Genomic DNA, 72089 nt, shown 5'->3' with positions numbered 1-72089 from the left:
TCTTTAAGGAGTGAAAATGAGTCTTTATCGTGTCACGTGGTTTCTGAATCCTTAGTATTTTGTCCCCCCGTTTTTACGTGTTAGAGTTGTCATGTTCGCTTTAATACACTCTTAAACGTTCCTCTGTGTAACTGGTTATCTTATAAATTATTCTAAGGGTCTAGAACTTCACGTGACCGGTCACAAGTTGTTATAACTAGACACAAGTCTTTATTGAGACTTGTTCAACTTTAAGGATTTGAAGTTAAACCAGTTGAAGAGTGAATAGTTTCTTCATTCCTTTAAAACACGAGACCACCCTTTATCATGTCATGCTTAGCAGGTCATAGGATCATTATTTCGATCCATAAGGTCAAGTAAAAATGGGTTATGACCTAAAGAAGGTCATAATTCATATAATAAATGTAAGGGCCATAAAGGTCATACGGAAAAGCCATGTAGGCAAGTTTTATAGACAAGAAAGAAGGATGTAAATGCTAAATATAAGTGACGAAAGTCATAAAATAAAGTCATTTTGTGGCGAAAAGTGATGTAAATTATACAATAAGGTCAAAGGTCGTACAGGTTTGAAAAGCCATACGTAAGAAAGGAAAATGTTATTAAGGTCATACAGATAAATAGTGAGAGTCATTAGAATGTAATGAAGGTCATAAAGGTTACACAAGTACATACGAAGGTCATACTTAGAAAGATTATAAAGGTCATACAGAAAGACACAACATAGATCAAAGCCATATGACCTTCATTACAGCAGATACGCTGAATTTATACGATAACCTTTAACCTTAAGAGCCTATCACAGATAGGTCATTTAAACCTGTCTTAATCTTTCCTTATTTTAGAATCTTATTAACAACGCACCTTATAGATTTATCGATCTACAACGTGCCCCCAACTATATAAAAGCATTGAATTTTTACGACTGGACATAAATTCCCCCCTTCTAAACGATATATACCAATATATTAGAGAATTTATATATCAGCAACAGTGATTTCTGTAGTCTGAGTATTGGATAATCATCCCCCCAAACTGGGATGAGATTGTTAATAACACGTGTTGTAGTTCGCATGGGGACCCATCGTCTATGCAGACAATGGTAAATGGGTATGCCTTCTATCGATGAATGACATTAGGACAATCTGTGGGATAGAAAGAATTGATGACAGGTGGCCAATGTATCTGCATCACGACACGAATTAAGTACCCAACTACTACATCTAATTAAAGGGTTGGGGTCTTTTTTTCGTACCCCCATTCTGAATTTTTGTTGTTGAGAGGTTATACTTTTTGTTTGTGGTCTTGCTATTTAATTAATTTTAACAATAGAGAGAAGTAGCGCCTTCGGCTAAAAGGACCCCTCTTACAATGAGTTTTCTGCCATTTCTACCCCATAGGGTTCCTCTGAATTACCCTAGAGTCATATAAATCCTGTATTGTCAGGTAGTTTTAACAGGATCAGAATTATGAAATTTTCCACTATTTTTACTATTTATACACTCTAAAATTATTTAAATAAACAGAAAATAGTGTACTTTTATAAAATGTATGATAATTAGTTCCGCACTGCTCTCTACTGCTATGAAGTTAGCGCGATTCTACTTTACATGATAATTCGAGGACAGACAGATAGCACAACAAAACAGTATAAAACAAATGTAATAGACATTCAGACAGACAGACATATGCTCCAGTAGAATACTGAAAATCAACACTCTATTCTATGAATTCTATGAAAAAAAAATTCTATGAATTTTTGAGAAAATTAGAAACTCATATTTCGGGATGCTGAATATGTTACTTAAGAGATATGAAAATTTCGTTTAAAGAATTAGAGAGACAACAGTATATTCTAGAAATTTTAAAAATTTCAGAAATTTATCTCATGAAACTTTCGAGAAAAGCGGAAAAAATTCGACGAAAAGTCCAAATTATAAGGTTAAAAATATCCTAATTATATATTTAAATTATGTAAATAAGGAAAAAAGGAGCGAGTTATAATCAATGTAACAAGTCTGAAAACCAATTTATTCAAGTTGTTAATCCTGTAGGATTTTGTAGCAAAGGATCAATTATACAAAACTTATTCGTTGGATACAAGTAGGTGAAGAATAATGATTTGATCCTCGTTCTCCTCTCCTGGGATATGATTATTGGAGATTATCTTCACAACTAAAAATATCCTTCCTCTTTCTGCATTTATAATACAATTTTCTTATATTATTTTATTATTATTTTTTCTCACTGATACAAAAAAAATTAGAAAAAACTCAGGAAAAAATTCTTCAAATGAATTTTTTTCATGCTGATTTAACGATTTATCAAATCAATAAATTCGTAGTTTTTGGGATTTAAAGTATAATAGAAATTAGAAATTAATTCTAAAGGATACAATTTAATTGGAAAAAATTTAAACATAAAAGTACAGTTGAATATTGTAATTTAATTTAAAAATTTACAATTAAATTCACGAAATTTTATCAGATTTTGAATTTAATTTAATTGCATTTTTTGAAATAAAATTACAATTTTAAACACATTTTCAAATTTAATTTTTCCTAATTTAATTGCAGTTTTTTTACAGTTTAATTAAAATTTTAATTACATTTTAGACGTGATTTTCTTTAATTTAATTGCATTTTTACATTTAAGTCTAAAATTTGAGATTAAAATTTTAATTAAATTGTAATAAACTCAATTAAATTAAAGTAAATCAAGTCAAAATGCAATTAAAATTGTAATTTAACGTTAAAAATGAAATTAAATTAGAAAAAATTCAATGTAAAAATGCAATTAAATGAAAGTAAATCAAGTCTAAAATTTTAGTTAAAATTTTAATGAAATTAAAGTAAGTTAAGTCTTATAATTCAATTGTAATTTAATTGTAAAAATGTAAAAAATTGAGAAAAGTTCAATTTCTTTAATAATTTAATTGCATTTTTAGATTGAATTTTTTAATATTTCATTGCGTTTTTTAAACAATTAAATTACAATTTTAATTGTATTTTACACTTGTCTTAAATTAATTTAATTAAGTTTATTATAATTTAATTAAAATTTGAAGTGAAATTTTAGACTTAAATCTAAAAATGCAATTAAATTAGAAAAAATTAAATATAAAAATGCATTTAAAATTGTAACTTTATTCTAAATAATGCAATTAAACTTAATTCAAAATCTGATAAAATTATACGTTAGAAGACTACAATTAATTGTAATTTAACTTAATTGTAATCTTTTAATTTAGTTGTAATTGTAATTAAATTTTACTTTAATGGTCCGAAGAATGGAATTTAAAATTGAAATTTAATTGTTAAATTTTGATCGAAACTTGATAACATTAAATTTGTCAAAATATAAACTAAAATTTAATTCTAAAAATACGATTAAATCAAAATCAAAATGTAGATAATTCCAATTAAAGGATTTAATAAATATCCTAATTAAATTTAAAAAATCGCAATTAAAGCTTAAATGTAATTAAATTAGACCTAAATCATGGGGTTAACAATTGTAAATTAATTTAACATCAAAATTAATTTTGATTTTAAATTAATTTAAGTTCGAATCTAAATTTTAAGAAGTTTAATTTCCATTTATTGATTAAATGGTTAGAATTAAATGTTAAATTACAATTAAAAAGTAATCAATTCTAAAAAATGCTATTAAATTCAATTCTAATCGTCAACAAATAAAACAAATTAAATTAAATTTTAATTTCAAAATATTAAATTAAAATATACAATTGAAATTTTAAAAAAACTTTATTTTAAAAATTCAAATTGTTACATTAAAAATGTTTTCATTCATTTGAATTACACTGATGAGCAGAAAATGAAAGAATTAAAGGAAATTAAAAAGATGAAGTGAAGTACATTGAAGTACAGCAATTAAGATTATAGAAAATAGAACAATATAAAATTAAATCAAGAGAAATTAATGAGGAAAATGAAGATAAAGATTAAATCTTTATCTCCATCTTCATTAATTTCTCTGTTACTTTAATTTTTTCTCTCTCTAAATAAATATTTCATAATTAATTTTAATTGTAAAACCCATTTAATTAGCTTTTGCTATTTTTTTTCCACCTTAAAAAATTCTGGATGATCATCAGTAATGATCATTTTAATTTATCTTTCTCGATTTTATTTTCTATATTTTTTTAAAAATAATTTTAGTGAATTTTTGCTGATTTGTTCTATAATGCATTTACTTCATCTTCAGTTTTTCTATCTATAAATTGTTAGAGATAATGATGATACAATTATTAAAACTTTATCTTCATCCTTTCCATTTTTTTAAAATTTCCTTTATCCTATAAAAATGAGGATGTTCAGTCAAGTAGTCAGATTTTTTTAATGAAAGTTTCTGATGTTGGAAGATGAATTAAATAAGAGATTGAAGATGATGAAGATTTTATCACTTCTATAAGATAAACATATTCTTATCTAGTACCCTTTCCTGTATATATCTTTTATCCTCACCTTTAACAGATGAAAATGAAAATAATTTAAATTCCTCTCCGTATTTGGATCATCTTTGTCTTTTAAATATACAAATGTTCTTCCTTTTCATATTTTATCTAATCTTCACAAAAAATCATCCATATTTTTCTAAATTTTTCTTTATCTTTATTTAATTTTACATTTTTAAATCCATTTTTCTCGTACAAATTTTGCTTCTTCTACTTAAATTTGATCATCATCCCTGGCATTTCAGATCATCTTCCTCATTCAAAATTCTAAATCATTATGTCAAATTAATATATTTAAATTTTTCTACATTTTTCTTAATGTTTGTTCGCAAAAAGTGATGATTTACGTTTATCTTCACGAAATTTACCTTTAATCATCATCAAACCATTATAACGCGATGAAATTTTGCGTAATTTTGATTACTGTCGATTATGCCACCAAATTAATTACGAAATTCTGATTTTTAAATGTAATTTTCGTGCTTAATCATAGATCAGTCTCGGTTTACAAAGGTTATCACGGATCGTAGCTACATTATTATGCTATGGAAGTCGCCACAAATAGCGTGATACACATAATCACGAAGATTATGAGCTCATACAAGCATATGAATCACCGGGATTTTCACAAGTTTAATCATATCATCACCTTATCGTGTTTATAATCACGTTACCATATTCATAAGTACGTAGTATTCGTATCGCATCTCTCGCTGGTGATGCAGATCAACTTATCCTTAATGATTCTCTCATCTTTTTCATCAACGAATGACTTATCTTAAGAGAAATTAATTAAGAAAAGATAGATTTTAAACGCAAAAATCTATTTAATAAGTGTTTCTAAGTGCTCCTTTTTGGTTTTCTTTTCTTTAATCCAGAACACGTTTTATATCGAAACTTTCAGGTGATTTTCTTCTTCATCCTGACTTTTATGATTCCTATTATACGAGTTTCCTTAGTATAAAATCAAGTTTAGCAATAAATCTGTCTCCATTTCTTAGCTTTATGAGGTTGTGAAATCAAGAAAAAATAAGAATTAACGAAGCTTCTTTCCTTACAAACCTATAAGTTGAACTCTTCTTCTTCTTCCTCCTCCTCCTCCTCCTCCTCCTCGTCTTCATTCTCATCTTTTCTTAAAAGTATCTTATTGTTAACATGGATGCGGAACAAAGTGATGTTGAAAGATGCTTGAAATTTACTGTTTAAGTCTTAAATTTTTTTTTTTATTTTTGAAAAATTCGTTTACTTCCCATCGTAAAATTTTACCTTGAAAGTTTGATTTGTATCTAACAATTTTCTACTTTTTTCGTTTCTGTTTCTTATTTATTATTTTCAAAAATATCCAGTTTTGCTTCTTTAATACATTTTTTATTGCTTTTCTTCTTTGAAAAATTTTTTATTTGATTTTTAAAACTTTTTTTCATAGCCTTTATTATTTTCTTCTTCCCCAAAATTCTTTATTTTCAGTTATTTAAGACGTCTTCCTTTAAAAAAGCCTTTATTTCACGGTCAGGATTTCCTTTCCAAAAAATTCTTCATTTTACTATATTTAGGATGTTTTTCACCCGAAAAATCCTTTATTTTACTATGTTCAGGATGCAAGTTTTTTAAAAATTCTCAGTTTACTCAATTTAGGATATCTTCCTTTCCAACAGTTCTGTTTTACAATATTCAGTTCTATCCAATCTTTTAAAAAACGTTCATTTATTTAGTATGTCCAAAATTCTTATATTTTTCGTGAATTACTTACATAGTTTTATCTTCCGTCTTCCTATTTATCGTTTCATTTTTCTTCAATATTTCAATAGTTTTACTCTCTTTCACCAAGAATTCCGTACTTACTTTTCAGTAATTATTTCCACAATTTTACATTCTTTCTTCCTCAAAATTCCTTTTTCTTCTTTTTAAAAATATATTTCTGTAGTTAAACTTCCTAAAATTTCCAAAAATATTAAAATTCTTCCCCATTATCCGAATTCCTTCTCTTCACTTTCAATTTTCTTTTATCTTCGTTTCCTTCACCAAACTTTAAAACTTTGTTTCTAATTTAACTCTCTTCATTATACCATTTCTTCCTTATAAATCCTTAACTTTTATCTTAAATTATCCAAATTTAATCCATAATTCCTTCCTTATCAATAATTATTTCTCCTTTTCTAGTTCCTAACTGTTTCCTTTCTTAATTTCTAGATTTATTTATCCTAACTTTTTTCACTTCCTGCTTCCTCTTCCGTCACAAATTTTGCTTCCTTTCTCCTTAATTTTTTCCCAGCATCTTTTCTATCTCCAATTTCTTATTCTCTTCAACTTCTCATTCCTTAATGCAATAATTGATTGCTAAATTCTTTTGTTTGGATTTTCACAAATTTAATTCTTCTTTCTCTTTTTATCTTACAGTTTAATATTTTCCTAACATAATTTTAAATGTTTATAATTAAAATTATATCACGAAAGTTCTAAAATTTACAAGAAAATGAAAATTGAGATCGTGGAGATGCTGCAGAAAGCCAACAAAATGAATCTTGGAATCGTGAAAAGTGTAAGAAATGGTAAGATTTACAATGAAATAAAGCTTGGAATCGTACAGTTGCTGCATTTTGAATATCAGAAACTCTTAAATTTACAATAAAATGAAGCTTTAGATTACAAAGATGCCAAATTTAGTGTAATAATGTCCAATATTACAAGAAAAAGAAGCTGAAAATTGGAATGATACACCTTGAGCGTAAGAAATTGTAAAAATTTCCAACAAAACGAAGCTCCAGATCATAAATATGCCAAATTTAAGTGTAGGAATGTCCAATATTACTAAAAAAAGAGAGCTTAAGATTGTGAAGATGCTGCACTTTTAGATATAAGAAATTCAAATATATAACCATTCTATTTTAAATTTAAGCTATTTTTAGAACAAATTCAATAGAAAATAGGAAGATATCTTGAAAAAGAAAAGGGAAGAAATTCCTTTTTCACTTCTAGAAACTGGATGGTCTGACAGTAGCCAGCATCTTTCAAACTCCCAAGACCATCTTTTACCTTGACATCTGTCAGCAGTTCGAACGGATGGTATCGGCAAAATTTCACTCACTTCTTGCTTGTCAAGAAGGGGGAAAACAAAGAAAAAGCACAGGAAATGAAACAATACATCTCCCTATTCCTCTTGAGAAAAAGTAAACTCCTTCAAACAAATCACCTTTGTGAATAATTCACGCGGATAATAGCATAAAGAAAAAGATTGCATTTTGAGAGTCAATATAAATCCCATTCTTTGAAATATATTCCTTAACAGGGCTCAAGGAAAAAAAAGAGTCGAAGTATAAACTCTATATTCTACAGGAAAAAAAGACACAATAGCAACACCTCTACCGAAACGTCAAGGAAGGAAAAGTGTGTAAAGGTATCTAAATCCTCCTTCTCCTCCTCTTCTTTACTGAAATTTGCATATCGTCTCTCGTTTCTAGCAAATGTCCTTGGGATTTAAAACACGTTAGGATGTAAAGATGCTGTAGAAAGGATGCTGGCTTTACAAAACGCTTTTGTCTGTCACTAACAGATTTTACACATCCATAATGGTGTCTTTTGATGAACAAACGTGCCTGCGCTTTGTAAGGAAGCTAGCTTTACAGGGGGTAAAGAAATTGCATTAGATTGATGTAAAATTCGTTAATGCTGCCTTTGCATACATATTTTTTGAGATGTAAACATGTCGAGGAACAGATTTGACGAATTAAATTTTATACCTTCTTCCTTTATTCGGAAATACGAAGGTATACAAAGTTTTTCAGCGTATAATTTGTAAATTAAAGCGATTTTTTCTTGCTTAAAATTTATAATAAGTTACTTAATTCTTATTTTTGTGTTTTTACGAAGTTTAAGTTTAAATTATTCCTGTTTTATTCACTTTTCTTTGAGTAATTCCTATTTTATTTTTTCTAAATTCGTAAATCGTTTACTAATTTTTGATTCTTCTTTAGTTTTCGTTTTCTATTTTCTATTTTTAAAATTATTTTATTGTTTGCTATATAAATTCTTGATTTTCTTTCTTAATTATACTATAAATTTCTTTATTTCATTTGTTTTCAACATTATATCAACCTGGACTTCATATTCTCTCCGCAGTTCATTTTTTTTTACTCTATTCATTCCTATAGTCAAGCATCAGGTTGTCTTATATAAGCATCTTTCAAGCATTTTTAATTCAATTTTCTTTCTTTCTTCGACGATATAATTTTGAAATTATTTTTAAAGTTATCTAATAATTTAGTCCCCCTATCCTTTCTTGGTTTTTTACTCTTTTCTATGAAATGTCTTAATTAATTTTCAATTTTAAGCATCTTCATCTCATTTAATCCTATTCTATTTCATTTCTCTTTCTCTAAAAATATCTTGTTAAGTGCTTACTTTTCAATTATTCCTACTTATTCAACTTCTAATTTCTGCTTCTGCAAAATTTTACAATGAAAAGGAAAGGTTCCTACAAATTCTTCTGTTAATTTCTTTAGCCTATCCACCATCAATTTTTGCTTAGTTAATCCACAATTTATACTTAATATTTGCTTAATTTAATCAGGATTCCTGCCTCTTAGCATCCCTGTGATCTTACTTATCTTCTCTTAATTCCACCCGCAATTTATTTCTAATTTCAATTTGACTGTTTCTTAATTTATTCTCCATCGAACAAAGAGAGCAAGATACACAAGTTTAGATTAAATTTATCGAACTTTTCTTTCACATAATTTATTTTCTATACCTATGTAAAACAATCTACAGTAATGTTACAGTTCCATTACCGTAATTACTATCTAAATCACTCCATTTGTGCGGAAGAGGATACGTAACGAATGAATAAAGACCTGTTTGTGTTACGTTAAACTAATGATAACTGCAATTAAGTACCATAAAATATTACAAAAGAGATTATTTTTCTTACAGGAAACTCAAAATATGACTTTAAAATGCCATAGAGTTAACATACGTTAGCACTAAACAAAGCCCATTAAATCAATTCTAGTGAAAATTTCACTTAATAATTTACCCTTTAAATTATTTAATACACTCATCTAAATTTGCAGCATCCTATTTTAGACAATTTTCTAGTGTATTACGTAACGAAATTGTCCTCTTTTCCTCATTGCTCTTCAGCATCCTTCCAGGTATCATCTGCATCCCTGTTGTATAATTTTGCTAATTTTTCTCTCTTACTTAGCCTGAAGCTAAAGTATTTTCTAATGTTAGAAAACTTTACATAGAATCTTGAATATCTTTTCTTAGAATTCTTCAATAATATGTTAAGCAACTTTGTAAAGAAAGTAATTGGAGAGCAAAGTAACTAAAAGACAAGATGGAAGTTTGTTGGCCTTGTATAAGATCTTAAAGGTAAAAAACTATTCTACTGTAGCAAACATTAACATAATTTAAATTTTAAGAGATTCTTCTAATACTTCATAAATTAAATCAGATCTTGAAGAAGCTTCACTATCTTTCTACGCATAGTAAATTTAAATTCTGCATGTTAAACACTTCTTTTCCCTAGAGGAAGAGCTTTCACTATCTCATTTCATTTAAATTCTTCTCCTGGAATGAATTTTTAACTAATTTTTTTCCTCTTTTTCTCTTTGATAAAACATAAAATTAAAATTCCAAAATTTTAAATATATATGTATAGAAAATATTTTTTTAAATTAATATTTTTATATCCTTTACCTTGGGGGGTATGTGATGAGGATTCTGGATGTGTGAGGATGCAGATAATGTAATCAGGATGATGAGCTTGTGATAAGGATGATGATGATTCTTCACAGGTAATTCTCGATTTAATTATGTTTTATATGAATTCTTAGCTCAAATATTAAAGAAATATTCAAAATAAATGCGAAATTGTAAAACTTTTATGAATAAGAAGCAAAACAAATTCGATTACAATGCACTTTATAAAATAATGAAATATTTTGCTTTTGGTGAAGTAGAAATCCGGTTTAAACTAAATTATAACTGCATAAAATGGTTATTGTTTAAATATAAATGATTTATTATGTCGGTATGGCTGTCTGTTAGCTAATTAACTATTGATTCTAGAAGTTATTTTATCGCATAACGTAGGTTTAAGTCAATAACGAAAAATGTTATATGATATTTTACGCAATTTTACAGCATATTATGAGAAAAAAACACCTGAATTTTATAAAAAGTAAACAGTATTTTAATTATAGGGATAAACTTTAGCCTTGCTATTATATATATATATATATTTATTTATTTATATTTATTTATATTTAATTTTTAGAAAATTATTAATTTTGCTTATTTTTAATGTCTTTCCCTTCTTAAAAACTTAATAAATTATCAGAGAATGGAAAAATTATTAAAATTTTAAGACAATTACTCACATTTTTCCAAATATTACGTCAATTTGACATCATTCATAGAATTTTCTAATGATAAAAGCTCAGGTCTGACGTCAAAATGACGTAATAAATGAGATTTAAAATACAAATTAATTATTATTATTTTTTCAATCTATGAAATTTTTCTTTAAAAATGAAAAAAATATTTGTGTTTATTTATAATAATATAAAAATTTAAATAAGTTAAAAAAACGTAATAATAATAAATTTTTATTTTAATTCTCATTTCTTACGTCGTTTTGACGCCAGATCTGAGCTGTTATAATTAGAAACTTGTACAAATGACGTTAAATTGACGTGGTCGATACGAAAATGTAAAGATTTTTATTAGAATTTTTAATAATTTTACTCGTATTTTTCGCATTATTTTAAAATCAAATTGTAATTAATAAAATTAAAGTAATTTTAAAAAATTAGAATTAAAATTTGCTTTAAGAAAATGCATTTCTTTAGAATTTATTTTTACATTAAAATAAAATAATCCTCATAATTATCATCATAAATTAAAAAATATTTAAAATATAAAGCAAAAGTTCCGTTATTTTGTAAAAATTAACTTACTGCGCTCCGCGACGCGCCGAATATCGCGTCACATCGCGTCAAAGTCGCATCACTCAACAATCCTATTTCTATCCCTTACACCCATTATAAATGAATTAACCATTTACTAAACAACATATCTACTTAAATTCTCTCAAATTTTACCGTTTTATTAACTGAATCTAACTTAAAATTCAAATTTCTTAAAGTTAAAAGAAAGAAGAAGAAAAAAAAGAATTCAATATTCTTCGTGATTTTTATAGAAATTTCTCTTATACACGTCATCTGCCATTACCTCATAAGGTTCAGAAATCATATTTGATGTTGAATAAATCCGATATAAGGATTTATATTGACGAAACTCATGAATTTCATATTAAAATCGCTTTCTCTCTTTCTCTTCTTCTATTTAAAAAAGTTCGATATATTGAAGGACCTTTCTGAGAAAAGCTTTAGAAAATAAAATATAGAAGGTTATAGTTGAAATGATTTTATAAAAAAATGCTTGAGGGTTTCGCGAATGTTACACAAATCCAGTGTTACGTGTGATCCTTTACAACTCCTTTCACCAATCCATACATCGATTGAAGCACAATCACTAGTTGGATGATATGTCCATAAAAGTCACGTCTTGACGATGTTTGTTCAAACGTTTTCTGCTGATGATATTGCTTATCTCGTTTGTAACCTCCTGCTATATCAATATTTCTTCTATATCATTATTGTAGAATATTAAATATCTATAAACTGCTCCAGAACAGTGGTAAACAACGCATACATTCTTCCACGAATTCCTTTAAAATAAAGTTAATTTTTTACTTTAAATTTTAATAATTTTTTTTGTCTAAAAATTGCTGATTTTTCAAATTTTTCTTCACTTTTTCGTGATTTTGTGGTGATTTTTCGCGCTATTTTTGAGAATTTTGCCATGAAATTTGGGATATTCTAGAGATTTTTACTAGTGATTTAATTGATTTTACGGAAATTTTAAGTAAAATTTGTGAATTTTTTTTGATAATTTCATAATTTTACAGCATAGAATAACGAATAAATTAAAATTAATCTATGTAATTTATTAAAACTTGAAAATAATAACTGTTTTGTCGTTCTTGTGTGCAGCGCGACGCGTCGCACGCTATACTAAAATTAAATCATTGATATTTTTCGATTAAAATAAAGATTAGTTATTTTATATAATTATTTACAAATGGGTGGATTTTAAACAGTTTAAATTGATTTTTAATGGCTTTTAAACCGCTCCAGGCCAAGTTTCTTATTTACAATTAAAGTTATTCATAAACTTGTATGCGTAAAGATAAAATTGCAACATTTAAAAGTTTTATATATTTTACAATTAAAAAGTAATTTAATATCTATAGAGTTCCTGTTTTAGTCCTTAATAATCGTTTATAAGAATTAAATTTAAAGAAATCGTGTTTAATCTTTACGCGCGACGCGACGAGACGCACTACCTGCTTTTCCGCATCGATATAAGTTGAGATTAATCGATTAATCGATTATAGAATTATCATAGAGTTAAGGATAAAGATATACAGACTATTTTAGAAGGTCTTTAGGCATAATATATCAAGTAAATTTGATGAAAATTGAAGGTGTTGTCAGTATAAAGGCTCTATCAGCTAGAACCTTGAGTGAGAAGTTGACAGTGAATTAAAGGATCAGGTAGCATGAATCATATATTTTTACATCATTCAAACTGTCAAGAAACAAAAGAAATTTGCCTTTTTTCAGATTTATTTTCAAATCAACTCATCAAAATGTAGTCTACATCTAGACAAATCCGAGTAGAATATGAATGACGTTGAATCATTCATATTTTCTGGTTTCATATCACGATGTATATGAATGAAAAATCGTGAAAATGTGGGGATTTTTATATAAAAATTGGCGCATTTTAAAAGAAATATAGAAGAAATCGAATAATTTTGGTAAAATAAATTCCAATTATGTACTTAGAAAGGCATTAGATGCATTAATTTAGCAAGTTATTATAAGTGATGAAGAGTTTTCTTGATGCTCTTCATAATGGGGAATATGCAAAAAAAAGGATATTTATCATTCTAACACGGTCTTTAGTGAGGAAATCGCATCTAGTGCATCTCTAAGGATAAATTTTTTTATCATTAGTGATGCTATCTTTAGTGAAGAAGATGCAGCTAGATCTTTATCAGTGATAATCACTTCAAAAAGGAAGATGCTGCTAGATCTTTATCATCAATGATACTCTCTTTAGTGAGGAAGATGCAAGATCTTTATCAATAATAATTACTTGAGTGAGGAAGATTTAGCTCGAACTTTATCATCAGTGATGCTCTCTTTAGTGAAGAAGATGCAACTAGAGCATCTTCAATTCGAATGGTGTATAATATCGCTACAGTTTCCTTCAGGACAATTTATAAGTTAGTTTTAGAGTTAGAAATAAGGCAATGAATCATTCGAACTACCGATAGAGTATATAAAACAGCCCAAGGCTTTACTAGAAAGAACATTAACCAAGTGAAAGAAGTTGGAACACAAAGTTTTCTTGATACTATCTTTGCCCAGTACTTAAATTAATAGCCAAAGGTCTTACTTTTACGGCCACATAGTTTTGAAATGGCTGTATAATAGAGATGGGTCTATGGTTAGTTCTGTTATTCTGAAAGTTATTTGGATCGATGGAAGAATTTATCGAATAAATTAAGATGTTTGGACACCCAATATAATGTTTGTTGATGAGAAGAGACTATATTAATGGCCTTACGACACGACAATTTCCTGCTTCTTATTGAGACGTATTAATGGCAACTAAATGAATTATTTAGGAAATGGGATGAAACCAGATAAATTAGATAATTAAAAAAAGAAGAAGAGAGGATAAAGATCTTTAATGTTTAATTAACGTTTTTTAGAGATGTAATTAGAATATTTTTCTACAAATTTATGAGATTTTTTTTAATAGATTTAACCAGTTAAACAGTAGTTACATCCAGGAAGGATGCTGATTAACATCTCTAGATAGAGATCTCATTACTTTTGATATATATAAAAAATAATTCTTATAAATTACAGGATATATTCAATTATTTCTAATTACCAAAGATATATCTTTTTGAAACTAATTTCCTTAAAAAATGTTTAATTTTCTTCAAAATTTAGCTAAAAATTTGATTTCTTTAGACGTAACGAAGACCATTTAACTACATTTTTCATCATCCAACATTCCAGATTTCTTAATAAAATGTGATTCTTTAATGTGTTGAAGCATTCATATCATTGAGTCAGCCTCCTAATCTAGTCGTAGGTTCGGTTCTCATACTCTTCTATACAGTAATAGACCTATCTTGTTTTCTTATATAAAAGTACAAGATTTACATAATAAAGAAGAGATAAAGAACCGAACCCATGACTTATATACGTCTTCTATTTTTATATGAGGCCATAAATAAGGCATAATTAACTGAAAAATACTCAATTTAATTCTTGAATAAACTAATTAAGAATCTAGCTTTTACAGAATTTCTGATAAAATTATAGCTGTAAATTCAGTTCTTATACTCTTCTATAAGTAAACAATCACACCTGAGCATATATTGAGAGAATTTAACTAGATGTAACAAGATATCTTTCCAAATAAAGATAATTAGGTATCTTTCTTACACCTGTATTTAACCTGATATCGTTCTTCAGAAGTAACCAGATATCTTTTTCTTGAAGCTATTAATTAGAGTTAAAGAAAAATATATCTGGATCCAGAAGTTCAGTATCAAATTAAAATTTTATCTTGGATCTGTGGATTCAGATACTTTTTCTTTGAAGATAAAGAGATCCAGGATGATCAAATCTTTAGATGATCTAAAACTTTAGTCTGGATCATTTAGCTAACTCCTAAGTTATCCTGATAAGTCAAACTGATGGCTCTACAAGTAATATCTAGCGTGAATCTTTTCAGATTCATCCGAAAAGATCATGATCAGAGTAATTTTAAGCATCTTGAATCTATAATTAATTAATGTATCTTACTGGAATCCAAGGTTATCCTAGATTCATTAGTAGGCATATATCTTAATTTGCAGATCCAGGATTAATTTATTTTTAATTTTTCCTTCTATCTATTACGGATTCACAAATTTATCTTACTTCAATGATTCACGATCTGCAGTATTTAAGCTTACTCCCGAATCTATAAGCCATTCTGATTCAGGATCAAGTTGGTTTTAAATTTATCCTTAAAACTTATCGAATTATCCAAAATATTTTTAAATCCAGTTTAATCAGGATAAAACTGCATCCACCAACTTCCTAGAATAATCAGCACAACCGGGATTAAACTAGAATTGCGTTTAAACACAAAATAACTGAAGACATATTTACAAAATAACAATAATTTATAAGATAAATCCGTAGTCTTCATACAGCAATTCGTGCCAGGAGGCTTTTTAATCATAAATAAACCCAACGAGTGGGATGCAAATTAAATTAAACAAGCTCCAATGAATGACTTATTAACAACGTAGAGAAGCGAGGACCTTTCTAGCTCCTCTTCCTGACCCCTTTGACCTCTACAGAACTATAAATCAAGTAAATGTGGTTCAACATCTACCCCCTAACATTGTCAGTCGTTTACGACACTGTGCTATCGCTATTATAACCAATTAATCTCACCAATAGACGTTAATGAGATGGAGTAGACAGGTAATTATAGTAGAAAAGTTTATTCCATCCTACCCAACTCTCATAGGATATGTCCCTTCTAATCTACACTGATTATTAGACTTAATCTAGTCTCGTCAAGAGCGTGACGTTTTGATAACTTGGGGGGGGAATTCATCCTACTACATGAATATTCAACTCTTCAGGTACCAGAAAATAATAGAAGATTATCATTTATAAATCTGGAATTACGAATAATTGAACGTTATATTACTCGTGGGGATTCCATCACAAACCCCCCTCCTCTGTTTACTCAACTTCTTAAATCCCTCCCTCCTTACTCTTCATCATACAACGTTGTAAATTCTCTTCTCTTTGTGGAAATCGTTGATTGATGTTTGCTGGAATTTCAAAGGATTTATTTCGATTTTCAAGAGTCATTTCTGTTTGTCTGTCCGGAATTACTGTAAATTCTCTCTGTGTGTGTTTCTGTCGATACTCGTGTTACCATTCAACTTAGTTGAATGAACTCGATATGAGTAATTCGTTTTGAATTCAGTTTGTTAATTCTTTTTAATAAATTTGATAATGAAGACGAATTTTTAAAAATATATTAAATTCCTTACATTTAAGTTGCTTGATTCTGTTTCTTTGAGTTCTAATTGAAAAAATTCCTGATTATCTTGGGCTCGAGCTTATCGTAATCTTGTTATTATAGAGCATTCTAAGGTTTATTATCGTAGATGATCCTAGGTTTGATTCTGTAGATATTGATTTTCGTATATGATACTGAGTTTGATTCTGTGGAGCTTGACTGTCGTAGATGATCCTGAGTTCGGTTTTATGAATCTGCACTGTTGTAAACGATTATGAGTTAGAATCTACGGAGACAAACTGTCAAAGTGATCCTGAGTTTGATTCCGTGAAGCTTCAATAGGACTTAATTGAGAAGTGAATTTTTTAAAGTTTGATTGTCATAACTGAACCTGAGGTTGATTCTAAGAGGAGTTTTGGGCCCACCAGTGGCCAAGCGGTCTTCCTACCCCGAACACTGGGAGTTCGGTCGTGGGTTCGCGCCTCGCTCGGACGGGCTGGCCACGTGGAGTTTTCCGGGTTTTCTCCACGTCTGTAACGCCTAAAAAGGGTCCAGTTTCCCTTAAAAAGACTTTCCGGAAGGCACCCCCAGGCAGATCGCCCATGTGTTGCGTTGCCATAACTTAACAAACAAACTAAGAGGAGTTTAATTGTCTTAGACGATCCTGAATTTGATTATGTATAGCTTGCTTATTATAACATTCAGCATAGTTATCAGTAATGATCCTGAGTATGATTCTACAGAACACGATTGAACTAAGTAAAACAGAAATTAATTTTTATAAATGATCCTGAGCTGAATTCCATAGATTTTGATCTTGATGCTGAAAAGTGATCTTGATTCATAACTTTAAGAAATTATCATTTGCTTATGCATTATGAAATTGATTCTACGAAGTTTAATATCCTGTACGATCCTGAGTTTGACTCCCTGAGCTGAAATATCATGAACGCTTCTAAATTTAATCCCATGGAACTTGATTGTGTTTGGATATTAATTTAATTGTCAAGAGATATCTTAAGTTGGAGTTTAGAGTTTGAACTTCAATCTATAGATTTAAATTTTCATCTTCAACTTCAATTTATATATTTTACTTCAACTTTAGTATCTTGAGCATTTTACAGCTTTATAACTTAAGCTTGAGCTTCAATCTATAAATTTAAAACTACATCTTAAGCTTCAAATCATAGATTTATAACTTCAGCTTGAGCATATTGAGCTTCTGTCTTTAAACGTTTAACTTAATTATTTAAGTGCTTGGATATAGAGATGAGAATATATGTGTGTGCAACTTTTAATGTTGAGTTTAAATCTGTAAATTTGCAACATGAAACTTCGAAACATCATTACATGATTATGTAAGCTCGAGTAACTAATTTAAGTATGTAATTAGCAACAAAATCCCCCTTCAAATCCACTTATATATACCAAATATCCTATTAAATTAATACATAATTTGAAATTAATTTTGATTTTTAATCATTTTTTTCCTTATCAAATTTGCTGCTGATAAATGTTGATTTAAATGTGCAAAAACGTATTAAAAATATTAAATTTAACGTACTTTTGAACTCTCCATAGCCAAAAATTTATTGGCTCCAAAATAAGAAAAAAATAAACTTTAAAGTCCCTCGATAGAGCCAAATTCAAGGATTTTAACTTAATTTTGGGCATATTGAAATGATTTATAGTGTCTTCGAGGTCTTATTCGTCTTTTAAATGGAATAATTTTTACTCCAGAAGTCAAAACTATTCAATTTGAAAGAAACAAAAAAAAGATGTTTATGACAATAATAAGAAGAGATGCTCAAGATGTTTACCTAAGAGACGATAAGAAAGAGATGCTCAAGAGAAATAACTCAATAATTTTGACCCGAAAAGCTCAATTTCCACCTGTAAATGTTGTCTTTACCCCTCTACGACCGCAATTTCCTTCCTCAAACACCAAAGTCTAAGAAAAACAAACACAACAATCATAAAGTAGAAGATAATTACTCTCAACCGCATCATTTTTCACAGAACCCCCCCACTCAAAATAGCTCTACAATCAACATAAAACGAACTTAAACTTCAAACCCTCCCCATTTTATATTCAAAGAAAGGAGCGGTAGAGGGTGAAACAGAGAAAGAAAAGGGTAAGTTTAAAGTGAAGTTAGCATCATAAATTCAGCTCTCGACTCTTACTAAGTAACAAATGGCACGTCTCACTACTCCCCAATTCTTTCGAACTCTCTTGTCATTCAAGTTTAAACGTTACTTTATGAATACTCGACTTTATAAAAGAGTAAATTGCATACGGGGGATGATGAATGGTAACTCTTTAGTTTTCCTCTCTACAACACAATGAAGTATACTTAAGAGAGTGAGTTTGGTTGATGGCTAGTAATGCTACCGAGAAAACAATTACGTCAAGCATCCCCTTTTGGATTGAAGTAAGTGAACAGAACGATGACAAAGCGAACCGTCAAGCGCATTCGTTTTCTCAATTATACGGCCACTGGAGAGAAATCTTTTCGCTCACCCCCACGTCTTAATGGAATTCTCCCTCCCTCCAACCCGCTCTCTACCTGATAAAAACAATATGTTGAAAGAAAATTGAGAAATCTGACGGTGTAATTTGCATAATTTTCACGGTTATCCCTTACTAGAACCACCTTTTAATCGTAAAAAAGCGTTTACGAGTTGTTAAATCTGTCTGTAATCCTCGCTTCCAGCAAGGTGAGGTTTCGATATTCGCGTGTGTAATATTTTTGGATGTAGAGAAGCTACGATTTTATGTTAATTAAGGAAATAAAAAACTGATTTAGGAAAACACGTGGGTTCGAACCCGCGCCTTTCAATAATGTGTTTGAATTCAATAAGTTTGAAGGTTCCTCCTCATCTTAGATGAAGAGAAACTCATATCATGAATTGGGTTCTGGTTGGGGAATTACTCGTAAGTTATGATTTTCTTAAATAAATTTTAAGTTAATTAAAGCAAAAAATTAAGATTTATATGAAATAATATGTGGGGTTCTAACCCAAGATCTTCACTAAATATCTTTATCATTTAAATTTGATAAGTGTTTTTTATTATCTTAGACGAATATTGATATATAATCTAAAGTTATGGGTTCGGTCCTCATTGGAACATAATTTAGCCTATCCTTTTTTATTTTCAATATAATATAATATAACCTTAAAAGGTGACAGAACATTTAACATAGCATCTGAAGAAGTGGGTTCGATCCTCATTCAACGTTTAAGCGAGAATTTATAACTGAGAGAAGGGTATTAAGAAGAGAATTTTGCTATTAACGGTTTTACAGATATTATAAACAACAAGTTTTGGGTATTTCCTCTTCAGCATCTAAAAATCTCTCTAGGAAATAAAATTAAGACCTATTTATCCTCTTATTTTTTCAAAAACATGAATAAATTCCTCAATTTTACACCCAGTTTACACATAAAACTAATTCTAGATCAGTAGATACGGCTGCACTTTGCCTCATATTTTGAAGCCACTTCTTAAGCGAATTATAAATTAATATTATAAATCGATTTTGGAGTATATTTTTAAGGAAATTTCTTCTAAAAATACGTAAAAATTTATGAAAATTTAATTTATCATATCAAAAGTTGTAATTTTGTCAATTTTCCCTTCAGTCTATGAAAGCATCATTAATGTACAATTAGATAATTTAAAAAATAGATTTTTTGAATAAAATAATCACTGAATTAATGTAAAAAATTCGGAAAATTGCCTAAGAAATTCTCCCTCTAACGCTTTGTAAGTAAATAAAGAAAGCAAAGATGGAAGAGGAAAAAAAGAGGAAGAGAAAAACTGCCTTTTAGCATCCCTTCTCCAGCATCTTTTTTTTTACTCCAACGGCAAATTATCCTGCATACTTCTTATGTTTTTCTAGATAAAAATATCATGTTTTTCTAGAATTTGGTTGCGTCATATATGATTTTTAGGTGGGCCAAATGCCAAAATGAAAAAACGGTTCCAACTTACCTTCAACTTAATGGAAGAAATCCTTCTTTAAATTGAATAAGTGCATTGGAAGATTAAAGATTGAAGTTAAAATTCCTCTTGATAAAGATAAAAAATGAACGTAAATCGATAAATAATTTTTTTTAACTTCAAATTTCGTGTTATTTAGAGGAGGGAATTCCTCCTCGACGCATCAAAGATCAGTGGAGTTGACAAAAGACATTCTATGCAGTTCGTTTGTTTGTATAAAGTTGGACATGTTGGTATCTGTCAACTTTTCTGTTTCCCTTCTTCCCGCTGGGATGAGTTTAATGGTCAAATCTTGTACTCTGTTGTGCAGCATGTATAGTGCTCCCTGCGGGTTATAGTCGGATGCCTCGACAGCCAGTGAATCAAGACTGCCTATCACTTGTTAGTTCTACTGTATCACCTTCTGGATATAAAGTGTTGTCTTGTCTCGATTCCTTACACAGCATCCTTCTACTTTATCCCTCAAAACTTTTCGATTATCTGCAGGAAATCCGATTAATTTACTAAACAATCGCCAATTTTCTATCGAAAACAATACAATTTCTATAATTATAGAGTTTTCTTAAAGTTTACAAGCAAATTCATGAATTTTTTTATCCAGAAAACCTAAATAATTTTCCATAAAATCACTACTTTTCTGTGGAAAATGATATAATTTTTCAGAATTTTCTCTTTTTATTTTAAAAACTCTCGAATTTCTTAAGAAAATGTAACTAATTTTACTATAAAATTATTAATTTTCTATTACGAAAACATAATTATTATATGTTTATCCAGGATAGATTAAGGGGATGCTGTATAAAGTGTATTTTTTGCAGCAGCCTTTTACTTTATCCTAAAAACTTCTTGATTATCTCAGATAAGTAGTGATTTTATAGGAAAATTAGTCGTGTTTTCTCGTAAAAATTCGAGTAATTTTATTATAAAATCGACAAAAAGCACATAATTTTCATAACGCTGGATGACCATCATCTGTCTTACGTAGCATCTTCCTATTTTATCCTACAAACGTCTGCAGGAAATCCTATTAATTTACTACAAAACTAATATCAAAATTTACTTAATTTTACTATAAAATCACTAATTTTCTATCAGTAACAACGCAATTTCCATTTTGTGATGTCTTCACTGTTTAACATTCTCTTCCAACATCCGTGAATGCCATCTTCTCACTGGGATTTGATCCATTAGACATAAGAGGTTGGAAAAACGAAAAAGAGGAATGAGTGCTTCTTCAACATTCTAATGTACTCTGAATATATTGTTTTATCCCATTAGAGAATCTGAATATGGGATTTATACATTGTTCAACGTATTCCATTGGGAAAACCATGCTTGTATGGCATCTGTTGCATAATGTAGATGCACGTATGTATCTTTGTTACCTCATAAATTCAGTTTAATGTTAGCAGAGAACCAATTAGTGACAAATCCCACCCTTAAGAGACCTGTATTTAGTAGAAATTTGTTAATGGGATAGGAATTACAGCCTGAAAATTACACTCTCTAATGAAAAAACATTTGGAAAAATCATATTTTATAATAGTTATTAAACTTTAAAATAATGTAGAAGTGATAAATTTGGATCAGTGTGCATCTGTATAATCTAAAGTTCACTCCAAAATAAAAAGTTACCGATTTTTTTAGCTCAACATGTACAGAATCCTACTTATATAAGGATATTTTATCATAATTAGGAATTTTATTCGGGTTATTTACTTATTAGCCTGTATATTTCCCTAATTTACAGGTACTAATATGTATAGCGCGCTTAGAATTGTGTAAACTACACTAAATTTTTTTATAAATTTAACATTATAGGCTTCTAAAAGCATGATTATCTTAATCAAGAGTCTATATTTTGTAAGAATTTTTTAATGAGGAATTAAGAATTATCTATTAAATTGAATCACTAAAAGAGGGAGACTTATGTGAGATCTTAAGGATGTAAATTTTATTAAGATTTACATAAATAGGGTATTGCATGATATAATAAGGAGCTTCCCTACATTAAACGCTATGCACTAAGAAAACTAACATATTTCATTCAGTTCTCTCTTTTAAGAGCACTTTTAACCTCCTAAAATCACTAAAGAACGTTCCTGCCTAGAAAATAGCTCATTTCTAATCACCAAGAATTGTCCTGCAGCCATTCTACGAAGAATTATGTCTTTAATCACCTAAAAGGGTCCGTTAAACTATCACAGCATCCCAGATTAACCCCAGATCAACTATCCAAAATTTCTACTATAAATAGAAAGCCTGACGTCAAGGGGGGATGAGAGGGAATAGAGGTGATTGTTAGAAGAGGGATGCACGCGTATATGTCCCAAGAGATCAACATAAGTATCCTTAAACACAGACAGCTGAAGAGAAATCATATCCTGAGAGTATAAGGTGATCCCAAGAGGTGTAGAGAAGAGAATAGTTTACAATAGGAAGCCGATTTAATTTTGGGATTGGGCGTCGTTGCGTATTTCATACAAGATCCAACGTTAGAATACCCAAGAGGGAGCTAAACTCTCCCTCTATTTTTCCATCCGTTAATGGAGGATACACATTGGGAAGGAGCCACGAATTGATTGCACTTTACAACTTTGCTCCTAAGCTTTTATTACCTTTGGCTTAATTACAAGAAGAAAGTATAAATTTATGGTAGTCAACTATGATATATAGCATCCTACTAAAAGTTTAAACAAGGCAGAAGAGGGTGAGAGAGAATTGAAACTACTATCTTCACCTTCTAACTGAATAATACCTCCATTAAATTATAAATTATCCAATTTGTTTACCGATTTAAATTGGGATAAAGTAGAGTGGAGAAAAAACTAGATAAAGTAGGTAAATCTTATACTTGGAGAACTGCCGAAATCTAGAGCTTTGTACAATTATCTAAGTTACTTTATTGATGTTGGCATACGTTGTAGAAGAGGAATTGAAGTTTATAAAGGCTCTTTTGTGTGCAGAAAGAATGGATTTTTTCTTGTTTTAAAGTTTTAATCGTGATAAGAGTGATGGAACCTATCAGGATATCTTAAGGAGTAGAGGAGAGCATATCGCAATTATCTACGCCATATAAGAGCTAGCAAACCATTAAGTAGATTATATATTTACTGATAAAATACTGAATAATTTAGATATAAAAGTTGAAAGATAAAGTTTAAAATTTTAAAAATCATCCAGGAAGAAGGCCGAAGTATTTGACATGTGATGCTTATAGAGTAATTCTTTCTGTATCAGTTACACAGTCGTTTAATTAATTGTAATTGATAAAAATCCCTAAATTATCTATGATATTATTAACTTATATAAAAATATACATAACTTTTGAAAAAAAACTGGTTAAAATTTGAATTAGATAAGCTTATTTGCGTGTAGAAAACACAAATATCCATGCACTGAAGCCCCGTTATGAAGCATGACTATTCTCCATTTACTCTGAATTTATAAAGTTTATTAAATTATTAATTATACTATTCACTTATATATAAGAAAATATATAATATAGATATAAAAATATAAAATAAAATTTTAAAATATTTGTAAAAATAAGTGCCAAAGTGCAAAGATCATACATTATCCATCCTACATGTAATTTTTATTTTATAAATAATTAATTAATTGATTAATTAATTAATATAATGTTTTATTTATTAACGAAGTAGCAAATAATATAAATGGTAATCAAATAATTAATTAAAAATTATTGCTATAACAGTTTTAATTAATAAAATTAAATATAAGGACATAAATAATGATAATTTAGTTGCAATCTACATTCTCTCTTATCATCATTTGAGGCTAAATAACATGGAAATTGAATTCACTGTTTAATAAATATAGTAAAATTACAATAAAATATTGTATAGAATAACGGTAAAAGAGTCTTTATAACGTTTAAAATATAAAATAATGCGTTAAAAAGACTGCAGACGTTTAAAAGTGATGCGGATCTCGAACATCAAGTAGAAATTCCGTTTTCTATTACTTGAAAACCATTTGTTTCATCCTCTTACAATAATGGCAGCTGCATTGGCAATCAATCTTACTTATAGAATTCTATCTATCCCACCTGATAGAATACTTCACCCTCAGATACATATGTATTCTACACAAAGAGAGAGGTATAGATTCGTGTTACTAATGTGCTTTTCTCCAACTCATTCCTACTTCTTAAAACGTTTCCTTGTAAATACATAACGAGATAATACCATAAAGATATCATATTTTTGAATATTTTAAATGGAAATTTTATCTAAAAGTTTATAAATTATGTAACGTCTTGTGTGTCTGTGTGTTATTCTAATGGCTTTGAAATCCATAAATTACTTGAAAGGAGTTATTTATTATGTGCATAATTATGTATAAGTATGTAAAGAAAATGAAGTCAATTTTCATGAAATATCGATGATTATTTTATGAGAATTTATCATAAATTAATAAGGAGATAAAGTGAGCATCAGGAGGAAGAGGATGCTGAAGTGACTGTGCAGATGCTGATGTAAGTAAACCATGTTTAAATCTTTGTAAATGAGAAATTAATGTATCCCTCTTGGTGATCGCTTTAATTTATGGTAAATTCCGTAAAATATTGATGAGTATTTCATGAAATTTTTTATAAATTTATTTAAAAAATGAAGTAATTACCAGGAGGAACAGAGACGATGTTTAATTCTCGTACATTAATTCTCTGTTCAATTAACGTATTCCTCTCGATAACTCCATTTTATTCTTAATTTGTGAAAAATGTTTTAAAATTCATTAATATTTCGTGAAAATTTGCCGTAGATTTATAAGAAGATACAATGATGAAGAGGAACAAGATGTTAATGCATTTATATACAATTTTGTACAGGTAAATAAGGTTTACGTCCTTCTAATTCAGTTTATCTTCTATATCTTTTTATTAATATATAATAGATTTCTCGAAATATTGTGAAATTTAAATGAAAAGTGATCATCAAGAGGAACAGACAATTCTTTCGACAATTCTTTAGATGACATTTAACCCCCCAAAATCGGCAATTAACGTGTTTCACTCAATGATAACTTCATCATCTTAATTTATGGCAAAATATTCGCGGATATTTCGCGAAATTTTCCATAAATTAATAAGAAGATGAAGTGATCATCGAGAGGAACAGGATATTGATGCAACCGTATAGAATTTAATACAGCAAACGATGTTTAACTTCCTCTATCTAAATCACCAATTATCTTGTTATAATTGTTGCTAAATTGTTTTGCCTATTAATATTTGTATAATTAACATCTGTTAGCGGTTAAAATTACCAATAAGTTACTTAATTACTGTAAGCCACATAAATGCAATTTAATTAACACCCTTTTGTGTAAGATTATCATCAAACTGTAACCCCATATGTTATATATTATCGTCGTACGATCATTAATTATTTGTATAATAATTATAATTAATTATTGTCTTAATAGTTAAGCTGGTAATCAATGGGATAATTTGTCTGATTTTGCATCATTTTTGGCTAATCATCAGCTTCATCATCTTCCTCATTAATTACAGAAATTTGGATTATTTTGTCGAGATGCCAGCATATCTTTGTATTATAGTTTAACCTTCCTATCATCCTAGTTAATGATAAACATCTCAATTCCGCATTTTCAAGAATTTATAGGGAACAATCGTTACAATTCCCTATAGGAACCTTATCTATTAACATTACTTTTCCTCATTATTTAGTATAAATTTAGTTGTTTTGTGGATTTATCATCCTTTGTAAATTATAATTTAACTTCTTTATCATCTTATCGATAACCTAAGATGCTAGTGATCATCTTCATCTCTCATAACTACGGTTTTCTTCAGAATAATTGCTATAATTCCTTAAATATTTCCACAACACACCACCCTCATCACATTCTAAATTTGGATTTTCGGCGTTATTATCCATTATAAATTATATTTTTAATTTTTTCATCGTCTTAGCAATGAATGGAAATGATGAAGCATCTTCTTTCTTCATAAATTAAATTTCTGTAGGATAATTGAGATAGTTTGTTATAGAAACCTCATCTGTGACATCATCTTTCCTATTAATTAATTGAAAGTTTGGTATTTTTTTGTGGATTTATCATCCTTTATGAATTATAAATCAACTTTTCCAGCATCATAACAGATGATCATCGTTTATATTCCGCATCAGTAATGTTTTTCTAGCAGAATAATGGCCATAAATCCCTAAAGGGACCTTATCTATATTAACGTATAGTTTAGTAGTAACTTATCTTCTGAAGAAGAAAGGAGAGTATCAAGAGACAGGAAAATATTGACTTTCGTTACAGAAATTTTGACAGAGAACATCCTCTAGAGAAATTGTAACAGGCCAAATTTCAAATGTCTTCTTCTCCTATCGATTTATACGGCATAAAAAAGTACGTTGGTTAAGCCAAAAAGGAAAACTTAAACCTAGTTAAAATGCAATCAAATTCCTAGAAAGTTGCTTAGTAATTCATTTTTAAACATCCAAAATCGCCTTTAAACACCATACATTTGCTTTATAAACCATTATTTTTGCAAACAAAATTGTTCATCTTGGAAAATTCGTAAGCAAGTCCATAGTGCAATTTCTATGCTTCATAGTAAATAAACACATCAATTATACTTTATAAAAATTTGTATACATTCTCATGATAATCATGCATCTACATGCTAAAAATTTTAGCCATTGCTCTATAGAAAGTGTGCCAAATTTATGTTTAAATTGCCTCATGCGTTAATGTGGCAATGAGAAGCGTAAGTGTTCTGCTCTTCGTATGGTAATTACATGCTCCCATGCAAGCTTCTTTTAAGTTTAAATGCTAACATCTTAAAGCATACATGCTGTAAATTATAGAAAATGTATTAAATTTTGGATAATTTTTGGATATTTTATTAAAAAATTGGCCAGCTATATGAAGACTTATAATACCACTCAACATAGTTTTCCTTAAATAATGCTAAATTTAAGCTTATAATTCAGAAAATAGACGTAGAAAAGAAGATGTGGACGAAGACAGTTCTAAAACAAAACAAAATTTATTATTATTAATGAAGCAGATGGAATTATATAAAAGTCTAGTTTAATAAGCTGTACAAAATGCAAATATAAATATAAAACATTTTCTCTTTGTAAAACGCATGTTCATTGGGTTATCTCCTACGAGTAACAGAAAAGTTACAATAGTTTTTACTATTATGTAAAGAACGAGCCAAATGTAACATAATCATACACAGTCTTCAATGAGATAAGTAAGTACCAAAGATTTCACTCTGCTTCATCTTAGATCAAAGAGAATTATATTAATATTTTATGATATTGATTTAAAAAATCTGAAAATAGATGCTGAATTACTTATTAAAAAATATTAAAAATATCAGCAATTTTTATATGAAAATAACGTTTCATTCTATGATGTTTATTCAAAAATGTCCATTTTTTAATCGATTTTTGAGAAAATGTGACTTATATTTAATTATTTTTATGAAAAAATAGATTTTTAAGATCACTTTTTACGAAAAAAAAATAATTTTTGAGTATTTTAATAAGAATATAACATTTTAAAATGATTTTTTAAAAGAGAAAATATTACTTTTTAAACTATTTTAATGAGAAAAATATTGATTTTTCAACTATTTTTATTGAAAAATATAGGTTTTTTTACATGTTTATATTGAAAAACTTTTTATGGAATAAATATAAAATTCAACAAGTTGATAAAAACGTTTTCAAGATCAAAAATGTAGAATGGAAACTCCACTTTAAACATTGACGTCTTACTTTATATGCTATATTTTCAGGAATTATTTTTATTGGAATAGGAAAAAATATATATTTATATAATATATATATGGAAATTTATTCTTTAATATTTTATTTATAGGATTTTTCTCAAAATAGAGTAGTTTAAGTCAAGATCTTGTGTATAGAATATACAGTAACTCCCTGTTGTTGATGTTAGATGATCCTGAACTGCAGTAAATGATCATTTATAATTGTAAAGTTTATTTTTACTCGTATTTCTTTTGTTTAAGATCATGTGCAGCTTATTATTATTTTTTGTATAACTTGTTTATAATATAATCCTAAATGACCTTCTGTAGTGTCATCTGTAACTGTTTAGTATCGTTTCTGTTAACTATATGTCCTTTACTCTCTTTAAATGACCTTCAGGGAGAGAGCTTATTAGTTATTAAAGTTAAATTTCTAAGTGGTCACATAACTGAGATTTTAGATAATTAGATAATACTCGTACGTAGCTCTGTCTCCATTTCTAATGTTAAACATGTGTTACTTGCGAAAAAATTCAGAGCGGAGTTACTTAATAAATCTAGAATTTTTCTCCCCGATAATTTCACTCTAAATATTATTATAATACTAATGATTTTACTCTAAATTTTAATTTCACTCAAATATCACTGAAAATAATATAAAAATTTTACTCTAAATAGCAGAAGTTTTACAGTAAATAATACAAATTTTAATCTGAATTTCATTGTAAATAGAAATTTCACTGCAAATCTTCATTGCAAGAGTAACAATTTCATTTTAGATAATAGCAATTTCACTCAAACGGTTGAGATTAAACACTAAATTTCACTCTAATATCAGCAATTTCGTTTTAAATGGCAAGAAATTCACTTTAATTTTCACTGTAAACGACTGAACATTATAACTTTAATTTTTAACATATATTATCTTAAAAATTATTGGCCATTTTTAGAAAATTATTTGCCCCGTAATAACAGTAAACAACTCATTTTAAAGTTTTAAAGTAACGTACAGCGGTTATTAAAAATTAGCATAAATTTATCTTAATTTACAACGTTAAATTACTCGCAGGAAGTAGTAGTAAATGGCCATGTTCGTGATCATTATTTACCAATTCGGATCATCTCGAAGGCCAAAGTTATGCATAAACTACTAAAATTATCGATAATACTTAAACATTTATTACATAAAATAGTTTATTATCAATATAAATGCATTTTGTATCATTTAAAATCCAGAAAGGGTGGATAGAAAGCACGCGACGTTGCGTGTGCCATTTTCTATGCATAAAATCTGCATACAAAGACTAGAGTTATTTCATTAGAGGAATAAATAGATTTATTTTACAATTTCGTCCTTTCTCTAAGGTTATTTTTCTACTTTTTTAAGCTGGAAAATATCGAATTGCAGCATATTCTAGAGCTACAGCAACTGTTTATTAAACATCGAAAAGAAATTGCATTTATTTGCTTTTTTCTTCGCTTTCTTTCCTTCTTTTCTTCCACCCTTCCTTCCTCCAGATAACAAAAGAGAAACTGTAATTTCTCCTTCACTTCCTTGCTATCGCTTTTCATCAATTGAAATCGGAACAGGATGCCATCTCGACCCCCTTTTCGTCAGCAGAAAGCAGTTGGGACGATTAAGAAGGTCATAGATCACTGCAGGCGACAACCTTATTTGTCTTACAGACATTGGAGACATTGTGTCGTGTACGAAACGTCAAAGATAGCTTTAACTGGAGTTTTTATTAATCCAGAAAATAGCTATCGTTTTGCGATATTCTTTTGCTATTTTTCTTTCTTGCTTGTTGAAATGTGTAGCAGATATATGACACTTGGATTTGCAGTAAAGAAACCCCACGTAGTTGCCCTTCTTTATGTGTCTGGACTGATTCACTTAAACCCATAGCCACAAGCTACAAACCCTCCTACAGGAAGAGGTAGATGAGTCATACAGAAATAACTATAAAGTTTTCCCAGATGTTGAAATTGCCGCTTCAAAGAGATTTCTGACTTTTAAAAATATGACAAAACGGATATGTTACGTAGTAGGAAGATAGAGAGGGGGAGACGATGATACTTTCTGCTCTCTCATACAGATTAACCTCATCCTGTAAACGAGAAGGGTAAATCATGTAGACTTACTTTAACAAGAAGCGAAAGCAATCTTCTACTTCAATTACAGATATTATTAAAGTTAAACCATTATTTATAAAGATTAAAATGACAAAAAAATTGATTAACTTAGCGAATAAAATTGGAAAAAAAATACATAATTCATTACTTTGAGAAATAAAATAAAAATAACAATTCTATTTAAATTCCTTTTTTTAATGATTATTTAATAAATTAAATCGATAAACGAGTTTATTTCTATTTTTTAGAATAATTTTCCAAAAGATTATTATTTCAATTTAATGCTATTTATTTCTCTAAAAATAAAAAAAATAAAAAAATGATTTTTTTTCTTCTACTAAGCTACTTATTTTTTAAATAATTTATTTAAAAAAATAATTAAATTGTATTTTAAAATGTTCTTTTTCTCATTATAAATAATAAATAAAAATACAAGAATATTATTAAAAAAAATATATTCCAGCAGTACTTTTATAGTAATAACTTTCATAAATTCAGCTATATATATATATATATATTTGAATATTTTTCCTTCAAAAAAAAAAACTTTAAAAAATACGATGAGTGAATTAATGATGGAATTTTTCAATTATATTTTTTAAATAAAATTTTTTTAAAAAATTTCAAATTTAATTTAAAATAGGAAATAATTTATTTCACTCCATTAATTTAAAAAAATATTTTAAAAATGAAAAAAATTATTAAAAAAATCGATTTTTATTTAAAGATTAAATAATCTATTTTTAGAAAAAAAATAAAAAATAAAAAAAAATTAGTTTTTATTATTCAATATCACTTTCACTCGCCACGTGTTCGCTTTAAAAATGTGCAATTTCATTCCACGCGGAAAGCGCGCGACGTGATTACTTTTTTAAAAAAACCTTTCATTTCGTTACACGTGGCACGTGAAATTAAAAATAGAAATTTTTAAAAATGTCAGTTACGTAATCACAGTGACACTCGAGAAACGAAAAATAAAAGCACGTGTGAATAAAAATGAAGAAAATTTAAAGCAAAATTAAATAATCAAGAATAAAAATTTAAAAAAAAAACAATGTTAAATACTTTAAAAAGTGACATAAAAATTTAATAATAAAACAATAAAAAAATAAAGTACAATAAAGAGAAAAAAAGAAAAGTTAAATAATCACGTGTAAATAAAAATAGAAAGAAAAACAGTTAAATAATCACGTACGAATAAAAACAAGAAAGGGGGAAGTTAAATAATCACGTGCCACGCAAGTTAGTAAAAACAATCACTTTCATTTTTGACGTCAGCCGAGTCACGTGAACCAACTGACAACTTAATCCTAGAAAATCCGACTACAAACGTCTGCAACCAAGCTGATAAAAGAGCACAAAAGAAGGGTTGCAATCGACGTCAAAATGTGCAATTCCTTTTGACAAATAGATTCAATCTCCTGCAAAACGAAAAAAAAAATAAAAAATAAAATAAAATAAAACAATAAAAGTGAAAGTTATCTTTGTATTTATATTAATAAATATATAAAAATCTCAGATATTTATATATTAACTGGGGTGCTTTTAATAAGCGTCAATACCGTGTCCAATTGCATACAATGGATTGAAGTTAGTGCAATTGCGTGCTGCACATTTTTCTTCTTGTATAGAAATGAGTATAAGGCAATTCCCTACGAGTTTGCAAGGAAAAAAAAAGAAGAAGAAAAAAAGAGATAGTTAATTCCTAACATTTCATATGTGCATTGTGCCGTGTGAACTGACTCATTCTTTTTGCTTTTGATTGACATGTACACGACGGACATTCCTGGCACGTGACTGTCGACCTTTACTTTAATCTGATTAAATATTAAAGCGTGTTAGAAAATTATATATTTATATATTTTTACGTTTTTTAAAAAATTATTGCAGAAACGATGAAATTTATTTTATAATGTACTTACTAAGCTTTAATTTCTGTTATTTTAAGTGGATCTGGAGGAAGAATTATTAACTTTACTAAAATATATACAGGATCGCCCAAAACTCAGTTAACTGTAGTGTTACAGATACATTTGAGAATATGAACGGTTAAGCTAAATTTGTCAGGGAGTTGTAATTTACCTATTGTACAGGAAGAATTAACTTTTCTTTATGTTTATCATATCCTTAAAATTTTCATATTTATTTACAAATTCATCTCGCATTTGTTCTGGAATTTATTACTTTAAATTTATCCTATTTTGCCTCATATTTTGAACAAGTTTATAAAGATAAATAATAAGGCATTAGGTTAATACTTACAATCGTTATTAACTGAGTTTTGGGCCACCTTGAGTACATTATAGTGTGAATCAAAACTCACTTTTACTTACATGTAAATACATATTAATTTTCAAAAATTGTAAATATTAAAATTCACATTATGATGCATTCATTGGCTTCCAATTTTAATTATTTTACGGGTTATAATAGCAGAATCTTTATTAAAAGATTGAAACTATAGCAAGTCTACCACTACTTTACGTTCTTGAATTTCCATTCTTAACTCAAATCAATGTTTAGTTTTTAATAAAATCCTATGGTAATTTTGCAAATAAATCTCGAATTTGAATCTTAAAAAAATATGAATTACATGAATCATCTTTAATAATATATTCTGCTACATATAATCTAGTTAGAGAGTCATACTTTAGAGGTGATTGTAACCAAAACAGCACCCAAAAACGCGCTCTTTCTACATTTTTAAACCATCTTTCACAGTAGAAGATGTAACGAGATACTTATCTAGATTTATACAATATATTAAATATAAAAACATAAAATTTTTGATGATTTAGAGCCATATATTTCACAAATATTTATAATCTGTCTCCAAAAATTTATCTTGACTACACGCTTCTTCAGCGTGAATAAAAATTATTACGGAGTAAATAACAGGTAAATTTATCATATTTTTTTGTTTTTTTTTCAGAAGTTTCCGCTTTTAAAATTGGATAGAATCATCGTGTGAACGAGAAAAAAGGATATAAATTTTAAGAAAAGAAAAAAATCTTAGGCAGACAAATGATAGAGGATAGAGTCAATAGAGTCTGTGCAGCATTGTGTTTGGTAGATGAACAAACACAATGACGACACATTCTGGGACGAGGGGAGATGATAGGGGGTCTGCTAGGGAACTAACGAGAAACTATAGTAATTGAATTGGGCAAGTGAATCACGTTCGTCCACGAAAAAATAGCTCAAGAACTATCGGTGCGTGAATCTACGCGTCGAAGAACGTGATTTTATTGGCGTGAATCGCTCACGCTGTGAGAATAAAATTCAACACATTTATTCATTCGTATCGTCCCTCCAAATACCATACTCAGCCTTTTATGTAGTCGTTCTAGTAGATAGAATTTTTTCAGAATTAATATATATAAATATAGGTAAGTAATTCAGACGAGGAACGGTCATTTTTATGTGTTATATACGTATCTATCTGAATTAGTGACAGTAGAATAATTTTAATGCATCCTGGAAAAAATAAGGGGGATATTTGTAATGTATACAGGATGGCTGCATAATAATTGATCCATAAATCTCCCCATACAGCTCTTTTCTTTAGCTAGATGTGCGTTGCAAATGAGATATTCAGCTACTTTTACCATTTTTGCATTGGAGTGTCGATAATTAGATTGTATTTGTGGGTTGGATGCGTGTTTCTACTTCGAAATTCTGTATAAAAGGAGGGGTTATTAAACGAATACCATTCACCTTGTACTTTAATTAAGTTGCGTCGTGAATCAAGTGAATTTTTATGAAAAATAATAATCAAATTGCAGTCAGGAAAGTGGAAACATCTGATACCAAAATATCATTTGTAATGGGAGCAGAAGGCACAGTTTCTATTTTTACCGTCCACTGGTCATTCATTGTGCACTGACCACAACTCTCACGTGATGTCTTCACGAAATGAAGCGTGACGGCGTACAGGATAACTTCCCAGCTCATCTGCCACAATACTATAGATACAAGGCATGAGTCACACGACATTCTATTGGAGAAGGTTCACAAATTTGGAAACAGCCGGTCTCCCTCTCCTGAGGTCATCAGAGGAACATTAGCTCGTTTCTGCACTTGCGAACTGGGAAATGGTGATCATATACTGCATTATTACTAACAAGATACGGGAAAGAAGAAAGTTTTCTTTGTATTTTTGTGTAAACAGTAATCATTTTCCACTGGATATGTACTTAAAACCCTCTTAATCCATCCAAAACTGGAGGAAATTTGAAGTCCCTTTGACGTTACTACACTTATTTACAGATTTTACTAGTTACTTAAGTCATTTTGAATGTTCTAGATAGATAAAGTTACATATAAATAGCAAATTCTTCAAAGAGAACGAAGCAAGACGAATTAGTGAGGAAAGAATCATTGAAGTTTGCTTTGGCTAATTAATAACGGTATCGTGACATCTTCTTAATGATGACCCATCAGTCTGAGTCAAGAAGGACTTAGAAACGGTCATTAGACTTAAGTCGGCAACTGTCAAGGCTTATTTAATGGCAGAAAGTACGTTAAAGCTTTAAGAAGTAAATTATTTGAAGCAGATAAGGAGTTGGAAGCTGTGGCACACCACAGAAATAGTGTGATAAGTTGCGGCAACTTTTAAAGAAGTACTATCCTCTCTGGAGTACTCTTACTTTTTTTCTAATCGCATTAAGAAGGACTCATCTCACTTTTTTCGTTGCTAAATTGAGTTTTTATCTAGTTTATGCATTATTAGAGAAGGGTTCCTGTGGAAGAAATGGATGAGAAAATGTATTTTTTTTATCTAAAAGGTCTTCAGTTAGTTGTCGAAAGGATATCTGTTCGGAGATTAAGACACGTGTGATAAAATATTTAATAAGTTATATATAAGGATAAACTACTTGTAGATAATTACTATTGCTTAAATTTCTTTTAGTGGATCCAATATTATTCACTATTGTAGAATTTGCAATTTAATTCTTACTGTTTCTAGCGACGTATTTACAAGTTAGAAAGAATTATTTGTCATTTAACATCTAATTGTAATCAGCATATTTTTTAATGATATAATTTCATAATTGTAATTAAAATTTAATTTAATTAATTTAAAATTAAATTAAAATTGTATTTATTTTACCTATTAATAATTATGAATAAAATTTTAATAATCATTCTTCAATTGTATAATTAATTGTATTTAATTGACTTTTTATTAACTATTAATTATAATTAAGTAACGATATTAAAAGTTTAATATTATAAAACTATTTTTTCTTAATTGTAATTAGTAGTTTATTATTAATTAAAATTAAAATACAATTAATTACAAATGTAATTTATTTTGCCATTTCTTAATTGTAATTAAAATAAATATTTTTTAAAATTTAAATTTAATTTTACTCATTTAAAAGTGGTAAAATTTTGGTATTGCAATCAATTTGATTGTTAATAAGGTGTTAATTGCAATTAAAATTAGCAACTGTAAAAAGGTTTACATTATAATATTTAACTAAATTTTCTTAGCTGCAATTAATAATTTACTAATTAATTACATAACTTAATAATTAATAATTAAATTTAAATAAGCGAAAACAACAATTAATCTCTAATTAATAGTAACCAATTTTGTTAATTTCGTAATTGTTCTCAAAACATTTTACTTTAATTCGAACTTAATTTTAATTAGTTAACAATAATAAAATTTTACTGTTATTCAATTATAGGTGTTTTATTAAAAATAAATTAAGTTGTTTATGTTAGTCTACATTGTTAATTAATTACAATTAATCGATTAAATTATTACTATTTAATTACAATTAAAAATTTCGTAGTTTGTAAAATTAAAATTGAATTAGAGATGAAAAACTTTGAACTGTATTTAAATACTACTATTATTACGTAATTATGATTAACGTAAAATTCTTAATTATAATTAAAATTTCACTATCGATGTCGATTACTTAAATGTAATTAAATATTTTACTAATTCATGTAAATTTCGTTGATGTAATTAACACAAAGTTTACTAGTTGACTTGTTAATTGCAATTGAAACTTTATTGTTGAAATGGATTACTTAATTGTAATTAACAGTTTATAAACTTTAAATTTCTTTACTGAACAAAACAATTTATGCAAAATTTATGAGTTTAATTTTTTTTTTTTTTTTAAACGGGATTTCTATACTAAAGGGAAGTTTAACCTTATAGAAAATTAAAAATCCACATGGATTAAAATAGATCTTGATGAATTTTTAAAGCAAAAACGTATAAAGATTTATTTCTAATTCTTAAAGTGAATCTTTGAGAAGTGAATCAGGAGATATTCGGAATTAAAGCCAATCACATATAGACAAAGCAATATAATAGATTTACGATAGATTAAATTAATACTACTGAATACTGAATACGAAAGGATCTTCAAGTAATTAAATTGGGAAAATAATAACCGGGACTATAAAAAGTTAAACAAAAGTAATTTAAACTTCGGAGTCATTAAAGCGTAAGAGCGAGATTTGATTCTTTAATCACTTATGTTAATCATCTAGTTTCTTTGGTATTTTTATAGGAAGTAACAAAATTTTAGTTAGAGTAACGATGACGGCAGTTGTCTTTGATGGTTATGTCTATGTCACCATCAACTGACAGGAAATTAGAAGAGAAAATGGAAACCACCACTCAAGTAGAAAGAGTGAAAGGAAAGAGAAATGTCTGTTAATTTATTCAATTATACCAAAACTAGACTATGTTTCGGCAGAAAACTGCTATAAGAGGATTACTGACTAAGCTTACCACCCTAGTGAGTGGTGTAGAGTAAGGGTGCCATGAATTGCCAGAATAGAGATATGGGAAGGCTGCTAAAAACTTTCCCAACTGCGTGTGGATGATAATGTTGTTTTCTTAACAGAAAAAACTCCTCTTTTATCGGTTTCTACCCTTCTTTAAGTGCAGAAAGGGATGATGCTCTTGTGAGACGATTGAGATTTCCACCGTGTTTGCTTTGATTATGAGAATTTGATGTTATAAATGATTTATGAAGCATTTTCAAAATTCAATTATTTTGTATGTAATTATCTTTTTAAGATTCTTATACTAATTCTGAAAAATATTCTTCCGTATTTTTATATTTAAAACTAGTTTATCGCCTTTTATAATTAATTTCTAACGTCGTTTGAGTGTTACTTATCTGTGAAGGCAGCTTTTCCATTGAGACATTTTTAAAATTTATACAGGAAGAATGAAGTATAAAGAAAAATATAACTAAAATTTACAACAAATATGTAAAATATTGACTATGTAATATGTTATTAGTACTTAAAAACATTAGAAAAAAGCAAAAGCCGAGGCACTCTTCTTACTTTTATTGACTATGAGAGTTTAATGCTATAAAATGATTCATGAACATTCTTAAAATTTAACTATCTTACGCAAAATTATCCCCTTAAGGTTTAAACATTTATTCTACGAAGATTTTAACCGTATATTTTATCATTTAAAACCCCATATTGTCTTTGTAAATTAATTTCCATAGCAGTTTGACTGCCTGTAAATGCAGCTTTTCCTTCAAGCATCTGTCATCTTCAAGTTCATGAGAGATAAAAAAAGAAAGACGACAAAAATTTAGGCCAAAAATATAAAATACAAAATATATATTATATGATTAAAACTATAAATCATATAGAAAATAGGCAATAAGTAAATTTTCAAAGTCAATATATACCTTGAATTCAAGAAATATATATTTTTTCTCAATATATACCTCTTTTCTAGCATCCATTCCAAAATATTTTTAGCAACATACCTCTACATCTAAATCCATAAAAGAACCTGAAGTAAGCAGATTACATAAAATGTAAGCATATCTACAGAAAACCACACGAAAATAATAAATTCTTGAATATATATATATATATATATATATATATATATATATAATACACGAAAGGAAAAATGATGTAAAGAAGGATTTGTATTCGGAAGTTGCGAGAGTCTTAAGTTTATCTTCTTTATTTTATGAGCAACGTCTTTAAAACCTTCTCAAAAGTTACGTTTCGCGTGATAAATGTTTACTTGAATATCCTTTTTACATCATTAAAATCTAGGGAAATTGTAAATTAATTCAGCACGTGTCACTTAATGTCTTTAAAAGTGTAATTTGCATTGACGTGTAACTAATTTTCTGTTTTAACAAGTTTGCTTTTCCGCTTCATTTCGTGTTTAATATTTTAAAAGTTTAATATATTTTTCTAATTTTTTATTTTTTCAATTTTTAATAAATACTCAAAGATCGTCTTATATTTATACTAATGTTTAGAACTTATTTACTACCTCTTTTTTAAAAATAAATTCCAAAATAATATTTTAGAATAAGAAAAATAAATTCGGAATAATATTAAAATTGGATGTTTTCCCATAGATTTTGAGCGGAGTTGCTTAATTTTACATGCATAAAATTGCTATAAAATTATAAAAATAGTATTTAACTTCATCAATGTCAAAATTTTAAAGGCCACTAAACTTGTATTTACCTTAATTAAGTGGCATAAAGGACACAAACGTCTTTATTATACACCAAGGCCTTAATAAACTTCCATATATACCCCGCCCCAATTTACCCAATTATATAAAATTGAGCGGAATATAAGAAGGATAGAAGTAATATTTAGTTCCATTATGGTAATAAATATAACCTTTATTACCTTTACACACCTTAAATATGATTTTTAATGGTCTTTATATTTTTTTAATATGACCATGACTTTTATACACCTTTATGTGTAATAATTATGTCCCTTCACATCCTAAATATGACCTTTATGAGCTTTATGAATATGAATTGCAATGGTTTTTATCATCTTTATACTCTGCTCGGGCGGAGTATATTATATATGATTTTAAATTGAAAAAATTGAAAAATTATATATAATATATAATATATATGTGGATTATATATAAAATCTTAAATATAATCCACCCAAAACTCAACTCCGTTTAAAAATATACCAACAAAAAATCACAATAAATATGAATAAAACTCTCAAAAATTCCATAAATGCGTGTAAAATATTAAAAGACTCCGCTCAAAAATTTGGATTTTTATGTAAAAAACAGAATTGTATAAAAGTTACAGCATTTATCAACAGTTTACTTCACGAAAATACTTTAAACGCCACAAAAAATATGCAAAATATTTAAGTAAACTTCTTTAAAAAAACTTGAAAAATATTATCTAAAAATACATAAAACTCGAAATTTTACTCCACCAGAAACATAAACATCGAACTAATAAACATCAACATCTCGCAAAAGTGAGGATATTTGGAAAAATTCGTTGCTTAAACTCAACTCCATTCTACCATAAACTGTAATATTACTTCACTACTAAGGTATATATCATCTGAGACAGAATAACCCCTATTTCGATGCCACAAAATGCCAAAAATTCTCACTTAAACTGCGATATAAAGCAAAATAAACGAAAAAGAAGAAGAAAAAAAAGATATTCCTTTACCTTCAAAATTTAAAATTATTCATTTACTTTACAAATATTTTTTAGTATTTTCTATTATATTTTTATGTACATAATTTTTGATTTTTAATAAAAATTTTCTAATTTTTAGTAATACAATTTCATAAATTAAGTCATTTTAAAGTATTTTACTTAGAATAATTAAGAAGTTTATTAATATTTTTATAAATATATTTACTTAAAATTTAAACACCATTAAAGTTTATGCACCTCTTGTTTATAAGTATTTTACTGAAAGGGTACTCGAGTTTTGCATTTGTGATAGAATATCTGATTGGCACTTTATTACATCTTTGTTATTTGCAATGTCGTGCTTTTACAAACAGCCAAGGGGGGTTGAGAGAGCAAACATCATTGATCAGTTTCCTTCAATTCTATTGTATTATTTCCACTGCAGGCAAAACGAACCATAAGTAATTTGTACAAATGGCATCTTTCTTCATTTACAACTAGCAAAATGATATTGCTTCCTATTCCTAACATGATAAAATTTAGTTACTTTTTAAATTTGTTTCCGTAAATTTTTTATTTTGAGGATGGAAAGGAAGATGCTGTTTAACAAGCAGTTAGAATTTATAAGTTTTATCAATGATACAACCGTTTAATCCTTGAAACTTGATACTTGAAATTTATCCTGTTTCTTTTTTTTTCTTAGATTGTCTCACATTTATTATATTTTATCTGAAAAACATCCTTTTAATCTTAATTTTTTTTTATTCTATCTTATTCCGAAATTATTCTGTTTTTCTTCAAATTTGGTCATGTTTCTTTAAATTAATAACCTGTTTCTTAACATTTATCATGCTTTCCTCAAATCTATTCTATTTATTTGCAAATTTCTCTCGATTTATCTCATATTTATACTTGAATTGACCATGTTTTACTTCCAATTTATCCTGTGTTTCCTCAAATTTATCCACTTACAAGAAAATTAAAGACACATACGAAATATTTTTAGATATGCGAAATAATTTATGTAAGAGATGCAGGAGGTTGTCTCGCTTACGTAAATTATAGCCAACCCGCAGCATAAAAGCAATCGTTTTCTTAATTTTCATTTATTTATTTTCTTAATCTTTACTTAAATGATATTAATGCATAGGTAGATAAGTATAGAGTGCCTTAAAAGATTATTTAGGAGTGTAAGAAGAGAGTAAACCAAACGCCAGAAACCACTTAATGAAAATTCCCCTTAATACTTTCAAGTAAACACGTTAAAGCACTCGAAGCATTTCTCTTCACCAAGAAAAGAGAATATTTTTTCTTTTTTTTTATTAAAAAAAGAGAAGATACTCTTCTAAATTCCGATTAACACAACATAAAAAATGCAAGCAGATTCTTTTTTCCATATCTTAATTGGCGATAAATGTACTGTATACCACTTTAACAAAGATGCAATCGAAATCCTCCTTTCAAGAAGAAGATGAAAAGTAGAAGCTATAAATTAACAAAGCATGAATAAGAGAATGACAGGAAAATTCCTTTTAAAAAAGAGAGAAAAATTAGAAATAAAAATTTATTTAAGAAAGAGAATTATTTTAATCAAAAATTTTCTTAGCAATCGTTCAAGCATTTAATGTTAATGTTTGCATTCAATCGTCCAACTCTTAATGAGATTTTGCAGCATAAAAAATGAGGGCAATGCAATTGATGCTATTAAATGAGGCTATATCTATGAATATGACCGCACCTACTAAATTGCAATGAAGAAAGATGACCTTAATGAATCTCAACTAATTATAAGAGGTCAGGATAACAGATACATTAATGGTAATTAACGATTTGTGCTGACGTCGTTAACGACTGTGCAGCTACTTAGCACTACTTGACCATTTTTCTTCTACTAACTCAATTTTCTATGACCCTCGTTAAGCTTGTCTGATTTTGATGATGTTTCTTAATATTGTGATGATCTGAAGTTTAATGTTAATAATTTTTCCATTTTTTCCAATTGTTTTCTTTATTTTATTATATTTAAGTGTTCATATTTATACTAGAAAGCTGAGATTTGGCGTATTTTAATTCATTTAGACTCACAAGAAGTGTTTTATATATGATTTTTATTAAAAGTTTCTTAAGTTTCGTCTTAATATTCGAGTTGCAAGAAGCTTTGAACTCGATCGCTTCCTATAAATAATGGAAAAATACGAAGCTTATTTTTCTCTAGCCTAAAATAAACGAACATTTTGCTAATAGTATAATTAAAAATAATTAAAAATAATTAAAAATGATTAAATTCTAACAATAAATAAATATTTAATGTAGATAACGTTATCAGCTCCGTTCGAATTTGAAAATTTTACGACAAAAATCTTTTATCGAGTTAGTTTGAAATATCAATTCCTATCGTAACAGTAATATAATACGACAGCCTCTCTACTCCTCATATCTGCTTACACGATAGCATTCAAAATTACACCTAGATGACGTTAAAAAAAGCGATAGAAACGTCACAAGTAGACGGAAATGTAAAAGAATAGATAATATTTCACGATGAAACTTATTTCTCTAAGGAGCAGATGTTACGCCGCCGGTCATTTCGATGTTAGTGCATGAAGCTAGATGTCTAATGAACAGTTACGTCAACGACAGCTGTCATCGTTTCTGTTCAACACACAAAAAACAAAGAACGGAGCCATTATTGTCGAAGGATATATATAATTTGTTGTTCGTGATAAACTGTTTAACCAATTCTAAGTCTTCAAATGACGCTTTAATATAATTCACACTCATTATTTGGGCATTAACTTAAGTTTTGAATACTTATCACTTAGCTTTAGTATGTACAAGTAACGCTTTACACATGCAGCCTATATAAGTAATAAAATAAATATTTGGATTGATTATATTCGAAACAAAATAAACTTTTAATGATTTTTACATAGAATTTTATTCATCTCTCAATAGATTATGCATTTTTCAAAGTATTGATAAATCGATAAATTGATTTGACTCCGCCCGATTAAATGCTAGAACTGTGATTAAGGAAACTTCAACATCAGATACAGGAAAGTTTATTAGAAAATATATCATTTATTCCTCCACCCAGTTTAATATCTTCTTTAATTTTTTTTTTTTTGAAATGAGCTGTTAAGTATAGGAGCACAGGTAATATTGAATAGTGCTACTCTTTAATAGACATAAAAACACAACGTGATGTTTGTAATTGACATATAGATCAAATTAATCAGTTACAGTCACATGTAATGTGTGTAAATATCCTTGTAACGAGCTAATCAATTATTTTGTTGTGATTATTGTTAGCAATCTGTTTCTAACAATGATTTTTGCTAAATAATGCACGTGTTTTTGTATAAAAATAGACAGAAATACAGAATAATTGTCTATTGCAAACACGTGCACGTAATAGATGATTTTTTTTCTTCATTTAAACCATTAAAATTAGATGATTTAAAAATATAAATTTTGTTATTTCAAACATATGATTGAAATAGACACAATTTTCTCATTTAAACTATTCATTGCAAACATGTGATTAAAAAGGACAATTTTATGCATTAAAATGTGTCAATTATAAACATATGATTGAAATGAAAATGATTTATTTCGTTTATTACAACAATAAACTATTATATGAAAATATCTATATATATTTCTGCATTTTATAAGGCTATATTTTTAAAAATAAATATCATTTAACATTTTAATTGCTATAAAACTGTTCCTTTAACATATTAAAATCTTTACTACTTCCTTATGACTCTTACGTGATAAATAAAATTATGTAAAAGGAAGAGAGAGAAAGAGATTGAGATATTATTTATTTTCTTAGCATTCTCCTCCCAAAGTATTTCCGATTTACTCGAGAGTTTTTCGATTTAAATTCCAATCCAAAATAACTTTGTAACTTTATCTTACTTAAACACTGAAAACCTTCATTTAAAAATATAACAGGAAGAAGAGGGAGGAGAAAGAAATTTTTAATTTGTGAAAGGACATAAAAATAAGCAATTGTCTGCCCCCACTCTTCAAACAAACAGGCACGCAACTCGCATAGAATATACAAGAGGTGCAGTTGTGCAAGATGGCTGCACAAAAACATTTTCTTGTCTGGGAAACAGATGTCAAGATTCTCTTCCTCTTGCTGAAAAGTCGTGCGTGATGTTTTCAATTCCTTCAACGCTACTCCCCAAGGACGTATGTATGCTATTGCTTCTGCTACCTAAGATAAACATTACTGTAGTTTTATATTACTTCACACTACCTTGCGTTTTAGTGTTCGTCTTGTAACACGTTGGCTTTTTATGTTCATTTAATGACCTTGTTACTAAGGTAGCATACACACCAGCTGTATTTTTTATTTATTTTTTATTTAATTTTAACGAAAGATTTCACGTTTGTATCTTTAGTTTTCGAAATATAACTTTTATTCTTGCATAAAATTTCTTAACGTTGACATATATTAAACTTTTATTACTATAACAGCATTTTGAAGGTAATTTTATTAAATTGTTATATAGCTTTAAAAGCTTTTCACGTGTGTTATTATAGATTAGAAACGTTGTTAACTCGTCCAGAAAATAGTATTTTTTAACATAAAAGATATATGTAAAATAGTGGCATTAAATTTATGTCACTTAACAATTTAACATGAAAAATATAGTTTTAAAACTAATTTTAGGTGATGTAATATATACATTTTAAAAATAAATTTTGCTATAAAATATCTTTAATTCTATAAAATAAACTAAATTTTTAATATGGTTTTTATATTAAAAAGGAGAAATTAGCTTTTTGAATTGAGCTATACGGTGAAGAAGATATTCAGGAAAAATTGCTTTAACTTGGTGGATTCGTTCACATTTACAGTTTAAATTAATTAATTCATATTTAGCTCTGCCCAATTTAAAAATTGGGCAGAGCTAAATGCAATAAATGTTTAATTTTTAGTACGTTCTCTTACGAGATTGAGTTGTTATTTGAATAAAGAAAAATTCAACAAAATTTTCAATAAAATTTTAATTAGTTATTAAGAATTATGTGAGTAATTAAATGAATTTTGTTAAAATTAAAATACAGATTGGTTACCCGTAATCTGTTTATACTTTTACGTAAACATGCTTAATTAACAAACCTTCATTCAATTAATTCATTCTACATCTCACACCGAATTAAGCATACAATGAATGCCCTCTTCCTCTTGGCAAGAGATGAATCAGCATTGAGATGTCCCAAGAGACGAGACTCTTTCTTTACGTCCAGTCACGTCTAAACGTGCTGCACAGATCGACAAGTGCTACTGTATAAACAAGACTAAGAAAAGAATGTTTCTCTTTTATAGAGAAATGCGGAGTCGATACAGAACTCATTCACAAATATTCTATCTAAAGATAAATATTTTCTTGATGTATTATAAAGTTATAAATATATCAGGTAGAGGAGGAATAGGGCAAAGTTTACCTCTTCCCAATAGGTTAAAAGATTTTTAAAAAGTTTCCCAAATGGAAAATTTTTTTTTTCTTTATCTGTGATATTTTCTTAGTGTTGGAGTGAAGTCATTTTTATGTCACTAAAGGTGATCTTCTTATAATAATGGATGAAATTTTAAAATATATAAATTGAGTGGATCCTTCCCAATGCGGCTTTTGTAAAGATTATTTACATATAAACGAAATAAATCACGAAAAAAGTTATATTTTTTTATAAGGTAAAGAGAAATAAATCTATTACCAAACACGTGGTTTCAACAAGCATTTTAATTATTGTAATAGACGTAAATTGTCTATTATAATAATTTACAAATTATGTAAATTACAAAAAACGTTTGCAAGAGACACGTATTTTATGTCATTTACAAGCAATAAATTTGCAATAGACATATATATGTGTCTTTATCAAACAATGCTTTGTTATATACATAATTTACGTTTCACCGAGAGGAAAAACATTGTATGTATTTAATCGAGATCTAGTTTTATGCTTTCTTAAGCGAAACTCCGCCCAAATTAATCTTTAATAAGATTTACAGGAATATATAGCGAAATGCCATTGCTTCTTATGAAGAATATTGATTGGATCCTTTCCAATTTCTCTTAAGGAAAGTGTTTATTTTCCATTTGGCCCGATCGATAATAGTTTTGGAAGATTAAACATGATTTAGATAAAAGCAAACCTTAATGAATTTTGATATAAGTGATTGAAGAACTCTCTAAGCTTGACTTTGAAACGAAAAAGATGGGCTGAAGTCATAAATTACTCCACTCAACTATGGATTTTTGGACAGTTTATACGTTAACGGGGATTTTCGATGGCTGAAGATCTATAAAATTGTAATAATACCATTGCAATATAATGAGAAATTACTATTTTATTTTATTAAGTAAAAATTTTTAATATACGAAAGCTCAGATAAGTTTAATTTTACGTAGAAAAAAAACCTTAGAAAATTTTTATTTTTGGTTATTAATTTTGATTTAAAGTACATATATTAAAATTCTAACATAAAAAATCATTTAAGGGAGTATCAATAATGAGATTTTCTAAGATTTAATTAAATATTTACATAAATTTTAGAATGATATATTTTTATTGAAAAATTTCTTTATAACTTCACAGACGAATATATTTATCAAAAATTTTCGAGAAAGTACAGAAGTATTTTCAATTTTCTGTATTCCTGATAAATAAATATTTCGGTTGTGTCTGATAAATTCCGAATAAGCAAAAAGGGGAAGAAAGAGAGATTGCTCCTTCCCACTACACGTTTATATAAAAGACTATTCTCTGCTCTTGCTGGATATAACTGTTATAGGAACATATTAGATTTATATAAGACTGGGAAAAATTCGATTGGAAGGACGTGCTTACTAACATTGATGTAATAACCTGGTTTTCCTTCTTAACTCTAGCCAGAAATAAATTCTTCGCTTGACTGGAATGCAATTTTCATACAGAATAAAAGAAAAAAATATCAATATTCTCTTATAAAACTTTGAAATTCTGATTGATATTCGTCTTTCTCTCAACGCAAATGAAAAATTTTTAATAAGTTACGTTGGGTTTTTATGAGAAAAATCTATAAGAAGAAAGTTTAGAAAACAATAACAATTACATTATTGGGAGGGAGCAACTTACAGATACAATTCTTTATTATAGAAAAAAACTTTTCTAGTTTCGATTCTTATCTCTTACGAAATTGTTTTCTTGAGATTTTAATGCAGGGAAGATTCTACTGTCGCGATTGGGAAGGAGCCATGATTTATTGTTATTGATATTTTTTTCATATGTAGCAAACAGAATTTACTCAATAAAATTCGATTTATTCTGTAGTGTGTTTGAATCGAAGTTCTTCAGCATCCTCATCCTCATCCATGATAAATCCTAAAGGGTGAAGTATATTACGGGAATTGTTTTGTAGTTGAGTTCGATTTTCTTCTATCTTTCCACACTATCCCTGCTATTCCTTCTTATATACATTCTTTCAAGTTTCTAAATTATAATTTTCTTTAAAATTGAATCTATTTTTTAGAGAATCTTCAAACTCAATGGTGAAATCATCCAATATATAACACACAAATATAATAAAATTAAAAAACCCCTCAAAATTGATTAAAAGAAGAAAAAAATGGAGATAATAAAATAGGAAAAATCCACTTTGATTTTACATATTTTTTACTTCCACTTCTCGTCCCAGAAAACGAGATTTTACGAGAGGATGTAGAGTAGCTGTGACAGCTACGTGACATCCAAGCATAGTGATGGAGGTGATATCGTGACACTATGGAACACCTGTCACTATTTGAAGACGGTTACTTGTCAAGGGTGATGAAGAAGATCTGGATCTAAGCCAGGTTCGCCTTGATAGAAAGAAGGCTAGGAGTTCAACCGTCTCATAAATTGACTTGGAGTCGTAAAAGAAGATAAGAATAGACATTACTCTCTACCTGTCCTGCTATATTCTTCACAATATTCTAAAATTTTTCATATTAGTTTATGAGTGAGGATAATAATCTTTCATTAAAAATGTATAAAATTGACTTTTAAAAAAATTTTTTTATAGGAAAACTTTTCTATTACTTAACGCTCTACCGAACAATGAAAACTAAAGCTAGTCTAAAACGTAAAAAAAATGAAAATATAAAAATTTTATCAATTAAATCAATTTGTTCAGCAGGATATGAACCGCTCCGCTCAGTGGCATGTTTATTATTTTTATCTAATTAGCATTACTGCAATCTATGCAATTTGTACACACAACATTCATTTGGCGGCGCTGTTGTCGCTTCTATCGTTATTACGTCACTTTCACGCTTTTCATTGTCAGAAAGTGATTACTTTTTGCTAAAATGAAATGAAAATTGTTAAATACCAGGTGTTGAAATTTAATTAATATGTCATTTTTATCAATTCGATTGTTGAAACAGATTATTTTTTGTCGTGCCGTGTAATAAAACAAGCAAAAGCGCCACCCGACTTTAGAAACAGAGCGCCACCTGTAAATAAATATATAACTGAAGATTTTTTATATCCAAACAGCACTAAAGATTCATATTTATACTACTTCGATCATACGAGCTAATAATTCACATAAATAAAAATAACTTGCCATGCCATTAATGAGAAACGAAACAATATTTTTAAAAGTTAAAAAAAGAAACTGATGTTATTTCAATTTTCTCAATAAAAATAAAAGGGAGTAAAGAAAGTAGAAATAGATTAGATAATGGAGTCTACTCTCTTTTGTATTGAACAAATGGGATGTTGTACACTGAAACACATCAAGAAATGCAAGAAAGCAAACAATATTGTTCTATTATAAAGAAATTGATCGAGACTGTTAAAAATTGTTTACTTTTTACGTCGTTTTTATTTTTTCGTTTTCAATTTTGTTAAATATTTTCACATCAAATATATTTACGGAGAATTCTTATATATAAAGCGAAAAAACCACCCGCTACTTTTTGGAATTAAAAAAAATATGAAAAATAAGTTTTTAAGAGAATCAAATTTTAAGATAAATTTGTAATATTCATATTCTATATTTTTCTCGTATCCGTATTTTATAAACTGTTTAGGTTGTTATAAATTATAAAATGTAAAAACATACAGAGAAACATTGGGGTTGAAATGAAATACCTCAAACAATAAGAATTGAGTATGATAATGACGTTTGACTTTGTTTGAAAACCACGTAATTTGATGATGACACTGTTATTTGCCATCCAAATCGTAGTGATTTACCCTTTACGAGAGTGGTGTTATTTAGAATGATGCCAATATCGAGGTTCTGCTGGGTAGGTATGTATATATATATATATATATATATATATATATACACACACGTGGAGTTTTATATGAGTGAATATTTTTCATTTCAAAATTTGTGCTAAATTTAAAGCGATTAAAATATTATCTTAACAGTTTTTATTTTAATTAGTCGCTCAGCACAATATAAACAATGTTAACAATTTAAAATATACAGGAATGAAGCAGCTTCAGCTGAAAAATTTGACAAATAATATGCATTTACTCAGTGGATATATGTCGCTGTGTTATGGTTACCGTTTCGCATGCTATGTGTCTAATTAATATTCATAGTGTGGCGTTGTTGTCGCAGCTAACGTTATTGCGTCATTTTTACTCTTTTCTTTGTTGGGAATTGATTACTTTGCCGTGAAAGCGACGAAAATTGCTAAATACAGGTGCTGAAGTTTCATTATTGTATCATTTTCATCATTTTGATTGTTGAAATAGATTACTTTTTATCGTGCATAAAATGAAAGTAGGAAAAGCGCCACCTAACTTTTAAACTTCGATAACTACCGCATTCTAACTGCCAGCGTATCGTCTCGCCTGTATAGATATCTTTATTTATTTATTGTAAATAAATAAATTTAAATGGCAGAAAGTATTATAATGCGTTTTATAAGCTTCATAAACGGAAAAAATAAAAGACATTCGCACCTCAACTCGTTCAAAATTTTATTTAAAGAGACTTACAGGAAAACAGAAAGACACCTTCAAGAGGCAATTCGCTTGTTTACTACCCGAGACCCTAGTGGAAATTTCCCTCATGGGTAAACAAAGTACTCAACTGGGGGATAGCAGTAAAGGCAGAGATGAGCGATTAGGTTGGAAAAGGGGAAACGTTCACCTTTTGTACTTTTGCTTCAATCTATATTACTTGTGCCATTCTCTCTACTTTAAACTGTCCAATCTCTCAAGAGCAAAAGGAAAACCATCTTTTCTTTTTTTTTTCTTTTGTTGTTTTCTTTATACTTTTTTCAACTTGAGGTACATTTTGAATTCTTTCTTATAAAAGTAGACTTTTACCCGAAGAATTGAAGATGTTCTTTGCTTCTCATACAAGATTCAATTTTCCGATGGTTCCTGTCCAAAATAAACTTCTCAGAGAAAGTTTAACCCGAAAAAACTTGAAAAAGTTCTGTATTATTGTTTTTTTACTACGTGATAATCATCGGAAAGATGTAACTTAAGCTCCTGAATTTCTAATATATTGGCATCTGGATGCTTATTTAACAACGAAAATACAATCACGAACGCATTTGAAACCGATAATAAACACTTCAGAAAGTTAATTATTACTTTAACTCTAAATTTACTGTAATTTTAAGTATTGATCGTTACATATGTAAAAATTTATGACTACTTTCACGTTATGACAATTGAAGAGCTTAAATTAATTTAAGATATTTAAGCTTGGAGGGCTATTATATGAATATTTATGATGAGGGTTATTTAAACTATGATAATATGGATAACATAAGGACGTTAACGAAAGTTGATGATTGTAATCTCGATAACTTGATAACGATAATCGTTTTTGACAACATATTTATTACGTATGATTAAATTACTCTCATTAAATTAATTACTATCTCATCACGTGATGATAGCAACTTCTTGTCGTCACGTTTTTCTCATCTTTTCAGTATCATAAATGGAAAACGACGATCGATATTGATTCAATGCTAATCATGATGATAATAGAAGATGAACCAGAGATGCTGAGCCAACGTGAAGAAGATAATAGAGTTTTGCACCTGATAATCAAACAAACGAGAATAATTTGCTTTCGTAACGATGAAGTTTGTCATCTGGAGTTAAATGTAAGATATTAATTTTGGCAATGGCTACGTTAACGGGTGAGGATAATATAAAGATAATTATCATGATCCACTGTTGATAAACGATTTTTCGGTTATGTTCTACGTGATTAATCGTTTCGTTATCGAATTTTTCGTACGCTTCGAGTCCTGATTTTGTTTAAAAGAAGAGATGAAGAAAGAATGAGAAAGCAGAAAGGAAGAGGAAGAGGAGAAAGAGAGAGAGAGAGAGAGAGAGAGAGAGAGAGGAAACAAAATATCGAATTTGTAAACCGGAGAGTAAATGATAAGCTTTATCATTGAGGAAAAGATGACAATTAATAAAGAGATAAAGCTTTAATAAATAACAAGAGAATTTTTGGCGAAGCAACTAACGAGCAAATAAATGATTGAGGAACATCCTAGCTTTCTTCGATCTCCAATAATATCAAGCAATTCAGGAACCCTTAATGGAGATACTTGTTAGGAAGAGCAGAACAGCAGCATCTGCCATTTATGTTGGCTTCCCCAGATAAAATTCGTATTATCCGCATTATCATCGATCGACGAACAAACCGAACAGACCAAAAGATAATTCAATAATAAAGAAAAAAGTAAAAAATAAAAAATAAAATAATAAATTAAATGCATAGTTATTTAAAATGACGCTAGATGGCGGAAATGTAATTTAAATCGATTTATTTTTTATGTTAAAAGTTTTTAATTAGCCTTCTTGAAAATTAAAAAAAAATGTTTTATTTAAACTTAAATGTTATTAATAATATAATTTCATATTGGCATTTTGAATTCTTTTATTTAAATTTTTATTAAATGCTTTAATAAATGGCATGTGGACACATCGCTGTCCAGCATATGGGCTAAATGGTATGTCCAGATATCCACATGCCATTAAATTCTTCATTAAATGAGAAAATTTACAAATGCCATTTAAATAATTCTTACAGACTGTATTTCGTGCAATATTCCAGTAATTTATCACGAATAACTCAAGTTTTATATTAACATTATAGATATGAAAAACATTTGGCCATAAAAGCCTGTAGTGTGTCGGTCAGACAACAATGACAATAAATCCCATAAATATTCAGCTGCAAATTCGTTTTACCCTTTAGCACTTCATAGATTAACAATATTCTCTGAAATATTCTACTGTAGTGAGGAGTCCGAGTTCGAGTCCGGTCTGAATTTTCATAATTCATCTCGTACAGCTCATTTTCCATGTTGGCCAACTACTATATACTGACTCGCTAAAATAAACCTAATATAGCTTATATTGTATTGGGTATAGATCGTCGAGTGACAGCAACAATATTACACAAATATATAAGGATTTAACTACGTTTCTTTGTAATTTATTGTTACATAAAATTTTGTATTTTTTCATTATAAAATATGCCATTAATTTTCTATAAATAGTTAATTTTTGTGGCAATTATTCATAAACACGAACATTCTGAATATAGAATTACCATCCCAGTAATAAGAATAGCATGGATATTCCCCCTTCTGATAACATTATGCAAAATCTGCTAACAATAAACTGTATAGTAATACTCACACGCGCCACGTTATTTTAATTATTATATTTTTATTATATTAATAATTATATTTTAGAAAATTATTTCAAAATTTTTTCAGATTTACTCCGCTAGATGGTGTTAATCGAATTTCGATATTTTGAGAATTACTGTGTGCCATCTAGTGGAGTCAATTTGAACAATTGGAAAAAATTCTTTAATAAAAAGATTTTTATTTATTTTAAAGTCATTTATAGGCCTATATATAATTATATATGTATATTTTTTAATAAAATAAATTAACGGTGTATATCTACGTGATTTTTACATTTCTGTTGATTTAATTAAGGGAAATGGAAAATGGAACTCAGCTTGATGTCGGTTAATGTTTACAAATTGTTTCAGAATCGCGAAGGTGGAACAACGGAATTACGATTCTCTAAACAGCAATTCTCTTAAGAGATAATCGCTAGTCTCCTGCGAGTTGACGACAAATTTAATGTCTAAGTTAACAGTAGCTTCTTAATTAATAAGAACGTTTGAAGGAAGTTGATGATACTCTTGCTGAAATTTCTATAATATCATCAGTTACGAGGATCTTCTTATGAGAAATTACTGTACAGTAGTTGCAGAAATTTGTTCTATATTTATTCGTAAGAGAGGAATGTGAACTGTAATAAGGATTTAATAAAGGTTCTTGAAGATTTTGAAGAACTAATCTGGTGTTCTCCGCATTGAAGTATGAAGAGGAATGATTGGATGCAATTAACGTTTCTTGGATGTTAATTTATAGCTTTAAGCATAGTACAGATACACGAAAAGAATTTTAAATAAACTTTATTCTTTAGTTGTATTAAGGCAAAGATAGTGATAATTCTTATGCGTAAATTTCAAGATCCTTTGAAGATTCTTTGAAGGAACTTCATGTTTTCGATTTTTAGTTTATCTTAATCCATTATAGAAAGTGGCTTTAAGTCATTTTTAACTATGCAAAAGGTTAAATTTTAAATGGTTGTTTTATTAATTAACAGAACTTTATTGAAGATACACATTTTATCGTAAATACCATGAAAATCCTTTGAAGGCGTTTCATAATACAGATCTTTTGTCTATCTTATAACTATGTTTTGTAATAGATTTAAATGCTTTAAAAAAACCTTAAAGGATAAATAATTATTTAAAGGATTAATTTTAAAAATATTAATTGAAGACACACAACTATGTAACACCAAGTCAACGGATCTTTATGAATGTTTTTGAAATCAGAATATAATTTCTAATTATATGTAAGGTTTTTTTTTTTTTAAAACAGAAAATCGATATCAGAAAATGGTTACGTGCTCAAAACTGAAAGGAAACGTTCACAGGTACATTACATTTATAAGGAAGAATATTGATAGAAACCAGTTAAAGCAGAACAATATTACGAGGTGGTGAAACTATTATCATCAGTGATGGAAAGATGTTAAAACTGATAACGGTTGAAAATGAGAATGAAAAGCAGAACCAGGGAGGGGATTATATAGATAAACTCTGTGTAATGGATAAAATTCAATAAATGTACCAAGTTTCCTACAAAAGAACATCAGATAAAATTTTGTAGAAATCATAAATTTTTAACCTAAATTCCGTCTGCCAAACCGGAATTATCGACTGATAGAAAGGGAGAACGTAATAATCAAAAATGATTAATGTCTGCAACCCGCTTTTCCAATTAATGAACGTAAAGTTCTGTCATTTTGACATCAAAATTTGTAGAAAACTTGTCTGGAACCTTAACAAATCGATAAATTACTTATCCGTGTATCTTGACGATAATTGGATAATTACATCAGGTTTTTTTCTCGGGAACTTTGTAACATGAATTTTAGTTAAAGCTCTGCTCTATTAAATGTGTTTGCGTAGCTTTTAAATTGTATAAAAGACTAGTGAAACGTTGATAAATTTAATAAAAAAAAAAATTATAAAATTTCGAAAAGATTTTTAGAGTAAATTAAAAAGAGAAAAAAATTGAGAGTAGGAAGAGATTTTCGAAATAATTTTTTTTTTTGAGAAATTTTTCTTCATGATAAATGATTTTTTTGGTATTAAAAAATCAACTTACAAAAACTGAAATATATATATATATATATATAAAATTTAAAAAAAAAAGTCTTTGAAAGTTTAATTTTTTCATTTCAAATACGCAAAGTCAATAATAAAATATAAAATTTTAAAAGAAAAAATTCTATAAGAAATTATATTAAAAATCGGCTTGTAAAAATCTAAGAAAAATATTTTTTTTTAAATGTTTAGAACACCTAAAATTTAAGTAAAAAAAACTAACAGAAAAAAAATTCAAAAATCAAGTAAAGGAGAACTAAGAGAAAGGAAACAAAAGAATAAAATAAAAAAAGAAAAAAAGAAACTTAAATTGAACAATAAATTCGTAAAATCTTCCTGAGGGCTTTGAAAAAGACGAATGACAGTAGAAGATAATGGTGTGAGGATTTCTTTAGCAGGTTTCTCTACTCCTCCCCTTTATCACTTTTCCTCAAAATCTTTCGAGAACTTGAAACTTGTATCAGTAATTACCTGCCTGTCACTGGATAAATACCCAACTACAGTCGAAAATTGTCACTTAAAGAAGACAATTCTTATCCCCGAGGATAAAGTTGATTAATGTCAACCGTCTGTGCGCTTCTGTCACCAATATTGTCGAGGTTGTACTGTCGAGTGAAAGAACGTTGATGACAATTTTTCTTTTTTTTTCCTTTATTTTTTCCTCCTGGTTGCATTGGTGTGGTTTGTATGGCTTCGGTGGTTAATCGTTTCAAATAAATGGATGTGATGGCAATCGAGATAATCGTTAAATTTAGTTCTATCGTTTTCACCGTTATTACGTCACGCGATTATTAATAAAATCCAGACGTTTCCTGTTTCGTGGTTACCACCACTGAATAGAGTTTAATCAGTATCGTCGCCTGTCTGATGATCGTAATTTAAGTGCCAAATCTTATGATCGTTAAGTAGAATCGCGTGATTATAAGTACCGCATAAATTGTTCGTTATAATTTAGTTTTATGAAACGTGATTACGGTCTAGAGCAGTGCAACCTGACCTTTTTTTCATTTAGTGTCATTCCCTTTAGAGCTATATTATTGAAGAATATTGTACAGAAGATCGTAATCCTCTGTCTGGAAAAAGTGATTTATAAATTATCTTTCAATTAAAACGTTTAATTTTATTTATAGCTTAAAAATATAGCTTTGAATGCTACATTTTAGTTTGATTCTATAATTAATTAATTTTTAGTTATGTCGTGACAATTAAATAAAGTATTATTTAAAAGTTTCAATTATTACGTAACAATGCCAAAATATTTGAATAATTAATCAATTTCTTAGTTTATGACGTAAGAATTAAATAAAGAATTAATTTAAACTTTTAACTATTACGTAACAAAATATTTGAATAATTGCAACAGATACGTGGCGGAACAATGACATTACGTTATAATGAAATTAACAGATTTTTAAACCTAAATAAACAATTAGGAAATGTCAGTTCTATTAAATAAACTATTTTTTAAGTTGGGGAAATACAAGAAATTAGCAATTTTTACACAACTTAGCGTGACTAATTTCGATTGAATAGTTTTATATGATCTAATTTAATTATTACGTAAATACGTAAAATTACGTAATTTTAATACGTAATTATTATAAAAACTAAATTGCTCTATTCAAATGTATTATTACTTACAAGTTAATTTTCAAACGAACGCTTAATAAACCAAATTATAACGATTTACTTGGTTAACTGACTATTGAGCCAACTCATGCATCTGTATCTGTTATAAAATAACATCATCATTTGCATTTTTTCGCGATAGATGTCGACACTTGAGTACAGTACATGATTTAAAAAATATATAAATAATACTGAAAAATTAAAGTTTTTAGACGCGTTAATTAATTTTTAAAATTAATTAATCTTTTTTTCGTAATTTTAATAACACGAAATAATTATTTTTGTTATATTTTTTCTTAATTTAAATATTTATATCATTAACTAATTAAAATGCTAATTAGCTACGTTTGATCATTATGTAAGAAATTTAATTAATGTCAATGTGAAGTGACGTAAAATATCGTTATTTTCTCTACTATTAACGTGATTTTTACTTCGGGATGTTGTAGTATTACAGATGGCGCTAAGTGTTATTAACACTTAGCGCCATCTGTTGTCAAAATCAGAGTACTGAAAACTGTTGTTTTACATTTTTCATTGATTAATACATGGAGGATCTATCCGAGTTACACACATTTCAGCCATGATTACATAAAGTATCATGAAAATTAATATAATATTCTGGAAACAATATATTTAAACACTAAACATTGAAAATATAAAAGTGCAGAAGAGACCGGTTCGTGTGCTATTTAGGATCGATATTTATTTTCCAAATTTTTAAATTATTTAATTGAATTAATGTAATTTCTAATTATTAATGTTATTACAAGACTTTAGACTAAGTATTTATCTTTATGCCAACTTATCAAGATACAGTGATTTAACATTAGCCTAAAAATAATCCGATATTCTATAAATTAAGTATTTGAATTATTATTATTATTATTATCGAGCTTGATCTTCAAATTTTAATTTTAGCAGAGATAACTTTTTGTTGGTTTTTTTTAAAATTCTTTTCTCTGTGGGCTGTAAAAGGGTCCTTTTTAGCATTCTTTTCTTTTCCCTTTTCTGGCATTGAATGTATTTATTTCCAAGCTCTGTAAGATAGACATTAAAAATAATGTTAAAGAATTAATTTTTGGATACTTTTATACAGAAAAACTAATTAAATATTTACAGAAATAAGAAGTAAATTACCTTTTATCTTTTTTCAAATCTTAAATGTATAACATTTATGGATCTGAGTACCAATTGGCGACATTCGATCATTTTATCAGGTTTCTCTTTGGCGTAGACCCGGAAGTTACGTAATATGTTAGCTATCACCACTTTCTCTTCTATTAGGGCAAATCTCTGTCCTGAACTTTTTAAAGACATTAATATAATTTCTAACGATAGGATAATGAAAAGTAGTGTAATCTAGCGTCACTAATTTCAAGACACATATGTATTGTTTAAATTGCCAGATAGCGTTAGAAAATATATACTAAAATTGCACCATAAAGCTTGATTACTAAATGTCTTTTTCTCGGCTGTGCCAACTTTTTGGCACCCCAAACACGAGTCCGGGCGGGATTTTTAAAGTTTGCATATTACAAATTGCAAATAACAATTGCAAATGCATAATAAACACTAACTTTTGAATAGAGTTAAATCTTCAAAAGACATTCCTTTTCTGAAGATCATTTATTGTCTTTGTGCCATAATGACTAAAGTGTCCGGAATTGGTTATCCAAAATTTGGCATTTTTGAGTACACCCATATACCATGAAATATAATAAAATACTATCTTACCTATACAATTTCTAGAACCTGCCGAAAACGGAATACAGTAGAGCGTCGATAAGTGAAACCAATTGGGGACTGGGGTCCTTCCAGTTAATGATTTGTTCCAGTTTCCGACTTTGTACGAAAAAATACATTAACCTGTCCGATGTTCAAATTTTTCTCCGTTGCGTATCGCTTCCTATTAAATTTTTCTTCGTTGCGTGTCGCTTCGTGTTGAATTTTCGTCGATTTTAAGCCTAACGAAAATTTTTATAATAATCATCGAGGCTATCGTATCGTTAAAAATTATTTCTGCATTTTGTACAAAAAATAAATATATTAAAGAATATAAAAAACATGAAAATTATACTTTAGAAGTAAATTTAGTATCAAAAACATTCGATTCAGCACGACACAGTCCGACTGAAAATCGTTCCACTTTCCGGCCATTCCACTTACCGACGTTCCACTTATCGACGCTCTACTGTATATGTGAAAAGATTCCTTTTACTATTGTTCTCGGGATAAAATCGGTCAGGATTAAATGTTTCAGGATCTGGATAGAATTCAGGATCCCGATGTATGGAATATATATATCTATTGTTAAAAGTGAATTTTTGGGTGTAGTTACGTCACCTAAATTTTAAAATAATAAAGTTAGGTCTGTAATTATATAGTTTAAGAGCACAATAGTAAATATAATTACCAATTTTAAATTCATCGGGATGGGAACGAGCTATGAGAGGAGCTGGAAGATAAATTCTTAACGATTCCTAATGAAGGAAAATATGCTTATAAATAAAAATTTTCAATTTAGGAATTTTAAAATTATATATAGTTTACCTTTATAACACATTCCATATATTTCATTTCTCTCAGATCATTACAATTAATCGGCCTTTCTTTGTCATATCCAAAAATCCTACGTAATTCTTCACAGGCCTTCTGTTTTGTATCGGGATATAAACCGAGGTTATAAAGTGTCCAACTTATTCCTGTAGCTGTAGTATCATGACCCTAAAGAAAAAAGTAGAATCAATATTGACAAGATTTAATTTTCGTATCTTGATTGTAAATGAGTATTTAGTTGTAAGCATTTTGTAATAATGTGAAAGGACAACCTGAATTAATATAGTCGAATGGCCGAGGGGTTGAGGTGATAGTCTACCGCTTTGGTGACCCGAGACCGTATCCAGATAGGTCGAAAAGACACGGAAATTTTTCGGGAAATGGTCTGTCCCTCACACTCGGCTGTTGTAACGTGGGTTTGATCTAACCCATAATGGACTTACTACAAAACACCTTCTAAGTGCCCACAGGGCAGCGAATTAAAATAAAACCGAATTAATAAATAATCTCTAAATATTATCATTTAGAAATTAACAAAGGGAAAATCAGAAGCTTTGTAAATAAAATTCCTTTGTAGGCCTAAGTATATGATTCCTTTGTCTGACGCTTTTTCTTTCCTATAAATTCTTTTATCTTGAATAAATAATTTATTTTTATTTGGACTTTTTCCATACCGAAAGAAATTTTTTTAAAGTTTATTGTGGGTTCGATCAGGCTCAATAGAGTGGCCGAGTGGTAAAGAATGGGACCCAGACAGACTACCCAAAACAAAAGATTACTGGTGTGTGTTTGGATTTCGGGTACCCAAAGGATTAGGTTGACGTCCTAACCTCATCGGCTAGTGAAAAAGAAACTACAGAGATAGTCATAATCAATAATATATTCATATTAAATTGACTGTTGAATGCTCACATGTTGTATTCCTTATCCCATTTATCTTATAATCCTATTTTGACATATACTTAAATATTTAATTACTAAAATAAAATTTATTGATAAGTATGTATGTATTGAAATTGTATTGATATGTATTCACATTAACAAATTGAATACCTCGAACATGAAAGTATCCACTTCTTCTCTGATAGCCTCTTCGGCAATGTCTCCATGGATTAAATGACGATGAAGTAAAAGATCTAAAAATGGCTTTTTCTCCTTCTGAAAGAAGACATCATCTTTGTTCTCGACTTTTAATTCTTGTGAAATTTTAAAAAATTCATTTTTCCTCTCCAAAATCACTTTAAATTTTTCAGATAATTTTAGAATTAAGAAACATAAACTTCTTACACACAATTTTACCGACCTGCTTAGTGAAATTATGTATGATGTTCACACATCTCTTGAATTCTTTTCCTACTGATGTAAAAGTAGTAAATAAAATCGAATTGATACCACGGATACATTGTTCTTTCCATAATCAAACTCTCCATTCTAATAATATATTAACGTTTTAATTTATATTAAATTAATTTTTTATTGTTTTTTATATAAGAAAACTCACTTTCCCACTGCTTGAACGTATTCAGAACTTTCGTTTTCTTGTGATCTCAATTTTACTCCCATTGCTGTCTCTACAATGAGATATTTGTCATAGTAAATTTTACGAAATGTTATAGTTTTTAGCATAAAATTTATAATATCTACTTCCAATTATGTCTAATGTACAGAGAGACATCAGAGGCACAATATCGATCCAAGAATTGGGTTCTAATTTATTTAATTTTTGTACAAGAACAAATGAATGTTCGTTGAAGATGGGTTGAAAGGTTTCTAAGATGTTAAAATGAAATGCTGGAGTTAAAAGTTTTCGTCTTTGTTTCCATTTTTTCCTTCGCACTAATACATGTAATTATAAAAAAGATTAATTTATAAAAATTCCGCGCTATGTAAAAGAAAAGGAGAGAAATGAAGAAAAGATAGGGAGAAGGCATTCATCAAGACTAAGAAAAAGTTCAAGAATATTTGAAGCAATTTAATATTTGAAATCTTTCGTTGTAGAGGGGAAAAGGATTGATATGGAACGATAGAAACAGAAATATTTCAATGCCTTGTTTGTTGCATTACCAGTACCATCATCCACAAAGAAAAAAGTGGATGATATCTTCAAGATTTACTTCTCCAGTCTGCATACAAAAAAAGTGAAGAAATGAATATAACCTTGCAAGCAGACAAAATTTTATTACTGAGATAATTTAATAGCGCTATCAGGCAAATAGAATAAAACTAAATTAAGAAATAATTAAAAAGTTAAACATTTTACCTGGTTAGAAGGCCAGTTCCAATCCAAGGATGCATCATACGATACATTGGTGATTTATTGAGCACATCGTTGTTACTTAAAATTGCCTAGATATTATAAATAATAGGCCTATATTTTTAATCATATATTTACAAATCTATGTCAGGAATACATACTTACTTTTATATATTCGGTTTTATAAATATGAACAATAAACAACTTTGATAAGATGGCAGCGAAGATCCTCTCTTTCTCAAACAACTTATTCAGACCACGTACCACATTAAACATAGCTTCAATAGATTTAATTTTAGAACAAATACTAGAAACTAACTAATATTAATATTAACTAACTAATTAAACTTGCCAACTTGATCGTAAACTCCTCGATTTCTAAACAAGAATCTCCAGAAGTTATACCAAATTGGAGGAAATAAAAACACATGTAGACCCTCTTTCTTTAATATTTTCAGTCGTTTCGTCCATCGAACATGTAAAATTATTGCTGCTAAAGCAATAACTAGTATCAAAATAATCAGCATATACGCCATTTTGTATTCTTTACTATATCAGTTAGGAGAGATCCTTGTTTACGAGATACTAAACTTAAATTGCTGGTAATCTTGCTATATTTTAGAAAATAATATAAAACTATTATAAATTTTAAATTTATGTAATATATAAAGTCTATAAAACATGTAATAGATAACATAACAGTTTCTTAACATTAAAATTACTATACTTAGCAAATAAGTAATTTAAATACACATCTAAATTTTTTCCGTTATTCACGGAAGGACATTTTGAGATTTATTTTTGACTTTATTCATTTGAGGGCTGATCAATATGAAGGGAAGTTTTTCTGAATTAGTTTAAATCTTTGAAAATTTAATAACTTTATAATAGAATCGTTTTACGATAATTCTATTTCACATGACATCACGCCATTGCATGCAGTACGTTATGAGACGTAATAGCTGATTGACCAATATGTTAAAATTTTAAAAAACGATCTATAAATAATAGGTCATTTTCTAAATAGTCAGCATTTATAAATAAAACCTTGAAAAGGGCAAAGATGAGGCATCCAGCTCTCGAACGAGGTGTTAAACATATGCAGACTATTTGTAAATTGTTCAATTACTTGGTGTCGTTGTAAATCTAGCGACGAAAATCTGATCGCGTAGTCCAAAACGACCTAACGAATTTACTTAAAATTTAAGACCACAATAGTACTCATCATGAGCACTAAGTGTTTTAAATTTCAAGCAAATCGGTTCATTGGTACTAGAGATATTAAGGGTCAAAGTTGGCGCTTGAACATTAAACGTATTGCAGAGCTTTACTATAGAGAGATAGTGAAATAATGTGTATGAGAGTAAAACTATCAGCTCATTTTAAAAGTTAGTTTAACGATAAAATCGAAATAAAGATAATAATTTATTAATATTAAATTTAATAAAGTTTAGTTATTATTATAAAAAGTAATCTCCTACTTACATTACATGTTGCAACAAATGTAACGAAATATCAATTTCACAACTGTTTACAACAAGGGCAGCTATATTAGTTGCTAAATTTAATTATTTAGATAATTCGTTTCATATTTAAAATTAATAAAATTACTGTGGATCCAACTTTATTAATTGGATTCAGCAGCCACAAAATGATGCAGAATCCCACGGAGAATTTGCAATTCACGTGGTTAAAATGCCATTTGTTAGTAATTCGCAAATATAAAAGAGTTTTGTATTTATTAGGAGATCGTGCGATTTTTTCGTATCTTGAGAGAATTGAGGAGAAGTCGGAAAGAAAGAAATGATCCTTGCACTTGTTAGTACAGAAGAAGTGATCCTCGCCGCCATCTTACCGCGTCATTATGAAAGAATTTGAACATCACGACGTGTTATAGCTTACTACGTCATTCAAAGTACCTCTACTAAATGAATCATCCTATAAAGTCCAATAAGACAATCGTTTTATAATTTTCAGCCAATAATAAATTTAATATATTTATTACCTTTATACAAATCAAAAAGAATACATTAATTTCATCTTCAGAGCATAGCTTTGTTTTAGTGAATGTTCTCTACTTAACACATATTTAAATTTAAGAAAAATAGCGTAAATCGTTTTCACGAGTATATTAACTAAATTTAATAATACATTTCTGAATTATATATTTTTATGATAAATTTAAAATATTATCAGCCATCTACATTTATAAGTATAGTTTAAATCTAAACACAGATAACATTCTGATATCAGTGAGAATACAAAATGGCGTATGTACTCTTGACTGTGATACTAGTTATTGCTTTAGCAGCAATAATTTCACATATTCGATGGACGAAACGACTGAAAATATTAAAGAAAGAGGGTCTACATGTGTTTTTATTTCCTCCAATTTGGTATAACTTCTGGAGATTCTTGTTTAGAAATCGAGGAGTTTACGATCAAGTTGGTAAGTTTAATTAGTTAGTTAATATTAATATTAGTTAGTTTCTAGTATTTGTTCTAAAATTAAATCTATTGAAGCTATGTTTAATGTGGTACGTGGTCTGAATAAGTTGTTTGAGAAAGAGAGGATCTTCGCTGCCATCTTATCAAAGTTGTTTATTGTTCATATTTATAAAACCGAATATATAAAAGTAAGTATGTATTCCTGACATAGATTTGTAAATATATGATTAAAAATATAGGCCTATTATTTATAATATCTAGGCAATTTTAAGTAACAACGATGTGCTCAATAAATCACCAATGTATCGTATGATGCATCCTTGGATTGGAACTGGCCTTCTAACCAGGTAAAATGTTTAACTTTTTAATTATTTCTTAATTTAGTTTTATTCTATTTGCCTGATAGCGCTATTAAATTATCTCAGTGATAAAATTTTGTCTATTTGCAAGATTATTATATCATCATATGATTTCAATTTTCGTATTTTACAAGGAGAGTTTCGTAATAAAATTTTACTTGATACAAAAGAAAATTTAGTTACAAAAATGCACACTGGGGTGGCAAATGGTGCGGCGACACCCTATGAATATCAAAATGTCTCAAAAATTTAGTTTCCTGCTTTTACAACAGCTTCTTTCGATGCTGTCATAGGAAATTTGCATAAACATTCAGAATTTTTGTATGGATGACAACGGAGGACATCATATCGAACTTGCTGTTGTGTATAGCGTTGATATCGTAAGTTTTTGAGACATTTTGAGTTAGCCACTTCGGTCTTGAGCGCTATTTACCGTTCTAGCAGACATTTTTTTGTAACTAATTTTTTAATTTCAAAAAAAATTCCACCATCCTTGTGGAATATGACGTTATTCTGCAGAGTTCCGGAGTCGTATCTTCTTGAAATGTATATTTTAATTTCGAACATTCTGTATTAAGTAAAAGAAATTTTATGAAAGAATAAATAGTTGGCAGGAAGTGTCAATCAATTAATTAGCAACTTTCGTTTGTCGGCTGAAAATATACAAAAATGTGAATTTAGCGTACATAAAACAAAAATTTTGTGTATCAAACTAGTGGAACCTCGCTTAATTCGATCCAGAGTATTACTCGTAATGCGAAACACTCGTTAAGCGAAACAATTTTTTCCATAGGAATTAATGTAAAATACGATAATGCGTTCCACGCCGAACAATATACTCAAATATTTTATGTATAATGTTTATTCAAAGAAAATTATACAATAAACATTGTTAAGGAGCGTGAATCATCATCTTTTCTTCTAGCGCGGAATGAACCAATCTGAAATGCGAATTCTATTTGCAGAAAACTAAAAAAATCAGATAGTAAACACACCAACCGATATGCCAAATTCTTGTGTTACGCAAAGGCTATAATTAAATATTAGAAATTATACTGTAATACAAACAACACCTTAATGCTGAGAACCTTTAAATTTAATGATAAACAAACGTTTTCAGCTCATTCCATGAGCCATCTTCAGGTTACAACATTCGAATACTATGTCGAATAAGCAGTTCAAATTGAAATAAATAGAACTCACGTGCGTTGCTAAACTAAACTACGCAAAACAAAAAATAATATAAATAACATAGAAAACAAAATAAAATAAAATAACATATGCCCATGGTACATGTATACATTAGAATTATGTATATATGAATTATTATGTATATATTAGAAATTAATTAATTTGACTAGAGGAAGGCAGTTATGCTTTTATCTTTCATTAAATTTAATAATTATAAATAATAAATTTTTAATTTAGACATTTTTGGAATTTAATTTGGAATCGGTCATTAAATTTAATACAAGATGGCAGCATAACTGCCTACCTCTAGTCAAATTAATTAATTTCTAATATGAAATTATAGCCTTTGCGTAACCCAAGAATTTGGCATATCGTTTGGCGTGTTTATTATATAACTGGCTACGGTTGTTGATGTTTATATGTAATATGTGATCACAAGTGACACTAAGATTCTAGCTGAACGAGTGCTAGATGGAGCATGCGCACAATCCGGAACTTCCTCTCTCCTGGCCACTCGTTATGCGAAAATTCTCTCGTTAAGCAAATTATTTTTCACAATTTATTTTGCTCGTTATGTGAAGTGCTCGTTAAGCGAGGTTCCACTGTATTATATATGGCTGGATGAATAAGGCAATGCAACACGTGAGCGATCTGTCAAGGGAATGCCTCCAGAGAGAACTTTTTTCGGGAAACTGGTCCCTACTTAGATGTTACACACGAGAAGAAAACCCAGAAGACTCCATGTAGCTTCCGGGTTTTCTACACGGCTGCTTCGCGCCTCACCAACGGGAGATCTTCCAGGAAGACTTCCCATGCTGAGGCGCGAATCCGCAACTAAGTACCAATGTTCAGTGGTTTTATTTATTTGGCCACAGCTATTACAGTAAGTTAAAGTTATTATTGTTAACTGTAAAGATTAGTGCTTCATTTCTTTCTTTTCTTAAGTACTGTACATTCATTTTCTTACGTTATCATTAGAAATTAATTAGACAGATTCGTGTCTAATTCATTTCTAATGATCATTCTTCTTGGGTAGATATGTGAATCCTAAAGATATTGATGATAAAGGTATCATTTTTCTTTCTAGATGATAATCCACAAGTTTTCAGAACGTGTTTTTGAGTTCTGCGACACTAAGGCGTATGTCTTGGCAGCAGTGGCGTAGCGTAGTGGGGGCGGCAGGGGCGGCCCGCCCCGGGCGGCACTTTTTGGGAGCGGCATTTTTTCACAATAAATAATAATGATATCTTTTAAAAATTTGAACCATTTCATTTCATATTTTTGACGCACCTACGATTCGGACCGATTGAAATGAGCACGGAATTTTTCATTACTTATTCTGTGACGAAAATGGGGAATCCCCTTTCTTTAAATGAATGTATAATAATGACATCTTGCTCGTTGTAGCGACTGACAACACCGTCTGTACTGACTTGTAGAGATTCCCCGTATTTTATTTAAGGGGGGCGAAATTTTAAGGGGCGGCGAAATTTTCCTCCGCCCCGGGCGGTTGACACCCACGCTACGCCACTGCTTGGCAGCCATTAACATACTACTAGTTGTTAGTGTAAGTCAGCAATTTTTAGTTATTCATTGGCGATATGCCTTATAAAACTAGTTTCGGAAGATATCGTGTAGTGGTTGGTTGCCATAATAGCCAGAGAGTACTTTATAATTGGTTTGAAGTTGTATGTGATGTGCACAAAAACTTGATGCATTGAGATTGTCCGTGTATTAAACCATTCCAGTTAAATCATTATGAAAATTTAAGAGATATGCATGTACTGTACATCCAGCTAGATAAAAAACTTTTCCATCATTAGACACACAAGTCTATACAGAATGATTACTTGCAGATAGAGTTTGTGATTACTCTACAATTGTCTTAAGGACAAAAATGTTTTGTGACAATTTATTAATTAAAATTTTAACCATTTTACCACTTGAAAAATAATTATGAGTCAAGACTCCTATCATTAAACATTTGAATATCTTATTAAAAATAAGGCTTATAATCATAAGCCTTATTTTTAATAAGATATTCAAATACAGCTAGATATTCCATTCTCTCATATCATTATTTCACGATTTTATAAGTACTAAATAGTAGACTGCTCATTTAAAAATAAATTAGAAAATACAACTTTGTAGAAGAAACTACGCAAAAATCTGAAAATTTTTCATTAGGCTTCTATGATATTGTGTAAATATTTTGGACTACACTACTTTATGATTTAAATGGAGATATAAATATTTCCTGATAGACAACAGTGGAATATTAATAAACTTACAGAAGCCAATTTTGCTAATTATTTTCTTCAAAGAAAGAAATAAAGCATAGGATTTAGGTTTTTCTAATTTTAGTTTAAATTTTATTCGTTTTAAAAGATGTCCTCACCATGCATGTAGCACGCCTTTCTTCTTTGCGCTAGAAAAAAATTTAACTTCTGTAAAAACGATTGAAAATACTCTATAATTTGAAATATATAAACCCTTACAATTACTAACAAAGTGAGGGTTATGGACGAATTTCTATTAGTAATTTTAAAATCAATTATATTCTCAATTCTATGATTTTGAAGTTCTATTGTTGTTGCAGTATCTTAATGGTTGCACGACGGTGGTGCTAAAGTACGGAAAAATACCTGAACTCTCACTGGAAACTTGTGGATAATACGGACACAACTAAGTTTCTCTTAACTTATTCTTAACCAATTCGTTCAAGCGAAAAATAATGGAAAATTTTAAATTGCTTGAAATATTTTTGAACTTTCTTTTGATGGGTGAATTCTCTGCGTCTGTCCAGGCCGCCAAGTGGGTTAGATTAAACCACTAAACATTAGTCCACACCTAACTAACAAACAGTCTATGTAGAATTTTTCCGAGGTTTCTTCACATGTCAGTCCTCCAGGGATGCACCCTAACTCTTTCGCAGATCAACCATGTGTTACGTTGGCTTATTCCAAATTTTCTATCTTTTCTTCTGTTAGTCATTTTACTGTGCTCTCCTCTTCTATAACTTAACATGAGATTTTTTACAAATTACTTTTTGTTATTGTAGTACCAAGGAAAAATGGAAACAAAGACGAAAACTTTTAACTCCAGCATTTCATTTTAACATATTAGAAACCTTTCAACCCATCTTTAACGAACATTCATTTGTTCTTGTACAAAAATTAAATAAATTAGAACCCAATTCTTGGATCGATATTGTGCCTCTGATGTCTCTCTGTACATTAGACATAATTGGAGGTAAATATTATAAATTTTATGCTAAAAACGATAATATTTCGTAAAATTTACTATGGCAAATATCTCATTGTAGAGACAGCAATGGGAGTAAAGTTGAGATCACAAGAAAACGAAAGTTCCGAATACGTTCAAGCAGTGGGGAAGTGAGTTTTCTTATAAAATCAATAAAAAGAAAATTAATTTACTATAAATTAAAACGTTATATATATATTATTAGAATGGAGAGTTTGGTTACAGAAAGAATAATGTATCCGTGGTATCAATTCGATTTCATTTACTACTTGACATCAGCTGGAAAAAAATTCAAGAGATATGTAAACATCATACATAATTTCACTAGACAGGTTAGTTAAATCTATTTTTGTAACTACTGGCTGGAAATTAATAAGTTGTTTCCTTTATAATTTATAAGAGTGGGAAGCTAATAAAATAATTTTTCGTAAGAAAAGTAAACAATTAATTCAAAAATTATCTAAAATTTCAAGGTAATATTAGAGAGAAAAAGAGAATTTTTTAAAATTTTACAAGAATTAAAAGTCGAGAACAAAGATGATGTCTTCTTTCAGAAGAAAGAGAAAAAGCCATTTTTAGATCTTTTACTTCATCGTCATTTAGTCCATGGAGACATTACCGAAGAGGATATCAGAGAAGAAGTGGATACCTTCATGTTTGAGGTGGATACCATTTTTTAATATGAATTTATACCTATCAATAAATTTTATTATAATAATTAAATATGTAAGTATAAATAAACGTAGGATTGTAAGATTAAGGAAGGTAATAAACGCAATATATATAGAGGGAGAGGTTTTCTCGTGGCGTTCTTGTGGGTTCACTTGAATGTGAAGCTAGGTAAGTAAGTCAATGGAAAATCCTGTTTCTTATGAAACTGATAATGTCATTGACTCGCTTACTTAGCAGCTTCTTATCACCTAGACGCATCCGAGTTCTTCTTCTCTTTGAAACTTTTTGAAAGAGAAGAAACAATGTAATGTTGTATGGAGATGAGTTATAGATTCTAATTCAGATTTTATCTAATTCCGGAAAGATCAAATTATAATTAATTAAAGTTGATAGCAGGAAGGGTTTAAAATCAGTCAATCTGACGTCTTTGTGGATCTGGAATAGAGTTTTAGCCAACGAATCTCAGGAAGTTTTGATGTGTGATCTGTCGAGGATATATCGGACCCCATCTCTTGCCACTTGGTCACCCCGATCGTGGACTTGGACAAACTCATTATTTGTATGATTAAACGTTTCTGTTGTGCCCACAAGACAGAATAAGTCAAAAATGAAAAGACCTAACTAAAGTCGTCCAGCTGATTTTGTGTAAGATATCGATTCTGAAGAGTAGTGCAAATTTGAATCCGATTCAAACCGCTTTATTTTATCAGGATTAGTAAGGATCAAGTACAATTTCTATCTCACATACCTGTGATGATCTTTTCATTACGTGTCTGCCCCACTAATTATGGAGAAACTGTGGCCAGATTCAGCACCGTAATATACCAATGTCTCTTGTTAATTTATCAATCAATCAAGAAGCTGGAAGATATCATATTGAAACAGAAGAATTGGCAACTTGTCATATATAAAAATACAATAAGTTCTTTCAATAATGCTGTTAATTATCGGTAAATTATATTCAAAACTTCAGAAATAAAGTTTTCTTTTCTAAATTTTTTAATTTTCAAGAACTTCTTACATTTAATTTTACAGTTTCTAAATGAAAATATTTAAAAATAATTAATTAATTAACACATGCAACTTTATTCCTCTTTCGTTCTTTAGGGTCACGACACAACGGCAATAGGAATAAGTTGGGCATTGTATAATCTCGGTTTATATCCCGATATTCAAGAGAAAGCCTGTGAAGAGCTGTACAGGATTTTTGGAGATAACAGGGAAAGACCAATTACTTGCGATGATTTGAGAGATATGAAATATATGGAATGCGTTATTAAGGTAAATTACATATAATCTAAAAATCCTAAATTAGAAATTTAAATTTACAAATATGGTCGCATCATCAGGAAACATTAAGACTTTATCCTCCAGTTCCTTTCATTTCTCGTTGCCATTCTGAAGAATTTAAAATTGGTAATTGCTTTATAACTATGCTTTTAAGCCATATTTAGATATTTATATTCATTATTTTAAAATTTAGGTAGCATAACTATACCCAAAAATGCATTGATACCTATAATCATACATACCATACATCGAGATCCTGAATTCTACTCAGATCCAGAAATGTTTAATCCAGAGAGATTTTATCCCGAGAACTGGGTAGAAAGAACCCCTTTGTATATATTCCGTTTTCGGCAGGACCTAGAAATTGTATTGGTAAGATAGTATCCAATTTTAAAGATAGATGGCGCGATTATGCTCTTACGTAACTTTGATGACGCGTTATGTAATATAATGCCATCTGTTGTTAAATAATATATTTATGAATAAAATTTTCAGGACAAAAATTTGCCTTAATGGAAGAGAAAGTGGTGATAGCTAACGTATTACGTCATTTCCGGATATACGCTAAAGAGAAACCTGATAAAATGATCGAATGTGGCCAATTGGTACTCAGATCTGTAAATGGTATACATCTAAAATTTGAAAGGAGATAAAACGTTACTTTATTTTTTAGTTTTTCTAAGTATTGAGTTAGTTCTTTTTTTGCAAATGTATTCGAGAAATTGTTTATTTGTCATTAATTTTAACGTCTATTTTTGATAGTATTAACACAGACAATACCAAACAAATGTATTTTGTATTTTTAATTAAACACTAATATTAGCGTATAAAAACAATTAAAATTTGAAGTTAATAAAACGTTAAAAATTGTTCCTTAAAATTGTTCCTTATGAATGTAATCTTATATCATACCAGATTATTATCACAATATTTTGCAAGATGAATGCTTGGCAAAAATTACAAATTACCAATCAATAAAGTAGCGAAATTTTAATCGTATGTAAATAATTGAATCATTTTTTCAGTTTTGTTTTTTCTGAGCCAAAGGACTTTTACAAACTCACTGTGGGTTTGGCCAAGTTCAAATAAACGCAAGTTAAATTAGGGAACACTATCACCCTAGAATTCCTGAAATTTTTTGACACCAAAATTAAATCGGGACATCCTCAAAATCGATCTGAAAATTTGATCCATCGATTTTGATAAAACTTTGCCATTTTCCATTAATTTCGACGAAGAACAAAAATGTAATGAGGGTCCATTTAAATGTAAAGAAGTGTTCGTGACTTTGTTTTCAATATATAGTAGGGTCGAAGTGATCTCTGACACGACTGAGCGCGCATAATGAAATGTAGGGTCAAAAATAGAAACAGCATTGCAAACGCCTAATAGAAAATAGGCGCAAAAACGAACAAAGCGATCGATGGAAATTGCTTTGTTCTGAGTTGCCTCTTCTGTGGTTGGCAGATACGACGATATCCTCTTTTGTGGAAGTTTCATTGAATATTTTGGTCACATGACTAAAGTTAAAATGGCACTGACATGGAGCAAATAGTAAAGGACACATTTAGAGAATTAGGCGCTAAGTCTGTTCTTTGGTATGCAAAGTTTGGTATTGTGCATGG

General features: G+C 28.7%; 1 protein-coding gene and 1 pseudogene across 1 annotated transcript; one reads left to right on the top strand and one right to left on the bottom strand.

Annotated features, from left to right (window-relative positions):
- Positions 1 to 57277: 57277 nt before the first annotated feature.
- Positions 57278 to 60826, bottom strand: LOC136970255 (cytochrome P450 4V2-like; annotated as a pseudogene).
- Positions 60827 to 63318: 2492 nt separating this feature from the next.
- Positions 63319 to 71157, top strand: LOC136970290 (cytochrome P450 4c3-like). The gene is given in 12 exon segments (XM_067264707.1): positions 63319 to 63689; positions 63764 to 63876; positions 63950 to 64035; positions 68300 to 68490; positions 68564 to 68633; positions 68708 to 68834; positions 68976 to 69164; positions 70282 to 70455; positions 70524 to 70590; positions 70658 to 70767; positions 70770 to 70836; positions 70960 to 71157. Coding segments are annotated over 12 exon segments (1536 nt in total). The 5' UTR covers positions 63319 to 63505; the 3' UTR covers positions 71118 to 71157.
- The last annotated feature ends 932 nt before the right edge of the window (positions 71158 to 72089 follow it).

The sequence above is a fragment of the Centruroides vittatus genome, unplaced genomic scaffold (assembly GCF_030686945.1).
Source record: "Centruroides vittatus isolate TY-2023 unplaced genomic scaffold, ASM3068694v2 contig_19, whole genome shotgun sequence".
Taxonomy (NCBI): domain Eukaryota; kingdom Metazoa; phylum Arthropoda; class Arachnida; order Scorpiones; family Buthidae; genus Centruroides; species Centruroides vittatus.
The sequence above is the reverse complement of the archived record's forward strand: the minus strand, read 5'-3'. Positions and strand labels throughout refer to the sequence as shown.